Source organism: Aegilops tauschii, chromosome 5, assembly GCF_002575655.3.
Source record: "Aegilops tauschii subsp. strangulata cultivar AL8/78 chromosome 5, Aet v6.0, whole genome shotgun sequence".
NCBI classification, from domain to species: domain Eukaryota; kingdom Viridiplantae; phylum Streptophyta; class Magnoliopsida; order Poales; family Poaceae; genus Aegilops; species Aegilops tauschii.
In genome coordinates this window covers 222,857,940-222,929,320 of record NC_053039.3, presented here as the reverse complement: position 1 = coordinate 222,929,320, position 71,381 = coordinate 222,857,940, and the positions used below count along the sequence as shown (strand labels likewise).

Below are 71,381 nucleotides of genomic sequence, written 5' to 3'. Positions count from 1 at the left end.
TCTCCCATCATAGACATTTGATATTCTTCACTCATCATATAGGCAAATTCATCACTATAACGTTGGTCAGTACATCCAAAGATAATATCATCAACATATATCTGGCACACAAACAATTCACCATCATAAGATTTAGTGAAAAGAGTAGGGTCGAGTGAACCGAGTTTGAAGCCTTTCTTCATGAGGAATTCCTTCAAAGTATCATACCATGCCCGAGGGGCCTGCTTGAGGCCATAGAGGGCCTTATTGAGTCTGAAGACTTTGTCAGGATGCTTTGCATCTTCAAAACCTGGGGGTTGAGCAACATATACTTCTTCCTCAAGCTTACCATTGAGGAATGCACTTTTCACATCCATTTGATATAAAGTGATATCATGATGGTTAGCATAAGCAAGTAATATGCGAATAGCTTCAAGTCTAGCAACAGGTGCAGAAGTTTCATCGAAATCAATTCCTTCAACCTGTGTGTAGCCTTGAGCTACAAGCCGTGCCTTATTCCTCACCACGAGGCCATTTTCATCTTGCTTGTTGCGGTAGATCCACTTTGTGCCAATGATATTGTGCTTGCGAGGATCTGGACGTTTAACCAGTTCCCAGACGTTGTTGAGTTCGAATTGATGTAATTCTTCTTGCATGGCCTGAATCCACTCAGGCTCTAGAAATGCTTCATCTACCTTAGTGGGCTCTGTGATAGAGACAAAAGCATAGTGCCCACAAAAGTTAGATAAATGTGAGGCTTTTGAGCGTGTGAGAGGACCTGGTGCTTCAATGTCATCGATGATCTTTTCAACTTGCACTTCTTTTGCAACGCGAGGATGAGTTGGTTGTCGTCGAGGAATTTGATCAGCATTTTCTTCAGCACCATTTTCTTCAGCATTTTCTTCAGGTGCATTAGCTCGATGTTCTTCACGTTCTGGAATGAATTCTTCAGCAGATTCTTCGGTAGGAATGACATCCTCAGTAGCCTTGAACTTGATAGTTTCCTCAGGTGCTAGTTCATCTATCACAGAGGGTAGGTGCTCTCTTTGCGAGCCATTAGTTTCATCGAACCGCACATCTACAGTTTCAACAACCTTGTGAAGAACGTTGTTGAAGACTCTGTAGGTGTGCGAGTCCTTTCCGTAACCAAGCATAAAACCTTCATGTGCTTTCGGTGCAAATTTAGCATTGTGATGAGGATCTCTAATCCAACATTTAGCACCGAAGACTTTGAGATAACTCACATTGGGTTTCTTGTCAGTGAGGAGTTCATAGGCAGTCTTCTTGAAGAATTTGTGAAGATATACCCTATTGATGATGTGGCACGCAGTATAAATTGCCTCAATCCAGAAGTGTCGAGGCGTCTTGTACTTGCGCTCCACGACGCCATTCTACTGAGGAGTGTAAGGAGCAGATAACTCATGAGTAATACCAAGTTCATCAAGATAGTCATCAAGACCAGAATTCTTGAACTCAGTTCCATTGTCACTTCTGATGTGCTTGATCTTCACACCGAAGTTGGTTGAAGCCCTCGAGGAAAATCGTTTGAAGACTTTCTGCACTTCATGTTTGTAAGTGACAATATGTACCCATGTGTAACGAGAGTAATCATCAACAATAACAAAGCCATAGAGAGATGCATCATTTGTGACTGCTGAGTAATGGTTAGGACCGAAGAGATCCATATGAAGCAATTCAAATGGTCGAGTAGTGGTCATGATAGTCTTTGCTGGATGCTTAGCCTTGGTCATCTTTCCAACTTCACAGGCTCCGCATAAGTGATCCTTGAGGAATTTGACATTCTCGATGCCAATGACATGCTTCTTCTCCGCAAGCGTGTGCAAATTCCTCATGCCTGCATGACCAAGTCGTCGATGTCATAGCCAGCCTTCTGAAGCTTTTGCAAGTAGGCACACGGCTGGTTGCGGTCCTGTAGAAAAATCAACAATATACAAGTCTCCTCTCCTAAAGCCTTCGAAGACTTTAGAATTGTCAGCTTCCATAACCACAACACAACGATACTTGCCAAAGACAACAACCATATCAAGATCACAAAGCATTGAGACAGACATGAGGTTGTATCCTAAGGACTCGACAAGCATGACTTTGTCCATGTGTCGATCCTTTGTGATCGCAACCTTACCTAGACCCAATACCTGACTTTTGCCTTTGTCAGCGAAGATGATATGCTTCAGATGCGATGGTGATAAGGGAGCATCCATCAATAGATTCTTGTCACCAGTCATGTGATTTGTACATCCACTATCGAGGACCCACTCAGTGGCTTTGGGTTGATCATCCTGCAGATGAATTAGTGCAGCTTACGAACTTCATATACTTCATCAGTGAAGAATATGACATCACAATTCGTCAGACCAATTTCATCAAGCAATGCAACAGTTAAAAACAGTATGAGGACGTGAGAAATGAAAGTTCATTTCTTCATGATTAGCCTGCATCCTTTCAGGCACTTTCCAGGTCTCCGGCAAATTCTTCAGACGTTTGAGCACGTCTGGAGACCTGACCCCGCAGAAGATATTAGTTCTTTTTCTTCACCACCCACATCTGAAGGGGTGGCAAAGAGTTCATCACTCTGCGAGCTCCATACGAGAAAGGTGGCATAGAAGCCAATCCATTCCGTTTCACATAAGAGGAGTTAGGGTAAGCATATGAATAAGCAGAGAAATTCTTCGAGGACTTATGAACATAATGATTAGAAGAATAATGCTCATATTCATAGCCCTTGGCTCTTCCCTGCGAAACAGAGTTGTTAGCACGGTGATGTTCATATGAGGACTTCGATCCTTTTGAGGAATATGATCCATGTGAGGAATTCGATCCGTATGAGGACTTGGATCCATATGAAGAATTTGATCTGGGGTTCCTATTCTTCACAGGTGGTGTCATGAGGACATTCACCTGAAGACTTTCAAGGCACCTTTTGGGAACCCAGATTTTCTTCATAGGAGAACCGTTCCTGCAGTTAGTGCCAACATATCTAGCAAATACTTCACCATTCTGATTTTTAAACAGTTTATAGTTGGAGTCAAATGACTCATCAGAAGAATGAGAAGATTCACATGTAAAGCCAGATAAATTAGATGGATCAACTGGAGGTCCCTTTGCAGCAACCCATGAGGTTTTGGGGTACTGCTCAGGCTTCCAATATGTACCATCAGCATTGAGTTTCCTCTCAAAGGCAATACCCTCTTTCCTAGGGTTCCTGTTGAGGATCTGCTTTTTAAGCACATCACAAAGAGTCTGATGCCCTTTGAGGCTTTTGTACATGCCTGTCATGTACAATTCCTTCAGCCCTGCATCGTCAGTGATACTAGCAATGTCCTCAGATGAGGAATTAGTGATAGCAGAGATAGTTGAAGAATTTGTAGCATTAGAAGCATTTGAACATTCAGGTGAAGAACTAGCAGATTCACGTTCAATGCATTTCAAACATGGAGGAACAAATTCTTCCTGAGCAGCGCTGATTTGTTGAGCAAGTAATGAATCGCGCTCCTTTTGAAGATCTTCATAACTCACTCTTAGCTTCTCAAGATCTTGCTTTCTTTGAAGAAATTCATAAGAAAGCTTCTCATGGTCAGATAAGAGAGTGTTATGATGACCTTGAAGGTTGTCAAATCTAGTCTGAAGTCTCTGAAGACTTTCAGCCAAAGCTTTTGACTGATCCATTTCTTCACCCAACATATCATCGCTCTTATTTAGCATGTATTGAACTTTTTCCAAAGCTCTTTGTTGTTTAGTGGCAAGGGAAGCAAGTTTGACATAGCTGGGTCCAAATTCATCACCAGATTCATCATCACTTGACTCGGATAGGTAGCATTCAGTTACCTCAGCACTTTTTGCCATAAGGCATGATGAAGAGGATGATGATTCTGGTTTGAATGTCATCGCTTTGAGAGATTCCTTGAAGTCCCCAAACCAAGGATCATGACGAGTTCGATGACGAATGTCATCAGCTTCCGCCGTCTTGCACAGATCGGTAAGACCAATCTCAGTGACGGTCCACAGTTTGCTGTTCATCGCCATGAGGTGCTTCTTCATCATGGCCTTCCACTTGGGATACTCGTGACCGTCAAAGATGGGGCATGTCACTTTCTTCATACCTGCCGTCGACATAACTAAAACTCCAGGCGGTTAAAGCAAAATCACACAGAACAAGGGAGTACCTTGCTCTGATACCAATTGAAAGTGCGTTATATCAACTAGAGGGGAGGTGAATAGGCGATTTTTATGAATTCTTCACTGAGGAATTTGCGGGTGAGGAAATTCCTTAGCGAAGAACTACTTGCAGCGGAATAAGTACTCAAGAGTAAGCATAGCAGAACATAGGCATGGTCATCATGATGAAATAAAGACAAACACAGAGTACAGAAAGCGTAAACACAGGATAGCACAGGATGAAGACAAACAGACTAAAGAAATTGAACTGAGAAAATTGAGAAAGTCTTCAGTCAAAGTCTTCAAACATAGATATGACAAGCACACAACACAGTAATGAGAAAATGGAAGAGTTGAGGAAATAGAACCAGTAAGCTCGGTGAAGATAATGATTTGGTAGACCAGTTCCAACTGCTGTCTCAGTTGTACATCTGGTTGGAGCGGCTAGGTATTTAAACCTGAGGACACACAGTCCTGGACACCCAGTCCTGAACACACAGTCCAGGACACCTAGTCCTCACCATATTCTTCTTGAGCTAAGGTCACACAGACCTCGCCCAATCACTCGTGGTAAGTCTTCAGGTGACTTCCGAACCTTCACAAACTCGGTCACTCAGCGATCCACAATTTCCTCTTGGATGCTCTAGACCATGACGCCTAACCGTCTGGAAGAAGCATAGTCTTCAAAGGTAACAAGCGTCGGATCCACGCAGGATCAATCTCTTCAGTGATGCTCAATCACTTTGGGTTTGTAGGTGTTTGGGTTTGGGTTTTCCTCACTTGATGATTTTCGCTCAAAGTCCTCGGAGGATGGGATGCTCTCAAATGACAAGTGTCAGTTTCTCTCGGAGCAGCCAACCAGCTAGTGGTTGTAGTGGGCGGCTATTTATAGCCTACTGAGCAGCCCGGCATGATAAGACATAAATGCCCTTCAATGATATGACCGTTAGGCGGGTAGATATTTTGGGACAGCTGGCGCATAGCACAGCAACGGTCGGAAATTTGAGTATCAAATTCCTCAGGGCTATCATGTTCCTCACTGTGTAGGCAATCCGCACTGGCAAATTCCTAACTCCTCAGTCAGAACAAATTCCTCAGAGACCAAAAGAACTTCGTCTCTGTCACTGAAGAATATGACTGAACTGTATGAGATTTCCAATGGCTTCACTCGAAGGGATTGGTAGGTGTAGGATTTTGAGTTGAGCATCACATGGAAATTTTTCCTTAGTATTTCCTCGACCCCTTTAACAGTACGGTGTTTCCTATGACTCAAGAAAGAGAAAATGAAACTACGAAAACAAAAGTCTTCACGCTTCATGTTCCTCAAATGAATACCAAGTCTTCAAGGTCACACCAATTTCTTCACTTTCAAAGTCTTCAAAAAGTCTTCAGAAATCCAAAGTCTTTAGTCAAAGAACTTCATTTTTAGGGGCCGACTTTCTCTGTAAATATCAAACTCCTCATAGACTTATAGACCTGTGTACACTCATAAACACATTAGTCCCTTAACCTATAAGTCTTCAATACACCAAAATCACTAAGGGCACTAGATGCACTTACAGCTTATCATGATGTGTATTACTGAGAGTGCCCAGAGATACCTCTCCGATACTCGGAGTGACAAATCCTAATCTCGATCTATGCCAACGGAACAAACACCTTTGGAGATACCTGTAGAGCATCTTTATAATCACCCAGTTACGTTGTGACGTTTGATAGCACACAAGGTATTCCTCCGGTATCCGGGAGTTGCATAATCTCATAGTCGAAGGAATATGTATTTGACATGAAGAAAGCAATAGCAATAAAACTGAATGATCAGCATGCTAAGCTAACGGGTGGGTCTTGTCCATCACATCATTCTCCTAATGATGTGATCCCGTTTATCAAATGACAACACATGTCTATGGTTAGGAAACTTAACCATCTTTGATTAACGAGCTAGTCTAGTATATGCTTACTAGGGACACGGTGTTTTGTCTATGTATCCACACATGTATCAAGTTTTCAGTTAATACAATTCTAGCATGAATAATAAACATTTATCATGATATAAGGAAATATAAAATAACAACTTTATTATTGCCTCTAGGGCATATTTCCTTCAGGGCGAAACCACAGCAGCAGCAACAGTGGGCACGCCCGCAACAATCAGGGCGGCAACAACCAGTACTATGGCAACGGCAACAATCAGGGCGCGCAGACTGGTTGGGTTAGCTACACCAACACAAACGCCTCTGCTGGATACGCCAACAACAACTCTGCTGCTGGATCTTCTTCTTCCAGGCGGGTTTGGTGCCAACTTTGCAAAAAAACGGGCCATGAGGTCTTGGATTGTTGGCACCATTATGATGAGGATTATGTGCCTGATGCCCGCCATGTAGCAGCTGCAATCAGGGAGCAAGGTGGAGATGCAACCATCTGGTACGCTGACTCTGGAGCTATGGATCATGTCACCAATGAGCTTGAGAAACTAGCCATGAGAGAGAAGTACGTTGGCAACGATCAGATTCACACCGCTAGCGGTGGAGGTATGGACATTTGTCACATTGTTCAAGCATCTATTAGTTCCCCTACTTTTAAACGTGATCTAGCTTTAAAAGATGTCCTTCATGTTCCTCAAGCCGACAAGAATCTAGCATCTATGTCTCGTTTTACTGCCGATAATAAAGTCTTCTTTAAAACTCATCCCACGTATTTTTTATCAAGGATCGGGCAACGAGGGAGCTTATCCACCATGGTAGATGCATTGGAGACTTGTATCCCATAACATCTGGAGCACTTAGTCGAAAGCATCGTCATCAAGTTCACTCCGGTGTCAAGCCCTCCTTGGCGAGATGGCATCAAAGATGAGGAAATCCTTCTTCGATCATAGTTAAGCAAGTAGTGAATAAAGACAATCTTCCATTGTCATCTAGTCAACATATTGAGTCTGTTTGTGATGCTTGTCAATGTGCAAAAGTCACCAACTCCCTTATCCTAGGTCAAATAGTGTGTCTCATACTCCGTTGAACTTATTTTTAGTGATGTATGGGGTCATGCAAGAGATTCTTTTGGAAGAAAAAAAATATTATGTTAGTTTCATCGATGATTATAGAAAATTCACTTGGATATATTTGCTTAAGTTCAAATCTGAAGTTCTCTCTATTTTCCAAGAATTTCAGAAACTTGTTGAACGTCACTTTGACAGAAAAATTCTCTCAGTACAAAGTGACTAGGGTGGAGAGTATGAAAAACTCAACTCCTTCTTTCGCAATATTGGAATTGCTCATCATGTCTCTTGCCCTCATGCTCATCAACAAAATGGATCTGCCGAGCGTAAACATCGCCATATTGTTGAAGTAGGTCTATCACTCCTAGCTCATGCATCAATGCCATTAAAATATTGGGATGAAGCTTTCATTACTGCTACTTATCTTATCAATCGTCTCTCTAGCAAAGTCATTGGCAATACTACTTCTTTGGAAAGATTGTTTCATCAAAAGCCTGATTACAATTCTCTGAAAAAATTTGGGTGTGCTTGTTACCCCAATCTTTGTCCATATAATCGACACAAACTTGAGTTTCGTTCCACTTAGTGTGTTTTCCTTGGCTACAGTAATCTTCATAAAGGGTACAAGTGTCTTGAGATCGCCACTGGATGCATTTATATTTCTCGGGATGTTGTATTTGATGAAACAATATTTCCCTTTACAAAGCTTCATCCAAATGCCGGAGCCCTACTTCGTGCAGAAATTGCTCTCCTTCCAGAATATATGCCAAGTTCATATCACGGGGGTGAATTAAATAATGCTGATCATGTGACTAGTTCCAAAGAAAATTTTAATCTTGATGCTAAGTGTGCAGATTCAGGGTATGATTTTATGCAAGAGGGTAAAAACAAGACTGTCACGGGATCCCAGGTGGATACAGACGACAGCAGGGGCGCAGGATCCGAGGAAAATCCTCGCGTCAGTGCGGCAGGGCTTGCGAAAGCGCGATCCCAGGAGGATCACAACGTGCTGCATGTACCAATCCCACTGGTGGCCGACAGCCCCAGTAGTACGGGCCCCTCCAGCCCAGCTAGTGCGGGCTGGCGCGGCTCAGACTACCCACAATGGGAGTAACATAGGTAGTAACATCACACATATCTAGATAAAAAAGATGATGTGGCAAGCAATAAATGAAGAAAGAGAGGCATGTAGTAACATGGCTAGTTACTACTAGTATGAGTAACATCACACATATCAAGGCAAGATGAGTCTATAGCCTAATAAATGAAGTGTTGGATGTTACCACACATATGTTACTCCCCACTATAGAGGTAGTAACATAGAGTAGTAACATGGGCATGTTACTACCCATTGTGGCTAGTCTCACCGTGCGCCACACCCACGTGGGATGGGCCAGCGGGCGACCAACCAACAGGCGTGGGGCCCATCTCGACTGTCTCGGCTTGCCAGACTGAGCGGGAGGTCATCGAGGGCGCCACACGGCGTCTCCCTGCTGGCACGACGATCGCAAGGGGGATTTCTGACGTTCTAAATGCCTCGGATTGGGAACTGTCTGATGCAGCAGATCCGACGGGATTGTCTGTGAACGAGAATTCTGGTGCGGAATCAAAAACCACTCAAGCTCGTGCACCTAAAGCTCCACGTCGACATACTAGATCTCAATCTGGTGTTAGCAAGGAAAAGGTGTACAAAGATGGTACTATAAGGTATGATAAAATAAAATGTGCCTTTCTTACTAGTATGGGTGAACCAACTCATTTGCATGATGCACTTGCTGATAAAGATTGGAAGGGAGCCATGGATAATGAATATGAAGCACTCATGAGAAATAAAACATGGCAGTTAGTACCACCAGAAAAAGGCAAGAATATCATAGATTGTAAATGGGTGTACAAAATCAAGAGAAAATATGATGGAAGCATAGACAGATATAAGGCTAGATTAGTTGCAAAAGGTTTCAAGCAAAGGTTTGGTATTGATTATGAAGATACTTTTAGTCCTGTTGTTAAAGCAGCTACTATTCGACTTGTATTGTCCATTGCTGTTTCGAGAGGTTGGAGCCTAAGGCAGCTAGATGTTCAGAACGCGTTTCTTCATGGTGTTCTGGAAGAAGAGGTTTTTATGCGGCAGCCACCAGGTTATGAGAATATAAACACACCTCATCATGTTTGCAAGTTAGACAAAGCTTTATATGGTTTGAAACAGACCCCAAGAGCATGGTACTCAAGGTTGAGCACACAATTACAACAACTTGGGTTTACACCATCAAAAGCAGATACCTCATTATTCTTCTATAATAAAGGCAATGTCACTATATTTGTGTTGGTGTATGTTGATGATATTATTGTTGCTAGTTCAAGTCCAGATGCCACTGTTTGCTTGCTCAAGGATTTAAAGATGGAATTTGCTCTTAAGGATTTTGGAGATCTTCATTACTTCCTTGGCATAGAGGTTAAACATGTAAAAGATGGTATACTTCTCTCTCAGGAAAAAAATGCTAATGACATACTCAAGAGAGTATGATTGGAGAACCGCAAGCCTGTAAGTACACCGATCTCAACTTCAGAAAAACTAACAATTGAAAGTGGAGAAGCACTTGGACCAGAGGATGCAACAAACTATAGAAGTATTGTAGGTGCATTACAATATCTGACTCTTACACGTCCTGATATTTCTTATTCAGTGAATAAAGTATGTCAGTATTTACATGCACAACTACTACTCACTGGACTGCAATTAAAAGGATTGTGAGGTATCTCAAATTTTCAGAAGGACATGGACTCAGAATTGTCAAGTCTTCATCCATGCTTGTGACCGTCTATTCTGATGCAGACTGGGCTGGGTGTGCTGATGGTAGAAGATCCACAGGTGGGTTTGTTGTGTTCCCGGGGACAAATCTTATATCATGGAGTGCCAGAAAACAGGTTACAGTCTCACGGTCAAGCACTGAGGCTGAATATAAGGCTCTAGCAAATGCCATAGCTGAAGTCATGTGGATTCAAACTTTGCTTTATGAGCTTGGAGTAGAAACTCCAAAAGCTGCAAGGTTATGGTGTGATAATATTGGTGCAACCTATCTTTCAGCTAATCTTGTTTTTCATGCACGCACAAAACATATTGAGGTTGATTTCCACTTCGTCACAGAAAGGGTAGCTCGTAAACTACTTGGCATAAGGTTCATACCTATTGGTGATCAACTGGATGATGGCTTTACAAAACCTCTCACCATGAGATGGTTGGATGAGTTCAAGTACAATCTCAAACTTGGAAGTATCACTTAGGTTTAGATTGAGGGGGGATGTTAGAATAGTTGAATAGAGATAGAACTCTTGTTTAAGTCTTGTATCCTCTTGTATCTCTTCTTTCGTTTCCTCCTTCGACCGACCTTCTCTGTAAACGATCTGTTTGATCGAGCAACTTGTAAGCCACGGTTACCAATATAAATACAAGTGCGGCTCGAGCAAAGGGTTCTACGCTTCCCAATTATTCTTACAATGACCATTTTGATTGTGGTGGTAAGATTAACCCCCATAACTTGTATTTTTTTCAACATGAGGCAATCAAATATATCATGAACAGTATTAATTCATTTAGCAAACAAAGAGCCAATAAAGAGCATATATGCATAAAAATACCACACAAGGAGTCATCATGAGCACACAAGCATAAAAACTACCACTCTTTGTCACAAAGATTCAACAAGAGCATAAACACATTAGAACACATGTCGACCTCTCTCTCACACACAAACCGATGGCTTACCCGCTCCATCGATACTTTTTGCAGAGGATTTGTGAGTTTTATTCCTCATTTAATAGTGTTACAATCTACTAGTACATACTCTGAAACAAAATTTGAACACGCCACAACCAACAAACTGTGTTACCTCCAGAAACAACCCAAGTTAGCTTGACTATGAACAACCTTATTTTGATTTCACTTGATTTTCAAAGGGATAGACTCACACAATTTCATGAGTTGTTTTGTATGATTGTATCTCTAACATGAGGTGTCCATATTCAGGACCGGTCCAGCGAGTGGTCTGTCATTGCATCAATTTTAGTTGAGCTATCAGATTGGATCACGATTGAAAACGCTGACCGTTGCATGTTTAGACAACACTTTCAATATTAACTCTCCTTCCCCAATTACCGAAGATAGAAGGTATGACTGCTCTCCGAGACTCACATGAAGGTGGCGCAAACATTCCTAACACCAGCACTCCAGAGCTAAGCATCATGGAATAACACTCTTGATAAAAATATTCCATAGACTAAAACATTCGTAACGCCAATACTCCAACAGTAAGCAAATATTAAAATAGACGATTTTTTTACAAATATGTGAGTTATCGAACAAAATACATGAAATAACACTCTTAATTAAAAATATTTTTCATGCACGCACAAAACATATTGAGGTTGATTTCCACTTCGTCACAGAAAAGGGTAGCTCATAAACTACTTGACATAAGGTTCATACCTACTGGTGATCAACTGGATGATGGCTTTACAAAACCTCTCACCATGAGATGGTTGGATGAGTTCAAGTACAATCTCAAATTTGGAAGTATCACTTAGGTTTACATTGAGGGGGGGTGTTAGAATAGTTGAATAGAGATAGAACTCTTGTTTAAGTCTTGTATCCTCTTCTATCTCTTCTTTCGTTTCCTCCTTCGACCGACCTTGTCTGTAAACGATCTGTTTGATCGAGCAACTTGTAAGCCACGGTATTGCCAATATAAATACAAGTGCGGCTCGAGCAAAGGGTTCTACGCTTCCCAATTATTCTTACAATGACCATTTTGATTGAGGTGGTAAGATTAACCCCCATAACTTGTATTTTTTTCAACATGAGGGAATCAAATATATCATGAACAGTATTAATTCATTTAGCAAACAAAGAGTCAATAAAGAGCATATATGCATAAAAATACCACACAAGGAGTCATCATGAGCACACAAGCATAAAAACTACCACTCTTTGTCACAAAGATTCAACAAGAGCATAAACACATTAGAACACATGTCGACCTCTCTCTCACACACAAACCGATGGCTTACCCGCTCCATCGATATTTTTTGCAGAGGATTTGTGAGTTTTATTCCTCATTTAATAGTGTTACAATCTACTAGTACATACTCTGAAACAAAATTTGAACACGCCACAACCAACAAACTGTGTTACCTCCAGAAACAACCCAAGTTAGCTTAACTATGAACAACCTTATTTTGATTTCACTTGATTTTCAAAGGGATAGACTCACACATTTTCATGAGTTGTTTTGTATGATTGTATCTCTAACATGAGGTGTCCATATTCAGGACCGGTCCAGCGAGTGGTCTGTCATTGCATCAATTTAGTTGAGCTATCAGATTGGATCACGATTGAAAACGCTGACCGTTGCATGTTTAGACAACACTTTCAATATTAACTCTCCTTCCCCAATTACCGAAGATAGAAGGTACGGCTGCTCTCCGAGACTCACATGAAGGTGGCGCAAACATTCCTAACACCAACACTCCAGAGCTAAGCATCATGGAATAACACTCTTGATAAAAATATTCCATAGACTAAAACATTCGTAACGCCAATACTCCAACAGTAAGCAAATATTAAAATAGACGTTTTTTTAACAAAGATGTGAGTTATCGAACAAAATACATGAAATAACACTCTTAATTAAAAATATTTTTCATGCACGCACAAAACATATTGAGGTTGATTTCCACTTCGTCACAGAAAAGGGTAGCTCGTAAACTACTTGACATAAGGTTCATACCTACTGGTGATCAACTGGATGATGGCTTTACAAAACCTCTCACCATTAGATGGTTGGATGAGTTCAAGTACAATTTCAAACTTGGAAGTATCACTTAGGTTTAGATTGAGGGGGGGGGGGGGGTGTTAGAATAGTTGAATAGAGATAGAACTCTTGGTTAAGTCTTGTATCCTCTTTTATCTCTTCTTTCGTTTCCTCCTTCGACCGACCTTGTCTGTAAACGATCTGTTTGATCCAGCAACTTGTAAGCCACGGTATTACCAATATAAATACAAGTGCGGCTCGAGCAAAGGGTTCTACGCTTCCCAATTATTCTTACAATGACCATTTTGATTGAGGTGGTAAGATTAAACCCCATAACTTGTATTTTTTTCAACATGAGGGAATCAAATATATCATGAACAGTATTAATTCATTTAGCAAACAAAGAGTCAATAAAGAGCATATATGCATAAAAATACCACACAAGGAGTCATCATGAGCACACAAGCATAAAAACTACCACTCTTTGTCACAAAGATTCAACAAGAGCATAAACACATTAGAACACATGTCGACCTCTCTCTCACACACAAACCGATGGCTTACCCGCTCCATCGATATTTTTTGCAGAGGATTTGTGAGTTTTATTCCTCATTTAATAGTGTTAAAATCTACTAGCACATACTGTGAAACAAAATTTGAACACGCCACAACCAACAAACTGTGTTACCTCCAGAAACAACCCAAGTTAGCTTGACTATGAACAACCTTATTTTGATTTCACTTGATTTTCAAAGGGATAGACTCACACAATTTCATGAGTTGTTTTGTATGATTGTATCTCTAACATGAGGTGTCCATATTCAGGACCGGTCCAGCGAGTGGTCTGTCATTGCATCAATTTTAGTTGAGCTATCAGATTGGATCACGATTGAAAACGCTGACCGTTGCATGTTTAGACAACACTTTCAATATTAACTCTCCTTCCCCAATTACCGAAGATAGAAGGTACGACTGCTCTCCGAGACTCACATGAAGGTGGCGCAAACATTCCTAACACCAGCACTCCAGAGCTAAGCATCATGGAATAACACTCTTGATAAAAATATTCCATAGACTAAAACATTCGTAACGCCAATACTCCAACAGTAAGCAAATATTAAAATAGACGATTTTTTTAACAAAGATGTGAGTTATCGAACAAAATACATGAAATAACACTCTTAATTAAAAATATTTTTCATGCACGCACAAAACATATTGAGGTTGATTTCCACTTCGTCACAGAAAAGGGTATCTCGTAAACTACTTGACATAAGGTTCATACCTACTGGTGATCAACTGGATGATGGCTTTACAAAACCTCTCACCATTAGATGGTTGGATGAGTTCAAGTACAATCTCAAACTTGGAAGTATCACTTAGGTTTAGATTGAGGGGGGGGGGGTGTTAGAATAGTTGAATAGAGATAGAACTCTTGTTTAAGTCTTGTATCCTCTTTTATCTCTTCTTTCGTTTCCTCCTTCGACCGACCTTCTCTGTAAACGATCTGTTTGATCGAGCAACTTGTAAGCCACGGTATTACCAATATAAATACAAGTGCGGCTCGAGCAAAGGGTTCTACGCTTCCCAATTACTCTTACAATGACCATTTTGATTGAGGTGGTAAGATTAACCCCCATAACTTGTATTTTTTTCAACATGAGGGAATCAAATATATCATGAACAGTATTAATTCATTTAGCAAACAAAGAGTCAATAAAGAGCATATATGCATAAAAATACCACACAAGGAGTCATCATGAGCACACAAGCATAAAAACTACCACTCTTTGTCACAAAGATTCAACAAGAGCATAAACACATTATAACACATGTCGACCTCTCTCTCACACACAAACCGATGGCTAACCCGCTCCATCGATATTTTTTGCAGAGGATTTGTGAGTTTTATTCCTCATTTAATAGTGTTAAAATCTACTAGCACATACTGTGAAACAAAATTTGAACACGCCACAACCAACAAACTGTGTTACCTCCAGAAACAACCCAAGTTAGCTTGACTATGAACAACCTTATTTTGATTTCACTTGATTTTCAAAGGGATAGACTCACACATTTTCATGAGTTGTTCTGTATGATTGTATCTCTAACATGAGGTGTCCATATTCAGGACCGGTCCAGCGAGTGGTCTGTCATTGCATCAATTTTAGTTGAGCTATCATATTGGATCACGATTGAAAACGCTGACCGTTGCATGTTTAGACAACACTTTCAATATTAACTCTCCTTCCCCAATTACCGAAGATAGAAGGTACGACTGCTCTCCGGGACTCACATAAAGGTGGCGCAAACATTCCTAACACCAGCACTCCAGAGCTAAGCATCATGGAATAACACTCTTGATAAAAATATTTCATAGACTAAAACATTCGTAACGCCAATACTCCAACAGTAAGCAAATATTAAAATAGACGTTTTTTTTACAAAGATGTGAGTTATTGAACAAAATACATGAAATAATAAAAATATTTTATGAATTAAAACATAAACAACAAATTAAAAAGACAATTAAAATAATTTATGGACTAAAACATAAACAACAAATTAAAAAGAAAATGCATAGATAAAAAACAAAAGAAACGTGGTCGGCATTATTCGAACCTGCGCGGGCAAAAGCCCACATGATTTCTAGTCAAGCCCGATAACCACTCCGGCACGACCACTTATGTGTTTATCTAATATTTTTAGATAGTAATATCTATGACAGCGTGCCCATCATTAAGAGGACAAGGCCATCCTCTACCGCTGTAACTTATCATCGAAGAGTATGGCGGCAGCAGAAGCCTCCTCCTCCTCCCCCAATCCGCCGCGTCCTGACCTCCGCCGCCGCCAGCGCCGCCTCGTATTCGACCGGCGCTACGGATGGATGTACGAGTACACCGACCTCTAACCCTTTTACCATCTCCCTCTCTCCTGGTTCTGCTCCCGCGGCGCTTTGGCTCACCCTCTCGTTTGCTTTCTTCTCCCCCTCAGTTTCGACGAATGGACGGACCCGGCCGTCGCCGCCCTCTCCGGTGGCAGGGGAATGTTAGTATTCTCTCGCCGTCCGCCCGCACTCCAGCACACTACGGCGGCTTTCTTCCGAGTCCTTAAATTTTATCCCCAATGCCCACGTGTACTGATTCTTTGCCCACTCTTGTGTTCCAGGTTCTGCGTACTCCCGATGGCGCAGTCGCTGATGAGCGCGGCTGCATCTTCGGTAAACGACTTTGTACAGATTAGAAACACGAGCGAGCTGATTCTTTTTTTCTTTTCTTGCGAATAGCTTAGCCGAATTATAATTTTGTTTAGTTGCTTGCTCAATTCGGGCTTTGATGGGCTTTGAGCGAGCTGACTGTAAACGTAAGATTAGAAACCACCGGGTGACCTGATTGATTGATTCTTGAATGGTTTTGTTATTATTTACTTGGATTGATACTTGGTAGGATCAGATAAGCAGAGTTTTCCACTGTCATTACTACTGTAGTAGTTTCTTGTTTGGTGTTTACAGTCAACGTTTCACTTGGTTTCCAGATTTGTTAGGATTCTTAGGCTTACAGTCAGAGTATTTTGTGTGTCATTTGTAGCTCACAAGATTAGATTTATCATATACTATGTGCACAAGAGATGAACCTATGGTTGCTTTCAAAATTATGTTCTAGTAAGTTCACAAAAGTGAAGTACCCCATGAACATTTTAGCAATCCGTAGGCTGTCTTTCCTACAAAAGTAGGTTGCGTTGTGATATTGCACATATACGTTAAGTTAACCTAACTATATAAAGGGCATACCCAGTGCCGAAAGCTCCCACACAAGGTAATTCTACTTAAAATTAGAAATTAATCTTAGTCTTTTTTTCATAACCAGAACAACACACGACTCAACAATTTCCAATTGAATTTCTTCTGAGGTTAAAGATACTCATATTCTTGTTTCATTTGGTGAATGTTCACTAAAGATTAACTGATCTTTAACATCTTGGGAGACAGATTGAGAAAAGGGAGACAGATAGAGATATAGAGTGGAGAGGTTGATACTCATATTCATGTTTCATCTTGGGAAAGTCTAATCGTGAACTCTCAGCAATTGCCAGTGTTTAACTTTCCCCTTTTGTGAGAACATCATTTTATCTGCACCCTCATATATCAATACCATCCAATTAGATCCCACTGCCGGTTCATTTGTGGCTTTTATGATGTGGCATGCTATTGTGTGCTAGTAAGCATATAGGTGGTGAATCAGCAAACGAACATTATGTATTAAACAAATGGATCCATTTATCAGCCTCTCCACTCTATGGACACTATCTTTCTTTTCAGTCTTCACCCTGGACACTGCTGCCATTATCCATGGCAGCTGCCAACCAACTTTCAGAAGCTACTTACAGTGCCAGTGCACCTGAAGAAGTTTGCCATCACTAAGACCCAGCCTGCCACCGCAAATCCCATTGTCGCCAACGGTTCTATCCATGGTGGCAGATGGCAAGAAACCCTTGGTCCGCCAGTCCCACCACTGGCTTGGCCCTTGATCACACCTTGAAGTCACTGCACCGGTATTGAGAGTTGAGGGGGAAAATTAAATGTATTCAAACTTGGGTTGCAATAAGGCGTGTTAATGGCTGAGGGACAAAAATTAGACCTTTTTTCTGGATCAACTTGGTTGGATTACGTTTTTTCCTTCACTAGTCACTACGCTAGCTTAGATGCTGCAGTACTCCCTTTTCAGTTGCTCCTTGTTAGTCAGCACGTGCTTTTCAGGCCAGCTGTTTTAACTTTGACTCAATCTGTTGATGAAAGCAAATTGGGCTGTTAATTTCATTTATATGTCACCAGTTTACAAAATGTACGACTCCATGTTTTTGCCCAATATACAGTATCAACAGAACTTCTACCCATGTCTTTGACCAAGAATAACTGTATATGTTGTCCTGTTAATATCTGAAGGGCATTATTGTGGTCAGATTGTGGTAGATGTTACTCCCTCTATAAAGAAATATAAGAGTGTTTAGATCACTAAAGTAGGGATCTAAACGCTCTTATATTTCTTTACGGAGTAGTACTTTATATGTACCATACGCAAAGTTGTAAACATTATAAGACAATTATGATCCTTTTTCTCCATGAATATTGAATGTTGCTAGTTGACCATTCATGTCATCAACCATGCAGATCATTTGCGCATTTTAGTCATTGTTTCATAATAATACGCAATAATATTGTTGTCAATGTAGATGCTGAAGCACACAACTTTCACATGTGTGGCCATTAGTTAAATTAAATTTAACATGCCATTCGATTAGGTTCCAATGCAATGCATTCTTGTCATTTTTTCAGATACCCCTGTACAGAAGCTTAACCAACCAGTAGCTAATTACTGGACTTGTGTTCTTTTACAGGTTGACTATGCAGCCGATTCAGTTAGCACAGCTCTTAAACGCCCTGACATTTTCTCCCCACTGGCATATCTTCCTCACCTGCAATTGCATAGGAAGCAACAAACTTGGTTCCGCGGACTTGAGCGATCTGGAGTCGTAGCTGATACCAAGTTAATACCATGTAGTACTCTGTAAGCGGAATATGGAAAGAATGCACAAGTCAGTTCTGTCGGCGAAACACGCGTGGCTTCCTAACAATGTCTGAAAGATAGCTTGGTCAAAATCTTGAAATGCTAGCAACATTTCGCCCGGTTTTGTGCAATTGGTTTTTATTACTTCCGTGTATCTCCTCTGATATTATCCTTCTCAATACTTTTTGGATTAATTTCTCGTCCTGCTTGGATTGAGGGCATTTTTTTGTGTGCCCTAAAATACCGGGAACAAACAAAAACTACACTCACATGGATGGTATATTGTTTTATGTCTTCGGAATCTGTGCACAAGCACATTTGTTTGATGCGTTGATTCTGCATCCGTGCACAGATACATTTGTTTTTGCTGAGCTCCAAGGACACACATGATTTCATTCTAGATGTTAGACATATTCCTATCAACATACTAAAAACTATTGATACACCCACGAGCATTTTTTTGTTGTTGCCTCACATCTTTGGGCGACAAGGCAATTAGGTTTCCCTGTCTCCCTTGGCGCTGCCGCTGTTTGTCTTGTCTCTGGTGGCCTTAGGGCCATAGAGGCACGGTGGACCCGACTCTTGCCGGGAGGGCTTCAATTCCATTTTTAGTTACAAGTTTTCGCTTAGGGTTTGTTTCCCGCTTAGGGGGCAAGGCGGCAGCGGCTTCCTGATGATGGAATAAGTTTCGCCCGCCCAGCCTTGTCCTGGCGGTGCCTCTAGCGTTGTCATAAGGCAGTGTGGAGTTGTGTCTCCGACGGATCTTGCGAGATTTGATCGGTGCTGATCTTTGGTGGATTTGTTTGGATCTAGTCTATGTTCGTCTTCCTTCGGGTGGTGTCCTTCGAGATATTAGGACGGCGACTTCCCAATTGTCTACTACAAGGTTTTGTCCGATTAGTGAGGGACGATGATGTTGTCATGCATTTGGCTCGCTTCAATGCTTGTAATCGTTGCTAGATTTCGTTGTACTACCATGATTGAAAATGAATAGGTCGGAAGTTTCCAAAAAAAGTCACGCCTGGGGTCCATAACTTTGAATAGGGTTCAAGCGGATCTGCTCTCTTTGTCGGTCTTGACGCATGCTCTTGAGATCCTATTTTGGTATATGGCTTGGTATTTACTTGTTGTACACAGTGTAGTCTAGTTGATGACATGTGGATTGAGTATTGTTTGTTAGCGGTATCTTCCCCGTAAAGACCATTGTGAGTATTGTTAATTCTGCAAAAATGCTGAGCTAACAACTGACTTGTAAATGCTTGGAAGGGGGCCAATAATTTGTACTCTGTAATGAAATATAATACTGTATTTCTTTACAGAGGGAGTATCACTTTCTTTCTCAACTGCATCATTTCCTAGTTATGAAATTAGTAAATGTTCACTCCAGAGTCGCACCTTCTAAATTGTACTCCCTCCGTCCCATAATATAAGACGTTTTTTAACACTACACTAGAGTCAAAAAGCGTCTTACATTATGAAACGGAGAGAGTACTTTTCAATTATTTTTAACAGGTTCATAATGTATATCTTACATTTTTTGATACTCGAGAAGTAGTTTTGAAAATGAGATGTAACGACAACTAAAAGAAAACTAGACCAGTAGCGGGAGGAGCTCCTATGGCATTTTTAATTAAGAGAGACAGTGAGACACACGTCGGAACTGAGGTTCTGACCCGCGCCAGCTGAGAGGCGCCGCTGCGCTCTAGCCACTGGGCTATGAGCTCATCCACTTGTAGCGGCAGCTAGTTATATTGTGCAAAATCTACTTCGAAACCTAGAATGTTGGATTGACTTGGAAGAGTGATAAATAGTTATACCTTATAACTGCTTCAGATATCATTTCGAAGTTGTCTCTGAAAGCAACACGGTGTTTCTCCATGCGTTGTGCAGTTATACAAGAGACACGTTGAATTTCTGACTTCACATGTGACGTCACGTTCAATTCTGACTTCACAGATACGTCTAAGGTTTTTGAAAAGAGCGGGGGCTATCTCAAAACAGAAAAAAGAAGAAGAATCAATTGCTCAAATAAATACAAACTCCCCTTGTTCTCGTGCGAGCCAAATTCAGGACAAAACAAATTTCAAAATCTCTCAAGTTCTCCCCAGGAATGGAGCCAAGGAAGATTTTGCATTTGTTGCCCCACATGTTAAGGAGTGAATCAGTTGTGGGCTGCGGTTGTGCTTATTCACACTTGAACGTGATGCTCCTACGCTGATCGATAGACAAAATTTTAAATTTGTGAACATTTTTAAATATATTTTCCCTGTCAATGACTGAACAATAAGTATACAATCTGCAGATAAGAGCGTCTAGATCACTAAGTAGCACCAAGACCGTCATATCTCTAGTGGTAGAAACTAGCACCAAGAAGCAGCTGATGTCCAAGGATTGGAACAAGAGACACATCAGATGAAAAGTTGGCAATGGCATTAAGTACTCACACCACTAACTTTATGCAACACGACTGTAAATTCCAGTATTTGGTGTGACGAGATGATTTCATAGTTATCCCATTCGCCAAAGACTTGTTCTCAAAACAGTCAATGCAGAACCGGGAAACACTGAAAGAAATTCCAGAGTGAGAGCCAGCCTAAAATAGATATCGCGACCTCCAATACGATCCATGCCACAATGGTTGCAAAACAGTTCAATTTCGTTGCGCTTCGCACTGGTCATCTACTGAATCCGAATGAATGTGCAGTGGCCCTATATCTGGGACTTCTTCGATACCTTCAGCAGGCTGAGAGGGAGAGAAACCCCGTTATAATCTCATCAATCTCCATAAAATAAGAAATGCCTAGGTAAAAAAGAAATACCTGCAGGAATTCTAGAAGGCACCACACAAGGTAGTTTATGATCATAACGAGGCAAAACAGTTTGCCTGCCCAAGCTCCACATGTGAGGTATCTACAACATTACGGAAACACAACGTCAGTGACTTCCTTTTGCTTTTGCATGCAAAACTGTGGTGGTATTGCCCACACTTTGATCAGTAGAACTAATCATTATACTCCCATCCGTCCTAAAATAAGTGTCTCAACCTTAGTACAACTTTGTACTAAAGTTAGTACAAAGTTGAGACACTTATTTTGGGACGGAGTCCGTCCTAAAATAAGTGTCTCAACCGTAGTACAACTTGGTACTAAAGTTAGTACAAAGTTGAGACACTTATTTTGGGACAGAGGGAGTATGAAATATAGAAAATGGAGAGTTAGCACTTTGACATACAATATATGCAAGGACAGGTGGCGATCCAAAGGAAAAACCTATCTTCAGCTATAACTACTCTGAAATGAGTGACAGAAGATGAATTTACAGTCCATGTTCTGCCTTATACTCACCGGGGAAGACGATCTAGCAAATTAGTGTTTGATGACTGCATTGCACGATCGTAGACAATCTCTGTTCTTTTGGCCACATCATCCCAACTGTAGAGTTTTTTCATCTACAATGCACATTAGATTTGAATAAGCCCAAGAGAACTTGCATGTCAATTTTCTACTAAAAAAACCTAGAGCGGTAAGGTCAGCAAGGTGCATAGAATTGAAACTCACCCGGCGATGCATAATTTGGGGATCTATACCAGGAAGTATGTCGATAGCTTGCCTCACAGCCCGTACCATATCTTCTGGATCTGGTTCTGCTAGTACTATCATGTCATCTGGTAGAACCTGAAAAGGAGTAATTTATCTGCAAATTGTCCAAATAGCTGAAATTCATGGCTCTTTACAAAAGAAACTTTGAAATCATAAAAGGGCATACCTCTGGAACCCCTCCGACTCTAGTGCTTACTGTCAAAAGCCCACAGCTTGCTGCTTCCAGAATGGCTATGCAAAATGCTTCTGTAAGCGAACTACAACAGCAAAGGTCAAGTTTCATGTCTCAGTATTGCTATAGTTAATTGCACTCCGCACAACTGTCATAAACAAGGTTAACTTATCCACCTTCTAGTTTCCAAATAATATTAGGATTAGGTAAGTGAAAATAAAAACGAAACCAAAAGCTCTTTTCTTTCTGTTTGCATTAGATCCATGAAACATATAATTATAATTTCACAAGAAATACTCCCACAACATCAGTATGTTTTATCAAATGATATTCAACATGCATGTTGGAAGAACCAGAGGCACACAGGAACAATTCAATAATCTGGTACAAATGTGACCACAAAGATCCAAAGCGGCTCAAAGTATCTGTTCAAGGAGAGCGCTAATCATGTTCCAATATGACAATTTTAGCTACTCTGTTAATGGTAGTGATCATTGCCACAGACGCCTTCGATTTTTAGAATTCAATGGACAGTTTAGTAAAAGCAACTTCCTTTGTCGCAACAAAAAGCTTAAAGGAACCTGACAAGACTATTTCAACACACCAGAGTATACAATAATAGATGGTAAAGTAAAAATAGAGTAAGAACAGAAAAAGGCACATATATAACCAACAATCTAGATATTGAACACAAAAGAATGAAAACTCAGAAAGGTACCTGTTCAGAAATATATGACCAGATATCAGAACAGATCGTACTTGAGCATGAGGTACAGCCCCTAACATCTCAACTCTATCCTGAAGGGAGAACTTCTCCCTCATCTCTTCAAGTCGCACACGTTTTGGACCATCACCTCCAACAATAAAGCGAACCTGACAAGTCCATTGCTTTATTAACTGAGGGAACATAATCCACTATAAATCCAAAACAACATAGAGTAAGAAAGTAAAGATGCAAGATGATAACATATGAACCAAAACATTCTATCAAGCTGAACTGTCAGGCAATTTATTATATGTATCAGACCAGAAAGGATGACAGTGATGAAAACAGTATGTCTATATGCTGAATTACGAACTTGTTCCACCTTTAACACGCATGCAGTTAACCTTTTCCTATCTCATGCATGGCTCATGCAAAGAGTGCTGTAGTTACTAGCTATCACCCACCTTTGGAAATAGACGGCATACTTCTGGAATGACTTCAACAAGAAGGTCAGCACCTTTTCGATATACCAATCTACTTATCACAACAATAATGATTTCATCACAGCTTAAGCGGTTGGAGGAGGGAGTAAACATTGCGGTATCCACTGCATTAGGAACCATGAAAACTTTGTCCGGAGATATCCCTGACCTCAAGACAGTGTTCTCTTTGCTTGTGTGAGACACACATATGGCCTGATCAATATCTGCAAGAGTAAACTGCAGCACCTTATTCATGTGAATGCTTCCAACATCAGCAAAACCATAAAGCGAGTGATCTGTGAAGACAACTTTGTACCCCATCGTCCTAGCATGCATCAACGCTTCGTGGCACAGTGTTGAAAAGGCCTGATGTCCATGCACAACAGATATCCTCTCACGAATAAGAATTGTCCTTATGATTGGAAATGTCATGAATAATGTAGGTAGTGTATTCTGCATCAGGAATGGCCTCCACGGCACATAATAAACCTTCAAGCCACCAGTAACATATCGTACTCCAGAACGTTTTCCATATGCATGTGTCATGACAACAACCTATAGAATAACAAACTGAATTCGCTCAAAAAGTTTGTACAACCCAGAAATAGTAGCATAAAGTTATTTTGTACAAACTTATGCCCATTGTGTTCATTAGAAGGTAAGGTCTCCAAAGCATCACATCCTCAACAGAAAGTCCAAAAAATCCCGTAAAAATGATGCATACCCAGTAGCTTATCTTACATTCTCGAAACATAAATAATAAAAGCAGGATAATAAAGAGTAGTTTATTAGGGAAAGACCTTATGGCCAAGCTTAAGGAGGCACTGTGATAGATAATAGATGTGGCTTTCCACACCACCAAAGTTTGGGAAGAAGAAGTCGGACACCATCAAAATCCTGTGCTTTCTGCTTTGCCCATCCATTGCGTGTGAAATCTGAAATAGCATAAGCCATGTATCATATAACCGATTCATTAATGGAAAAAATAGTATACACAACGCAAACTAGTGAACCTTAAATCAAACTCATATTGTCCATATCGACACAGCATGTCCCTTTTTTCGTACAATATTGACACCATGCATAATCACTAGCGTAATTGGGGAAAATTGAACACGAAAATGTTTTAAATTATAATCATTTTGAACATGAAAAGGTGCCAAATATCTAATGTTTATTGCCAGCCAAATAAATTAGTAGAAGTTTGCTTGCGAGATCTGGGGGATAGGAGGAGGCTGTGCTCACCGGTGATGTGACGTAGCTGAAATAAGAGGAGCCGGTGCGCGCGTTGGTGGATCTGGAGCAACGAGCTCATCAGTGCGGGGCTCGATGATGGGATGAAGACGGATAAGCAAAAGGAGGTGGAAGAGGAGGAGAGGAGAGGGGGCTAACCTTGGTCGACGGAGGAGGAGGAAGGTAACCGCCGGCACGTCGCCGTCGCCGTCGCCGGAGCGGAGAGGAGCTTGGATGGGTTGTTCCGGCCGGGGAATAAGCGGGGATCTCGGGCTACCTGGGCTGGGAGAAATGCGTTCGGCACCGCACCGAGTGGTGTGACCATTCCGCCAGATCAGAGCCGTTGGGAGCGCATCGGACGGTGGCCGCTTTTCGACTGCTGTTAAAAAGGGGTTTAACAAAACCCTGGCACGAACCGCAATCCCACCCCGGCCCAGAGGGAGAGGCGGCGCCGATCCGAACCCCCAGCCATGTTGCCGCAGCTCCTCCTCCGCCGCTTCCCCTCCGCGGGCGCCCACCGCCGCCGCTACCAGGGACACGCCCACCGCCGCCGCCTCAGCTCGTCGTCGGAGGTGGCGGGAGGCCCCGGATGGCGGCGGCAGCACGAGGAGGAGAGCAAGGCGGTCAAGGTGTCGGTGTGGTGGGACTTCGAGAACTGCCACGTCCCCCAGAACGTCAACGTCTGCCGCGTCGCCCAGCGCGTCTCCGCCGCGCTCCGCGCCGCCGGCGTCCGCGGCCCGCTCTCCATCACCGCCTTCGGGGACGTCGTCCAGCTCTCCCGCGCCGCGCAGGAGGCGCTCGTTGCCACCGGCGTCGTCATCTCCCACGTCCCAAGCAGTTGCGTCCTCCCGTCCCATCTCCTTTTCCGTTACACTCCCTTCTCTCTATGCGATTCTCTATTATTTGGGGGAAAAAACGTGTGCATTTCGCTTGTTGTGCTGCACTGCTGCTGCTGGTTTGCGATGCATTGCCATGCTTTTTGCGTTGTTAGTAGGTATGCTTGAGTTGACGGTCATGAATTGCACGGTGTAGTTTTGTTTATTTGTACTATTTCATTCACATAATTGAATACCACGAATGAGTTACTTTGACAGGATGGAACACACTTGGGTTGCATAGAGTCGAATTGAACATTGGAAACCATGTGTGCGTGCGTGTGTGTGTGTGTGGTTTCTTTAGCACCAGAAAGGCTAGAATTTGCTTTGATATTGCTTCAGATTTGTGGGAAATGTGCTTCATTTTTATAGCGTAGCAACATTAGAGGTCTCTGAGAAATGATTATTTGATTTGCAATCACTCGATTTGGTAACATCTTCACTGCTTGATGATCTTATAGAAGCATAACCTGTATGGATTTTATCATTCGTTTCGTAGTAATCTGTAAGTCATTCCTTCAAATTTTTATGGGAAAAATTCATGATGTTTCTTATACATATTTTGGATCGATAAAATATTAGGCAGTGCTGTGGCCATGTTTCCCCAATTTTAGGCAACTCTGGTATCATGTGATTAGGTTGACGGTTCACTGCATGAATGGCGTTGTGGAATTGGTCTAGATATAGGATTTTGCAGCTATTGTAGTTTCGGACGATTTTTGCGGTCATATTCGCCGCAGTACCGGTCATGTCAGATGATATTGTTGTCGTATCAGTCTGTTATGACCAGACCGATATGATGAACTAGTATTTTGAAGCTTGGATTGGGGTGCTAGGAGTTTGTTTGCTAACAATTGTTAAGTAACAATATTAGCATCCTCATTGGTGCTCTCGAATTTCTTCAAATTTGGCGGTCTGTATTATCTTTTATTCCTTTTCAGATTCTTTGCTGATGTGCTATTGTGGTTTCTCTTGTAATACTAACAATGCTATTTCAATAATGTAGGTGGAAAGAACAGTTCTGACCGGTCATTTATGGCTGATCTTGTCTACTGGATTGCTCAGAACCCTCCACCAGCTCATTTTTTCCTCATATCTGGGGATAAAGATTTCGCCAACATTTTGCATCGGTTGCGAATGAGCAACTATAACATACTACTTGCTTGTCCTGGTAAAACTACCAGTGTACTGTGCAATGCAGCGACGATTATGTGGCCTTGGGAAGCTTTAGTGAAAGGGGAAAATTTCTCACCAAAGCGTTTTAACCACCCACCAGATGGTTTATCTGGATCTTGGTATGGTCACTACAAAGGAGCCCTTGACGACCCCTTCGTGGAAGCTGAATCAGAAGAAACCATTGCAACACCAGTACCATCTGATGAAAAATTATGCCATAATCCCAAAAATGCAGTTACTGCAGTCCCCAAAGATGTGGTTGATGGGATACGAGAGGCACTGAATTCGTATCCTAATGGGGTCAAGCTTTCAATTCTTCTTCAACAACTCAAGAAGAACAATGTGCCTCTTGGTAATGATTTCTTTGGCCACAAAAAGTTGTCTTGCCTTCTCCTATCAATGCCAGATATTGTGAAGTTTGTTGCTCGTTCATCTGCTTTAAGAGAGCCATGTGTAGTTGGGGTGAACAAAAAATTACTGGAACCTGCTGAACAATGTTTTGAGCCCCTGAGTTCTGTTGAAAGTGATGTCAACGACAATAACCGCGGTCGAGCAACACACAATGATAAGAAGCCTCCATCCTCCGTGTCCACTTCTTCTCCTGAACAAAACTGTAAAACCCTAGGTTCTCAAAGTATCACTAGGGACAGAAGCTTCAAGCAGACTGTCTATGAGAACCCAGCTGCATCTGCTGTATCATCTTCCCCACAAGATGTCTTACCTGAGGATCAAAAGGTGTGCTCAGCAGCTGATATGAATGCAAGGCCAGAATCACCTGCCAACCACAAGGAAGTTGATGCCCCTGGAACTCCCTCTTCCTTAGGGGTGGAAAATACTGTTAACAGTGATGGGCTATTAAAAAGGCCAACCACAAGGCCAAAATCATCTGCCAACCACAAGGAAGTTGATGCCCCTGGAACTCCCTCTTTCTTAGGGGTGGAAAATACTGTTGACAGTGACGGACTATTAAAAAGGATCTGGGTACTATGGAATGGTCCTGAGAGTGCTAATCGTGAGGTTTCTCCATGTCATGAAGGCACTTCTGCTGAAGTCGCTGATTTGGGAACTCCTCAGCAAGATTGCAATACTGATCAACGTAGCAGGCTTTTGAATAGGATCCATAAGACCTCTTCCCGGAACAGAAGGTCAGATGTAAGAGATGGCTCTGCAGCGATGACTGTTAACTCTTCAACTTTGTCTGACCATGACCATTCTGAAAAACATGCAGAAGAGACAGAAAAGTTAAAGAGGGATCTGCCTATTCTCCAGAACTCGAAACCATGCACTGGACCTGCATCTGTTCCATTGTGTAAAGATGGAGGTGATACCTCCAAGATGAGCAAGGGCTTTTTTAGTTGGGTAATGCGGTGGTGGAAATTTGGAAAATTGGATGGAGATAACAGTATAGCCATGAAAAATGGCATTGATGAAGCAAAGACAGACATAATTGAGGAATCTCAATCTTTGAAGGCTTCAACTTGTGAAAATGAGCAGCAAGTAGTTAATAAAATATTCACAAGATTTTACTTTTGGGATGTGCTAGGGAAACAGCTATCGAAGCCCATTGGGTCTGAGCTTGTTTCGAAAGCAAAGACAAGGTAAAGCTTTTAACACTGATAATTTTATTTCATGCCTTGTAGTCATCTCAGTTCTTACTTATTATAAACAGAAAGTGTTGAAGATTTTACCAGTGAAGTCTTTCATGTAATATGTTTTTTAGATTTATAGTATTTCTGTTTGTGTGTCTGAAGCAATATACAGTATGTAGATTGTCCAGTTCAACTAAGGAGAAGGAAATAGCATTCATTGCCAACATATTTATATCTTGTGCTGCCAACAAATATGCCCATCTATAGATAGGTTTGCTTGCATGAGATCTTGTAGCCTGATAACATAGTTCTGCAATTTTGCCTTGCTGCTTTAAAACTTCGCATTAATTTGTTTGGATGTGTTATGATCATGTTGTAGTAAATATTGTTGCTCAAATAGTTAGTTTAGTAGTCGGAGCACCTATGTCTTTCATGAGCATGTGTTGTCTACTCCAGAACTAATTACAGGCAAACAAATGGATCCAACCCAGATTCACATAAGCTAATACTACAAATCATGTTTGGCTCGATCACTTTAAGATAGATTATTCTTACATGATTCTTTTATTGGCAGGGAGGAGTTGGTACATGGATTGCAGAATTTAGATTGTTGGCCTCTCAAAGGCCTTGTCGAGAAAGATGTCAATCATCTGATTCATTTGTTACTTTCAGAAAAGAAATGGATCGAGGAAACTCCTTCTAGCGATTTTCCTTTCCGTCTTACACTCCCTCAAAAGAGAACGCGCACTCCACCAAATTCTAGCACAACAAGCACTCCACCAAATTCTAGCACAACATGCACTCCACCAAATTCTAGCACAACATCCACTCCACCAAATTCTAGCAAGTTTGATCTGAGTTCTCTCTTTAATGTCAAGCCATTGGAGCAGGGTAAATATGGTGGTGACAAAGGTAGGACAAATAGGACTCCGAACAGGGAGGAAACATTGTCTGATTGCCACAAGCTATTGAAGGACCTTCTCCTGCAATACAAATATGGATTTAACATCAGCATTTTCAAGCGTCAGTTTGCTCAGAAGCACGGATATGAGCTTGACCACCAGAAGCTTGGATATGCAGACATTGAGTCACTGTTGCAGATTATGCCTGGTATAAGGGTAGAATTTCCCAGGGTTCTGCCTGCAGAAAATGGGAATGATCAGGGTGGCAGTAAGGGTGATGGAAATCAAAGTAATGGCGATGATTCCATCTGGGGGGAACTTGGCCCTGTATCTGCCACTGCCAAAACTGCTGAAGGAGTTGATAAAGAAACTTGCTACCGGCCTCCCACCTGCTCAGAAGACAATTTCTCTGACGATGAGAATCAAGCAGAGCAAGAGCCCAGAAGGGGCGCTGAGCAGAGCTCGCTCCTGAAAATCATTGATTCCTGGAACGGCAGCAAGGATGGCTCTGGCAAGAAACCTCAAGAGATTGACGGGGTCATGGATTGTTCCAGGAGCAGTCCAGGTTACCTTGACACTCTGAGGGCCACAAGGCAGCAGCAGCAGACACAGAAGCAGTATTCGTTTGTTTCATCAGACTCGGAAGAGGATGAAAGCAAGGATAAGCTTGTGGACAGCGTGTTGGGCAGTCTGCAGAAAGCGCGAGGCGCAAAGGCGTCTAATTGATGAACTGGTAATCGCAGCAACGCCTGTTTTCCTTTTCTCTTTGAGCGGCAGAATTGCAGCAGCCACCCCGTTGCCATACTGAAAGCTGGCATGCTCCTCGTTCGGATTATGTTCTTCGTCAGCTCATCAAATCAGCGCGACATGTTGGGCGGCGCAGCGGCCATATACATCTCATCTCCTTAGTTTAGAGGGTATTTATATTATTCTTGTATAAGGCTAACCGACAAGCTTCATTTAGCATGGCCTTTTTAGTTTGCTGAGGGTTCACTGGTATCGAATAAACTGGACCACTGCGATTCGTTGGCAAGGCCTCGCTGGGCCTACCAAAACGTCTATGGAGGGAGTACCATATGATATGGTTGAGTTTCTACGTCGGGGCAGAGAAAAATAGTTGTTTCCAGTTGCCTTGTTGCAACTGCAATATTTTGTTGCTGATTCTTATATTTTCGCTATGTCGGTTGGCTGCATTTGATTTGGCAAACATACGCAGTTGATTGGTCTTGACTTACCAGTGCTGCCTTTGTTTTTTATTTTTCTAGGGTACCAGTGTTGCCTTTGGTAATCAAGTTTGGTTTGGTGCGCACCTGATATTGCCCATGTTACTGTCGAGAACTAGTCAAATTTTAGAGCATCTCCAACAGCTTTCCAAAAGACCTTCCCCTATAAATGCTTATTGGGGCTCTCCTAATAAATTTATTGGGTTTGAAAGGTGTGTAGCCGTAGGCCGTAGCAGATCCCCAATGCAACTTCTCCAATGGCCGGCGGTGAGGCGGGCATCAGGCTGCGGGCGTGCCGTGGCATGAAGTCTCGGGTGGTTGGCTCCCGCGAATGTCAATTTGGTTATAGGGGAAGATGAGAAGTTTAGGTGATCACCAAAAAACATTTGGGTAGATGGGAGCTGCTGGAGATGCCCTTAGATGGTTATACAAGTCCAAATCCAATATTCAAAATGGACAACTGAAACAAACAAACAAAAAGTCTGGATGTGTTCATGATATAATTATGTTATTTTAGGCTTCTTTGGCACATGCAGAGTAGATATGTTTATAGTAGTACAAGTCAACAGTTGCTTCATATTTTGAAAATAAGAAGAACAATTCGTCTTATAATTGTTTTGCAATGTCACTCAAAGTTGCACTTGCCGACCATGGATCCAGCTGAAAGGAACAACCGGTAACTGCTTTGCCCTGCCCTGAGCTCGCTCCTCCAGCTTCCTGAACCTTGGTCCCAGTGAGCAGAGGAAATCCTGAGCCCGCCTCCCTTCCCCAGACAGCCCAGTGAGGTTGGCGACGTTCCACCTCTGCACCAGAAAGTCGAGGATGTCGGCGTAGTCCATGGCGGTGTAGATGCCCAGCCGTTGAGCCACCGCGCTGAAGTGCTCAAACAGGTTGTCATCCTGCCCGTCGTACATCAAGTGGGCGGGCATCGTGACCTTCTTCCTCATCATGGCGGCGAATGCCAGCACGGTGTAGTCGGGGTCGACCTCGAAGAGCTTCTCCACAATCTTGGTGTAGGCCGTCTCATGGCGCTTCTCGTCGGCCGCGATGGTGCCACATATCTGAGCCAGCTTCAGGTCCCCGTACTTCCTGGCGTGCCTCGCAGTGTTGCCGTGGGATATGAAGGTTGCCCTCTCTTGGAAAGATGTGTAGATGTAACCCTGATATGGGTTACCCTCGGTTTTTGGATCCTATAAGTAAGAAGAGCACACCATTCAACTAGCAAGTGTATGTATATGTTGCCAAATTGTGGGTCTTTCCCTATTCGGGACATAATTGTAGTCCTTGTAATTAATATTGTCAGCAAAAAGGAAGCAAGAAAAATGCAAGTTGAGATAAAAAAAAGAAATTCAGGAATCAGACACCAAGTGCTTGCCTACCATTCCAGCACCAAGGAGATACTGTATGGTCTTCTCAATCTGCCTCATATCAACCCTCCCAGCGAGGTACATGTACTTGTTCATGAGATCACCATGCCTGTTCTCCTCGGCCGTCCATGCCCTCGTCCAGACAGCCCAGCTTGCTGGACTGGTGCCGGTATCATCGCCGACACTGCCATCGAGGATATTGAGCATTGTCTGGTAAGTAGGGAGTGCTTCCTCAGTGACCATGTCTCCAACCAGACAGACCAAGTAGTCATCCGGGATCTCCTTGGCCCGTTCCCTCAACTCCTTGACTTCATCATAGAATCCATCCGAGGAAGGGTCTGGCAGGTAGTCCTGCGGCTGCCAGGATTTCTCTACTGGCTTCAACAGGACCAGGATGTTGTCCTCTGCCCAGCGCTCCAGTGAATCGAAAACTTCCTTCTTCTGAGGTGGGAATGGTTGTGCGAATCGGACTCGAGTGGGGGCCTTTTCGGGAGTTCCAACCCTTCGTAAGCAGACAAAGTAACATAATGATAGGCACAAGAGTAATGGGAAAAATGGGTAATATAAGGCTGGTCATAGTGGGGAGTAACTTATACTACTGTCATGCATATGACACTAGTCTAAGTTACCATCTCCATAGTGCAAAGTAACATAGTAGTAGTGTCATAGATGGTTTCATTTATTAGCTTGTAGACTCATCTTCTCTTGAGAAGCGCTATGTTACAGTAACATATATGTTACTCTAAACACATCTCTCTTTATTAAATACATGCCACATAAGCAAATTTGTATTGGACTGCGCTATGTTACTTGCTAAGTTACTCCCACTATGACTAGCCTAACAGAACTAAATAATCAAATTAAAGCTCAAAAAAGAAAGACTATCCAGATTGGTGAAACACCTAGTATGTTTTTACTTCCAGCAAATTAACACTAGATCATGCAAATTCAAGAAACATTCAGAGCTTGTGAGCTGTGGCAATGAGTCCAAAACTAAGTGCTAATTTCCATGAGATAAATCATCGATGCTACTCAGATACTCTTTTTGAGCAGCATGGCATGCTATTTGCAACTACATGCAAGAGGAAAACGTAATGAACTCAAGCACGTAACTTCACTACACTAGTACTTCACGCTTTTTGAATGCCATGGCCTGCAGGTGAGTGATCTGGGCTCCACGACTACAGAACCGAGCAGGGGACCAGCAAAAAAATGCAAATAACACCCAATCTGCTTCTCACAATCATTCAACTAAAAAAAAAGAGGCATACACAAAAGTTGCATGCCATGCAACTGAACTGTAGGATTTAAACATGCATCTGTCCAAAGACAACAAAGCGAAAAAACACTGTATGCAAGAAATAATAGCTCGCTCCGTAAACAAAAAATAACAAAAATAGAAGAGAAAACTACTTGTCAATAACCAAATCATCTTGAAATAAGGCGTAGAGTGAAAATTTCTCAAAACTCGACTCTCCAATATCCACAAGAACATTAAAGCAAGATTACGATGATAAAAGCATCAGCAAACACATAAATGACCGAAAACAAATGAACACATTCTTTTATGACCAAATTCAGTTCAATCTAGGGAACCTACAGGAAACCCTTTGGAAAAACCAAAGATTCATTCATTCCCAAGACAGAATAACCGCTCGCCATCTCTCGTGTCCAAGTAGCAAAATACCAGCTCAACCAAGATCATGGAGCCGACACAAGCACTCCGAGCAAGATTCAAGAACAGAAGAGGAATATATAACCAACCACAATGATTTTTGCATGATGAAGAGGAAGAACAGAACTCACTTGGCCTTGGAAGCCGTGGCCACCACTGTGAATTTCCTCCTCAGGCAAGAAGACACTAAAGGTGCATGGAAGGTGCCGCAGGAAGGCATGTATGCCATTAGATACAACAACTTATCAATCCACCAACACCACTTTCAACGCTGAGTTTAGAGTTTGGCAATACTTTGATTCTGCCCACACTTACGTACAAGCTGAGGTGGGAGGTAGAGTGAGCAGTTGGGAGTGGAGTACTAGTAGTCGGACTAGTACTAGTACTAAATGGAGGAGAGGAAACTGGTTTCATTTTGTTTTTCTTGTTACTTCTGACCTGACGGCTTATGCAAGGTTTCCAACCTCTTTTTGTTGCATTGAAAAAGAATCAGTTCCTACGGGATTAAAGTTAGTTGAGTCCCAAATACGCCAATATATACTCCTCTAGCGTGGGGGAAAAACAAGCCCTTCAGAAATTCAAATACAAGCTCTTGAAACACAAAGATATCTAGTATGATAGAGTAACCAATAGGTAGGTGCAGGAATAAATAGTAAGAAGTGTCCAAATCCTGCAGACTGCAAATAAAATTTTCACAAACATGAACAGAGAATAATAATTTGTGCTAAAATCCGACAATAGAACATAAATTTGAATATTTTCTAAATTTTCTTGTTTGGAGCATCTCTCTATGCTTTTCCGAATTCAAATTGAACATTGAGTTATTTTTTGTAGGATATCTAACCAGCCATAAGTCATTGTAATTTAGAATCTACATGTTTTATGAGCATAATACATCGTATTATAATGCTGAATTGTGTTTAATGTGAAAATAAATTAGGCAGATGTTGCAGTTCGACCAGACCCAGCATACATTCGTTTGGAGTACGAGTTCAATCTCTATCCAAGAATCGCATTCGAAACAAAACAACTGCAGGAATCATTTGCTAATCATCATAATTAAAATATGCCTGCAAACACATGAAGATCAATATTTGATTTGTATTCAATATATTGCCGACCCAGCCTAGATAAGAGTAGAGTGACCAATGTTCACACAACAACCTTTGCACAGTTGGACGTATTCTTAGGATGCTTGCACATACATTCACTGAAATAGTGTGATGCGTGCTTGCAGGTTGCTTGAGAAGCCAAAAATGATCACCTCTACACACCAACATACGCTTACGTTCGCCTCCTGCTTGCACCTGCATCAAGATGCATGATCAGAAACCACTTGGTCCAACCAGGCATAAACTCTTTCTGTGATTTTTCTTTTAGTACTACTGTTTCCTTTTCTACCAATTTGGCAATAATTCGCTTACGATGGTTTTAGCTCGCCACCATAACGCGTGAAAATTTGGGGACCAAATACTTAACCCGGCAAATACCTAAATATGGAATTGGTTGGCCTAGGTGAATTTCACTTGTTCTTGAGCTGCTGTGAGCATCGTTTGCAACAGTTTTATAACTACACTTGGGCATTCTGTGCAACAATTTTCTTTCTTCCTAGGATCCACTAGTAGCTAATTCATTAGCAGAGCTTCATGGATCGTACATCAACAGCCATTGGGGATATATGCAGGGGAGAAATCAACACGCACACACAGGTACATGTTTATTTCATCAACAGCATACCGGATTACTTGCTAACTACTACTGGATCGAATCATACATCAACAGCAAACAGACAACAGCACAGCACTCAGCAACACACAGCGGCTGCCCGAGGCGAGCACATGACATCAACAACATCGACAGCCGCTGTGTGTTGTTGAGGAGGAGGAGGAATTCACCACCGCTGGACCGCAGCGCGAGCTGGAGGAGAGAGTCGTGGCCGCGGGGGTGGCCGAGCAGCGAGCGCCCGACCGATCCTAAGCCGGAGATGCGAGGGAATGAGTCCACGGGGAGAGTGGTGGGGCAGAGGAAGGCGGGCGAGCGGTGGTGGCGGCGCCTCGCGAGGGCCGCGCGAGCACCCATTTGCCCGCCGCCGCCAAACGGGGCAAAGAGTTGCGCAATTTGTTTCCAGAGTATGTACCAAATTAACAACCCATAATAATCGGGGTTGTTAAATCTCAGTTGAATGAGACTGCTATATCTGCGCAAAATTTTCTTTTTAGTTTTTTTTTTCTTTCTTACATGTTATGCCATATGATTTAGACTTGGTTAAGTCTCGGTTGACCGAGACCTAGCCACACCCTACTGTTTCATCAAAAGAAAACTTTGTTGTTCCGCGTCTTGGATGAACCATCCTTAGAGGGTATCATTAAAAAAATCCTCGATCCCTAACGAAATCGATGTAGTATTGCAACTGATTCAGTAAGCTGTGTGTCCAGTGCACGGAAAACTACCTTTGGTCGTACATGGATCTGTCACGGCGGCGACTCAGAGTCCAGCTCAAGCACGGCATAGCTTTCCATGTTTAGGTGTGTATACTTGGTAATATTCGGCTTTGTACTCTGATACAGTTCATACAACCGACTAAATCATATACTATATAATATAGCATTGGCTATTAATGAAATATTCAAGCGAGGCAATCTATTCTCCTTCATGGTATCGGATTTTTGTTCGATCCTCTAAACCTAAATCTCTAGCTTGCCTGTTCGTTCTGCAATGAAGCAACCCACGGACGCTGCTGCAGCAGCAGCGAAGGCTGAAGCCAAAGCCAAGGCTGCTCTCTGGGCGCAGGCCGTCGCTGTCCCGAGCGTCAAGACCCTCGTTCCTATCACGCTTGATCTCAACGCCGGAAATTACATGCACTGGCGTGGGCTCTTATGCAAGTATGCTCTCGAAGATCACATCGCGGAAGCAACGACGTTCGGCCCCGACAACCAGTGGAAGCGCCTCGATGCTCTCGTCCGCTCCTGGCTCTACGGCGCCATCTCCGTCGACATCGCCGGCATGGTCATGGACACTAGCGCCGCTGCTACAGCCCACGTCGTCTGGACGGCCATCGAGGGTCTCTACTGCGACAACGCCGATACTCGCGCCATCTACCTCGAGCAGGAGTTCTACAGTCTCCAGCAGGGCGTACTGTCCATGACCGACTATTGCAAAAAGCAGAAAGCCCTCGCCGCTGAGTTGTCCGCCCCCGACAAGGGCCTCGTCTTCAACACCCTTCGTGGATTAAACAAGAGGTTCCAGCATATGCGGACCCTCATCTCCATCCAGAAGCCGCTCCCTTCGTCCAATGAGATGCGCTCCGCTCTCATCCTTGAGGAACTCAGCTCCGGTACTGACTCCGACCCGCCACACATGGCCTTCGTCACTGCTAACCCCTCGAGCACCAAGGGCTTCTCGACATCCATGGAGCGGTCTGGCGGCAAACCCCATGTGCCCCCCTCAAACCGGCGCCTGGAGGCCTGCCGGAACTTTGCACGCGGCAACTGCCAATTCGGTGACAAGTGCAGGTTTCTGCACACCTCTTCTCAGCAGCAGTGTACCGGCCACAACTCCAGCAGCGGCAAGCAGGTGACCTCCTGGCCCTCCATCCAAAACCCTTGGGTTGGCTCTATCCAGATGTGGCCCGGCCAAGGGCGTCCGGCTGGTCACAGCATCCTTGGTCCTCCACCCACTGCCGCTCCACACGCCTTCCATGCTGCCACCCCGACAACAACACCTCCACAGTACATGCCGCCTTGGTATGGCGCTCAATGGTCAGGCGCGGCATGGCAACCGACCACGTATGGTGGTGCTTCATCGACACACCCGTACTCCTTCGACCAGAACCAACTCATGGGAGCTTTCAACACAACGATGCTCTCACCTCCATCGCCATCTCAGTGGTACACGGACTCCAGGGCCTCTGCACATATGACCTCGGATCAGGGTAATCTATCTCGTTCTTTTGTTTCTTCCACTGCACCTAGTCATGTCATTGTTGGTAATGGTTCTCCTCTTCCCATTACTTACACTGGTTCCACCACATTATCTACACCATCTCATTCTTTTAACCTTAACAATGTTCTTGTCACTCCTCATTATTATAAAAAAATCTTATTTCTGTTCGTCACTTCACCATTGATAATCAATGTTCTATTGAGTTTGACCCGTTTGGTCTCTCTGTGAAGGATCTTCGCACCAGGAACGTGATTCTCAGATACAATAGTGATGGTGACCTCTACCCCTTCCCGTCGACATCCACCGCCGCCCATGCACTCTCCGCTACGACATCACCATCGACTTTGTGGCATCGACGCTTAGGACATCTTAGCAAGCAAGCTTTGTCACACTTAGCACGTGCTTTTTCTATTGCATGTAATCAACATTCCTCTAGTGAGTCTATATGTCATGCTTTTCAACTAGGTAAACATATACGCTTGCCTTTTGATATTTCTACTTCCCGAGCTACTACACCTTTTGAGCTTTTACATTGTGATATTTGGACATCTCCTCTCCCTAGTTTCTCTGGTTATAAATATTACCTAGTTGTACTTGATCACTTCACCCACTACTTGTGGACCTTTCCACTTCGCCACAAGTCTGACACCTACTCCACGCTCACTAATTTCTTTGTGTATGCTTCCACTCAGTTTGGTGCCATTGTTAAATCTCTCCAATGTGACAATGGTGGTGAGTTTGATAATAATGCTTCTCGCCTTTACTTCCTTAGCAAGGGTATGCACCTTCGTATGTCTTATCCACACACATCACAGCAAAACGGCAAGGCTGAACATGCCATTCGTACCATCAACAACATGGTGCGCTCCCTTCTCTTTCAGGCTAGTATGCCTCCTATCTATTGGGTGGAAGCTCTCCATACATCTACCCATCTGCTCAATCTTCATCCGACCAAAACCCTCCAGAACCAAACACCACATGAATATCTTCACAAGACACCTCTGCAATTTGCAGATCTTCGAATCTTTGGCTGCCTTTGCTATCCCAATCTTTCTGCTACCGCTGCCAACAAACTTGCTCCACGCTCTATAGCTTGTGTCTTTCTCGGCTATCCTTCTAACCATAAAGGCTACCGCTGTCTTGACCTCACCACAAATCATATAATCATCTCTCGACATGTCGTGTTTGACGAGTCCTCTTTTCCTTTTACCACACTCACTCACGTCTCTGCTGATGATCTTTCCTTTCTTGACGACATTCTTTTTCACACCCCGCCGGCGATCATCCAAGCCACTCCAACCTCCAATGCTCCCGTGGTGCCAGTCAAGAATGAACCTACTCAGCCTCCCGCGCCCCCTCTAGTACTACTACCTACAGCAGTCCCTATTCCTCCAGTGGTAAATGACCATTCCATGTCCACCCACGGCAAACAAGGATATCGCCAACCCCAGAAGCGCATGAACCTTCATGTGTCTACTCTTTCTCCCATCCTGCGGACATATCGAGCAGCCCTTAATGACGAGCACTGGAGGCTTTCCATGCAACAAAAATTTGATGCTCTCCATGCTAATAACACATGGGACCTTGTTCCCCGACCACCGGGCAGTAACATTGTTGCATGTAAGTGGCAATTCCGTCACAAATTCAAGCTCGATGGCTCACTAGATCGCTACAAGGCTCGGTGGGTGCTCCGTGGTTTTTCTCAGCGCCCTGGTGTCGACTTTGGGGAGACTTTCAGCCCAGTTGTTAAACCGGCCACCGTGCACGTCGTCCTGACCCTCGCGCTCGCCAATGGCTGGCCAGTTAACCAACTCGACATCAACAATGCATTCCTAAATGATACATTATCCGAGATCGTTTACTGTCAACAACCACCGGGATTCGTCGATACTACTCGCCCCGAGCATGTCTGTCGTCTCAACCGGTCACTCTATGGTCTCAAACAGGCGCCTCGTGCTTGGTTCAACCGCATCGCCACCTTCCTTGTGTCCATGGGATTCAATATTTCTAAGGTGGATCCCTCATTGTTCATCTACTGCCACATCACAGATGACATGGCATGCCTCCTTTTGTATGTCGATGACATTGTGCTCACAGCTTCGTCCACAACATTGCTTCGCCGCCTCATCGACTCACTCCATCGCGAGTTCTCTCTCAAGGACCTCGGAGAGCTCCACCATTTCCTTGGTGTCTCAGTTCTTCGCACTAATGATGGTTTCCTTCTCTCCCAACGGCAGTACACCGAGGACATCCTCACGCGTGCCGACATGATAAATTGCAAGTCATGCACCACACCGGTCGACACTAGCTCTAAGCTCGTCTCCACCGGCCCTCCGGTTGACAACGCAACCGACTATCGCAGTATCGCCAGTGCTCTTCAGTACCTGACGTTCACTCGTCCGGACATCACATATGCAGTTCAACAGGCACGTCTACACATGCATGATCCACGTGAGCCACATGGTAATCTCCTAAAGCGCATTCTCTGGTACCTCAAGGGCACTCTCGACCATGGATTACAACTTCATCGCACCAGCGTTGTTTCGCTCACAGCGTACACAGATGCTGACTGGGCAGGTTGTCCGGATATTAGGAAGCCTACATCAGGCTATGGTGTTTTCCTTGGCGATAATCTTGTTTCATGGTCATCCAAGCGGCAGCAGACGGTGTCTCGTTCCAGTGCCGAAGCAGAATACCATGCTGTCGCTAATGCTGTAGCTGAGTCATGTTGGCTTCGTCAGCTTCTTGCAGAGCTTCATCGCCCCCTTCGGCAAGCAACAGTTGTCTTCTGTGACAATATTAGTGTAGTGTATCTCTTAACCAATCCCGTTCAGCACCAACGAACGAAGCACGTCGAGATCGACCTTCATTTTGTAAGGGGACGAGTTGCTCTTAGAGATGTTTGTGTCCTTCACGTTCCGACGACATCGCAGTATGCAGACATTTTCACCAAAGGTTTGCCGACCACTGTCTTTCATGAGTTTTGCTCCAGTTTAAACATCTGCCCTGCTCCTATTCCAACCGCCTAGGGGGGGGGGGTGTTATCAGAATACAACCATGTACGTGTCGTACATGGATCTGTCTCGGCGGCGACTTGGAGTCCAGCTCAAGCACGGCATAGCTTTCCATGTTTAGGTGTGTATACTTGGTAATATTCTGTTTTGTACTCTGATACGGTTAATACAACCAACTAAATCATGTACTATATAATATAGCGTTGGCTATCAATGAAATATTCAAGCGAGACAATCTATTCTCCTTCACTTACTCATGGCAAACTTCCGGCCGCCCGACGACCTATAACGCTAGTCACTACTCCCACTGGGGCTGGTATAATTACAAAAGGCCAAACAAAGATGCGGACATCTCATTTGGGGAACTCCATGCGTACACCACCAATAATAAAAAGGCTACCCTCTCACAAATGGATCTAAACCTCTAGCACCCAGTCGAGCAAGCCTTCAATCTTTTATCTCGGCTGGCACCTACAAGGTAAGTTGAGATGTAGATCTCTGCTCTTGCATTTGATTGAACACTCTCGCATTCCTTTGCTTTCAAAGCGTCCAGGCCATTCCGATCATGAAGGATTCAAAGCCTCTTAAAGCACAAGTGCTCCCTGGGTGATTTTGGTAATTAATGTCAACATATCTCTTGTTGGACTAATATTTTTATCTAGTATATTTCCGATAAGTTCAACAGTGGAGTGGCATGGACAAGAGGATGTGGAACCCCTTCAAGATGCTAAGGACACATATTGGCAAAAGCTCAAGACTCTACATTTTCATTTTAGTGATCCAAGATCACATTGAGTCCATAGAAAAAGCCAATACTATTAAAAGTGGATGAGGTGTTGCTTAATGGCTTACACTACTGCAGGATGCTGCTAACAAGACACTACGATCAGAGACCCTTCGACGAAACTGTGTGCGATGCAATAATCGCAAACGGTGGTGTAAAAGAACCATCAACAAGGGTGCAAAACGTTTGCAATGGCGGAGCCATCAAACACGGTTCAGATTTTAGTTGTGTGTGCGATTCAGGGCATACAGTTCAGTCCAATGAACTATTTGCGATGAGGCGGAACAAAAGAAACGGGTAGCCTGATGAAGGCGTGTGCGATATAGAGCATACGGTTCACTCGGATGAACTTTTTGTGATTAGGCAACACAGAAGAAACGGTCAGCCAGATCAAGGTGTGTGTGATTAAGGGCATACGCTTCAGAAGGATTAACTGTTTGTGATTAGGCAACAGAACAGAAATGGGTCAGCCAGATCAAAGTGTTTGCGATTGATGGCATACACTGCACATGAATTTGCGATTAGCCACAACAAACTGAAACAATTAGATAGATCAACGTGTGTGTGCTAGACGGGCACACACATTCTAATTAAAAAAGCGTGCGCGATGGTAATAACGAGCGCGCACGGTTGTTGGAACAAGACGTGTGCTGACTTGCCTATTGCGGTGCACCCTATGGTGAAAACGCCACGTACGCGACCGAGAAGGCGTACGTGCCCACGTTACGCCTTCCGGGAATAGTGCCACACTTATAACCATCAGTAAATTTTGAGCATGCGTCCCGTCACAATTTTTTTAGAAGAACAGGGAGGCCGCATCCCGTCACATTCCAAATTTCAAACCTGTTCACACCGATCAAAACCTAAACGGTTTCCCACTTAGGAGCGTATTACTACTCGGTTATAAATACTTCTACTCCAAGATGACTGCACATTCCTCCTCAACTCCTCATCCACGAAACACAAACAAGTCATTCATCATCGTTTCCTTGCGTCTTCCATGGACAGCGTGAGTTCTGGGTCGAGAGATTGCCACCAGGGAGAGGCGAGCCTGGAAGCAGAAGAACGAGAGATGTCCCTCCTCGCCGCGAAAGCAGCCAACATGTCCCACCACGCGGCCGTAGCAGCAGAGAGGTCCCGCCGCACCGCCGAAGCATCACGGAGGTTCAACCGCGCCGTCGATGCAGCAAACTGGTCCGGCCACGCCGCGGAAGCAGAAGAGATGTCCCGCCGTGCCGCGAATGCAGCAGAGATGTCCTCCCGCGCCGCGGCGGCCTGGGAAAATGTCTCGCGGGCAGGCGAGGACTCTTACAGGCGCATGCGTGCCCTCGTCCTTAGGCAGATGGATCAGATCTCCAGGTGGGCGAGGTTGCAGGATGACCTGAAAGCCTCGTTTGAACAGTCTACCGGCGTCATCCAACAACTAAATGAGAGCAATGCGAAGCTCCAGGCTGAGCGCAACCTGCTGAGGGCGAAGATCGTCGGAAATGCGGAGCAGCAGGAGCAGACCACTGCCTTGTTGAAGAGGACCGGTGTCATCGTCGAGAAACTTATGGACGAGAATGCCATGCTGTGCATCGAGCGCAGAAAGCTGGTGGAGGAATCCGTGGATGCTCTCAAGCAACATCTTGAGGACAAGAAAGAGCTCATCGTCCCTCGCCACGGAGACTAGTTCCCGCGGCCTGCAGCAACGCATCAACAAAGTAGAGATCAGCGAGCCAGATCATTGTCTTCCTTCTTCTTTTGCCCTTGTGTATTTCGGGCGTTGCCGCATGTGGCTTTTTTTAATTATGTTCCTAAATATGTAAGACAATTATTATCCATTGTCATCGTCCTTATATTCATCATGCTTGCTATAAGTCCCAGTCGATGCTATATAGGTCTGTCGGATCTTACATCAAGATCCGTGCAAAACTTTATTTTCAGATTTTTATTTTCTCTCTTGAATCTCAGTCCAGTGAGACATATAGCCACGCCGTAGAACAGGTGCTTGGGCGCCATTAATGGGGACATTGGGAGGGAGGTGCGCGGCGGGTAGCGGTCAAAGGGTTCTCCTGCCGATGAGCACGCGCAGGGGTCTGATCGCACGCCTCCCGTACTCAAATAGCTACCCCGCACGGCACCTCCTAGCCAATAAAAAAAGGGGATGCGTGGCGGCACGTAATTGGTAAGTAGAACGCCCACGGTTTCAATAATACTTGTGTTTCCGATTTGTAACGTGACCGCACTTGTTCCAAAATGACTTTGTTGATTGTTAAAGTGTGCGCCTTGGCAAATCGGACAGAAAAAATACCACAACATGTTGGTGCCATGTCATGACACCATGCCAAGTTTCATGATTTTCAGGCGTGTTTTGGATTTACAGGAATTAAAAAAAACCAAGTTTCTTAATCTTTTCGGCCGAGCCACGACGCCCAGATGTTTGAATTTCATTCCCATCTCTTGCATAGGACCTAGAAATTCACCCAAGGACACACATGTGGTTTTTCAAACAACTTTGGTGCACTGGAGCCTGTGCTTGTAGTTCAAATTTGAATTATGCACATTAAATGCACAGAAACTCAATTAATGTATAAAAAAAGGCCAAACGAACCCGGAATAATTCCAAAATTTAGCACGATACTTCTATTTGGTCTAATCTGCCTGTGTAAAAAAATTAAGGCGGGAGAAGGCAGTGTACGTATGTCGTTTCACACACTGAGGTGGCACGTTCCCTCTCGGAACCACGAGCCTTCTTGACGGAATCTCCGGTTTGCAAAAGCTTACACCAAAGCTTGTCCCAATTCGGCCAAACAAATTACCGCAACATGTTGGTGCCATGTCATGACACCATGCCAAGTTTCATGATTTTCAGACGTGTTTTGGATTTATAGGAATTAAAAACCAAGTTTCTCAATCTTTCCGGCCGAGCCACGACGCCCAGATGTTTGAATTTCATTCCCATCTCTTCCATAGGACCTAGAAATTCACCCAAGGACACACATGCAGTTTTTTAAACAACTTTGGTGCATTGGAGCCTATGCTTGTAGTTAAAATTCGAATTATGCACATTAAATGCGCAGAAACTCAATTAATGTATAAAAAGGCCAAACGAACCCGGAATAATTTCAAAATTTAGCACGATACTTCTATTTGGTCTAATCTACCAGTGTAAAAAAATTAAGGCGGGAGAAGGCAGTGTACGTATGTCGTTTCGCACACGAAGGTGGCACGTTCCCTCTCGGATCCACGAGCCTTCTTGAGGGAAGCTCCGGTTTGCAAGAAGCTTACACCAAAGCTTGTCCCAATTCGGCCAAAAAATTTACCGCTGCATGTTGGTGCCATGTCATGACACCATGCCAAGTTTCATGATTTTCAGGCGTGTTTTGGATTTACAGGAATTAAAAAACCAAGTTTCTCAATCTTTTCGGGCGAGCCAAGACGCCCAGATGTTTGAATTTTCATTCCCATCTCTTGCATGGGACCTATAAATTCACCCAAGGACACACATGTGATTTTTCAAACAACTTTGGTGCACTGGAGCCTGTGCTTGTAGTTCAAATTTGAATTATGCACATTAAATGCGTAGAAAATCAATTAATGTATAAAAAAGGCCAAACGAACCCGGAATAATTCCAAAATTTAGCACGATACTTCTATTTTGTCTAATCTGCCTGTGTAAAAAAATTAAGGCGGGAGAAGGCAGTATACGTATGTCGTTTCGCACACGGAGGTAACACGTTCCCTTTCGGAACCACGAGCCTTCTTGAGGGAAGCTCCGGTTTGCAACAAGCTTACACCAAAGCTTGTCCCAATTCGGCCAAAAAAATTACCGGAGCATGTTGGTGCCATGTCATGACACCATGCCAAGTTTCATGATTTTCAGGCGTGTTTTGGATTTACAAGAATTAAAAAACCAAGTTTCTCAATCTTTCCGGGCGAGCCACGACACACAGATGTTTGAATTTCATTCCCATCTCTTGCATGGGACCTATAAATTCACCCAAGGACACATATGTGATTTTTCAAACAACTTTAGTGCACTGGAGCATGTGCTTGTAGTTCAAATTTGAATTATGCACATTAAATGCCCAGAAACTCAATTAATGCATAAAAATGCCAACCGAACCCGGAATAATTCCAAAATTTAGCACGATACTTCTATTTGGTCTAATCTGCCTGTGTAAAAATATTAAGGCGGGAGAAGGCAGTATACGTATCTTGTTTCCCACACGAAGGTGACACGTTCCCTCTCGGAACCACGAGCCTTCTTGAGGGAAGCTCCGGTTTGCAAGAAGCTTACACCAAAGCTTGTCCCAATTCGGCCAAAAAAATTACCGCAGCATGTTGGTGCCATGTCATGACACCATGCCAAGTTTCATGATTTTCAGGCGTGTTTTGGGTTTATAGGAATTAAAAAACCAAGTTTCTCAATCTTTCCGGCCGAGCCACGACGCCCAGATGTTTGAATTTCATTCCCATTTCTTGCATGGGACCTATAAATTCACCCAAAGACACACATGTGATTTTTCAACCAACTTTGGTGCAATGGAGCATGTGCTTGTAGTTCAAATTTGAATTATGCACATTAAATGCCCAGAAACTCAAATAATGTATAAAAAAGGGCAAACGAAGCCGCAATAATTCCAAAATTTAGCACGATATTTCTATTTGGTCTAATCAGCCAGTGTAAAAAAATTAAGGCGGGAGAAAGGCAGTGTACGTATGTCGTTTCGCACACGGAGGTGACACGTTCCCTCTCAGAACCAAGAGCCTTCTTGAGGGAAGCTCCGGTTTGCAAGAAGCTTACACCAAAGCTTGTCCCAATTCGGCCAAAAAATTTACTCAAACATGTTGGTGCCATGTCATGACACCATGCCAAGTTTCATGATTTTTAGCCGTGTTTTGGATTTACAGGAATTAAAAACCAAGTTTCTCAATCATTCCGGCCGAGCCACGACGCCCAGATGTTTGAATTTCATTCCCATTTCTTGCATGGGACCTATAAATTCTCCCAATGACACACATGTGATTTTTCAACAAACTTTGGTGCATTGGAGCATGTGCTTGTAGTCCAAATTTGAATTATGCACATTAAATGCCCAGAAACTCAATTAATGCATAAAAATGCCAAATGAACCCAGAATAATTCCAAATTTAAACACGACACTCATGTACTAGTTGCATGTTTACTGCACGTAAATGTTCTAGCAATTCAAACACCATCATTTCCCTTCGTAACACCATTTTCTCTTTCAAAACATAATGAAAAAATCAGGTATACCACAAGAAGTTTACTAGAAAGAATCGTGTGGGATGCGATATAAAATATTTTGGCTCACCGTCTTGTCTGGCTTACGCAGGAAGCTTCGTCGTCTACAGTCCACCGCCCCCGCTTGAACCACACTTGCGCGCCAGTTTCTCGCGGCACCGAGCGAAAAAAATTCCACCGCGGAAATATCCATCTCCCCGCCCCCTCCCTCCTACCAAAAGCCACATTTCCACTGTTCCTCCTTGCTTTCCAAGGTCAAACCTTCACTGCTGCTTACTGGCAGCTCAGCCTCCTCGCCGGCGACCCTTCTTCTTGCAGCGCCGCCTCCTCGTCGGCTACCCTTTAGCACTGCGTCCTCGCCGGCGACCCTTCTTCTTGCAGTGCTGCCTCCTCGCCGGTGACCCTTCTTCTTGCTGCGCGGCCTCCTCGCCGCCGACCCTTCTTCTTGCTGCGCGGTCTCATCAATATGGTCAGGTAATCCACACCCCACCCACACCATCCTCCTCCTTTCCTGTCCCACATGCCCCGACCGACGGAGCGACACCTTCCACCGAAATCACTGCCCCCTCCTCCAATTAAGTGCCGCCCACAACCATTTTGCACGCAGTATAACGTGGAGCTCAGTAGCATGCGGCCGCATGCGCGAACGAGGGTGCTATGTCTGCCATGCGTGTCGACCGCTAGATCTTGGAGGAGCACCTCGTCTTCGAGGCCACCGTCGACACCGCCACGCGGTTGTCTACTTTAAAATACAGTTCGTGATGTTTTCTCGAGGTCACCGCCAGTGCCTTCTAGTGATTTGTCCTCTGTAATGTTAATATGCAATCTGATGTTCAGTTAACAGTTTGGTTCTCTGAAATGTAATGTTCAGTTAACACTTTGGTCCAACAATTGCTACATTTCGTAGTACTGTTCTCAAGCATTCTTTGTTTTGTTAACTGTCTTATCTTCTAGTACATGTTTCTATTCTGCAATGTCGTGCTCAGTTAACTATTTGGTTTCATTTGGTCTGCTGTCCATTTAACTGTTTGGTTCAGTTCTGCAATTTGATTTTCATTTGTTGTGGGTAAAATTTTGTATTGATATGCATGTGACAGCAATCGAATTTGGCTGTACTCAATACATATTCTACTGATAGTATGGCAACTCTCAGTTAACCTGATCAAGATCTTCCTTATGTGTGTTGCAGGGAAACAATGGGAGACACTGCGGTTTACCATCGAGGTTTGTTCAAGCAGGGTCCTTTGGCTAATAGCACATTATTGTGCAGTTGTAGGAATCATTCTAATATTTAGGTTTCTTACAATGGTCTTGCACATGTAGGTCCTGCTGTCAGAGGCTTAGACCCACTGTTCGACCCATTTTGCATATGGGGAAATGAGATGTCCATGAATATCAGTCAAGTCAAGAAACTCAGAAAGATTGTTAGGATGAAGAAACTTACGACGAATAACAGCAAGATCTTTGTTTGCACAATGAAGAAGACATCAGTCAACTATAGGATGGTACCAATTCTTTTACCTTGTTTTTACCCCTTGCGCCATTTCAAAATTTACAACAACGATTTATGCATAGCTTTGTTTTCAGTACTTTTCAAAGCAGTTCACTGATGATTACCTCTCAAACCACATGCATGGTCAAGAGGCGAGGAAGGTATTCATTCAACACCCACGGTACAATATTGAAGTCTTGCTGAAGAGGACGAAGGTTGGGCGGGCAATTATCCATAGCCACTGGCCTAAAGTTGCAAGGACATTCAACATCACTGAAGGCTCAATATTTGCCTTCCGCTTCTGCAGTTTCCCAGATGAGATTCATCTGTCTATTTACCGTGTATGATGCTACTTTCCAAAGGTTTTTGATGCTACATGTGAAACTTGGTGCTGTTGTGTAATGGCGTAACTGAGTGCCGAAGCTATCTGATGTAATTCGATTATGAAATCCTGGTTGCTTTTATACAGATACGAAATATCTGGCGTGTTTTATAAGAAATATCAGTTTGATTAGTACATGGATTATCAATAATAGGCTAATTACCCTGCTTATTGGGGTTTTCTATTGCAAACGGTTACTCAGACAACACCGTGGGCGATGAAATCAAACAACCCACATGGTTTCTAGAAAGTAGGCATGTTCGATCAAATAACAATCACACACGGCTTCCGGCAGCGAACTGTTTGCGTTAGGCCACCTTGCACAAACGTTTCCACACAAAGAACTGTGTGTGATATACATACCTACGGAAATGTTTTTCTAGGATTCACCTTGTGGGATGTACATACCTACGGAAATGATTTTCTGGGATTCACCGTGTGGGATGTACATACCTACGGAAATGATTTTCTGGGATTCACCGTGTGGGATGTACATACCTACGGAAATGATTTTCTAGGATTCACCGTGTGGGATGTACATACCTACGGAAATGATTGGGTTTCGATGCCTCGCCCGATCGCACATGGCCCCAGCCTGGGTCCCAGGAGGGCCTATCCCCGATGATTTCTGGGTCATGTGGGAAGGACCCCCCTATCGCCCACACTCACTTGGCGACGGTTCCAAATGCCGTTGCGGAAAGGGGTTAAAAACCGTTTGTTTAGCATGTCACTGTACCAGTGCTAGTTGCTCAAAGTGCTTAGTGATATGCTCCAAAGCCCTCAACCACTTTCTCATTTCCACATATGTCCTAAACCTAAAGTCAAACTCGGCCCCACCGATTTGATCTATCTGGCGCCACCGAGTTCACTTGACATAGCCACTGCCAGAAACCCTAATCAGTTCGGTCTCCCAATGGGATCTCGGTCTCACCGAGATGGGCTTGCAAACTCTCTGATTGCCTGTTGCAATTATTTCGGTCCCACCGAGATATGCAATCGGTCCCACCGAGTTTGCTTGACCAACTCTCTGTTTGCTCATTACCAAAATCGGTCTCACCGAGTTTGTGTAATCGGTCAAACCGAGTTGAGGTTTTACCCTAACCCTAGCACATCGGTCCCACCGAGTTGATCATGTCGGTCCCATCGAAAACTCTAACGTTCACATTTTGAACCATATCGGTCTGACCGAGTTTCACGATTCGGTCCCACTGAGTTTGGTAAATTGTGTGTAATGGATAGATTTTGTGTGGAGGCTATATATACCCCTCCACCCATCCTCCATTTGTGGAGAGAGCCATCAGAACATGCCTACACTTCCAGCATTCATTTCTGAGAGAGAACCACCTACTCATGTGTTGAGACCAAGATATTCCAATCCAACCACAAGAATCTTGATCTCTAGCCTTCCCCAAGTTGCTTTCCACTCAAATCATCTTTTCACCATATCCGAATCTGTGAGAGAGAGTTGAGTGTTGGGGAGACTATCACTTGAAGCACAAGAGAAAGGAGTTCATCATCAACACACCATCTATTACCTTTTGGAGAGTGGTGTCTCCTAGATTGGTTAGGTGTCACTTGGGAGCCTTCGTCAAGATTGTGGAGTTGAACCAAGGAGTTTGTAAGGGCAAGGAGATCGCCTACTTCGTGAAGATCTACCCAAGTGAGGAAAGTCCTTCGTGGGCGATGGCCATGGTGGGATAGACAAGGTTGCTTCTTCATCGACCCTTTGTGGGTGGAGCCCTTCGTGGACTCGCGCAACTGTTACCCTTCATGGGTTGAAATCTCCACCAACGTGGATGTACGATAGCACCACCTATCGGAACCACACCAAAAGTCTCCGTGTCTCCAATTGCGTTTGCACACTCCAATCCCGTCCCTTTACTTTCTTGCAACTTGCATGCTTTACTTTCCGCTGCTCATATACTCTTGCCATGCTTGCTTGAAATGTATTGTGAATGTTTAAACTTGTGCTAAAAGTCCACCTTAATTTAAAGAACTTAAAAACTGCTACTTTTCTTTGTTGAGGGTCTAATCACCCTCCCTCTAGACACCTCTTCTCGATCCTTTCAATTGGTATCGGAGCATTGGTCTCCATTGCTTTGGTTTAATCACCATTGGATGAAGATGAATGAGTCTACTATGGGGAGTTTTAGACATAGAGTGCTTATACTTGATCGAGAGTTCTTTCATGCTTGGAAAAATGAGATGCTTGAGATTTCCAATGAATATCACTTGAACAAGTACATTACTAGCCCTTGTGCGCCCCTTGTTGATCCTTTGCATCCTACCCCTGATGAGTCTTACTAGAGGTTTGCCTAGAAATTTGATTGTTTGCTTGCCTACTCTTGATTGTGCCTACACCATATGGATATTTCTTGAGGAACGATTTCCAAACTACTCCTTGCAAAATCTAGATGTGATTCTTCATAAGTCAATTGCCTTAAGTAAGATGAATTCCAATGATCCTAAGTTTGGTGATTGTCTATTTGAGCTTCGAGACCTTATGCGTGCGAACGGAGATGTTGGAATCATTAGCAACATCATTTCCGAAGTCATTAGAATTCATAAAGATGAACATTGTCATGACCATATATATAATGAATCACTCTCTCTAGGAAATGGTCAATCACAAGACGATGTTGAACATAGATACTATGATGAGGATGATGATAGTGACTTTGATCTTGATGAGTCTATGAGACACTTTGGTCTTATGGCTAATCTTCGCGGCTACATGGCTGGAGGAAAGGAATGGGTTCTTGATAGTGGATGTACTGATCACATGACCGGAGACAAGGATATGTTCCATGAGCTTGCTGAAAATGACGGCCCTCGAAAGTATGTCACTTTTGGTGATAACTCAAAGGGTAAGGTGGTTGGCCTTGGTAAGGTGGCCATCTCACATGATAGCTCCATATAAAATGTTATGCTCGTTGAATCTCTTGGCTACATTTTACTTTCCGTATCTAGACTAGCTGACTTCGGCTTCAATGTTCTACTTACTAAAGTAGATTGCCAAGTGTTTCAAAGAGATAATAATAATATGGTCTTTACCGGTATACGTAGAGGTGATCTATACATTGTTAATTTCACTAAAAAGGCTCAACCTAGAACTTGGTTAATTGCTAAATCTTCTAAAGGTTGGTTGTGGCTAGAAGGTTAGGTCATGTGGGCATGCGAAATCTTGATAAGCTTATTAAAGGTGATCATATCCTTGGAGTGAAAGATTTTATATTTGACAAGGATAGATTGTCCAGTGCTTGTCAAGCAGGAAAATAGGTTGGAGGAAGCCACCCCGTGAAGAACATCATGACCACGAGAAGACCGCTCAAGCTACTTCATATGGATCTCTTCGGTCCAAACACCTATAAAAGTCTCGGTGGAAACTCATTTGGTTTAGTCATAGTCGATGATTTTTCAACATTTACGTGGGTGTTCTTTCTTGATGATAAATCGCAGGTCCAAAAGATCTTCAAGAACCCAAAATCAATTTGAAGTGAAGATCAAGAAGGTTCGAGCGACAACGGAATGGAGTTCAAGAACGCAAATGTGGACACCTTTCTTGATGAAGAAGGGATTTCACATGAGTTCTCGGCTACGTACACGCCTCAACAAAATGGAGTTGTTGAGATGAAGAACCGGACTCTTATTGAGATGGCGAGAACGATGCTTGATGAGTACAAGACACCAAAACACTTTTGGGTGGAAACGGTTGAGACAGCTTGTCATGCAACAAATCGTCCATATCTTCACAAGCTACTCGGCAAGACGACATACGAGCTTCTCACTGGTAACAAACCCCAAGTTGGATACTTTTGAGTATTCGACTCAAAGTGCTATATTATTGATAAGCATCATCATTCTAAATTTGCTCGTAAATCTCATGAGGGTTTCCTACTCGGTTATGGCTCAAACTCTCACACTTACCGTGTCTACAACAATTTCACCTGAAAGGTTGAAGAGACGGTAGATGTGAAGTTTGATGAATCTAACGGCTCGCAAGTAGAGCAATTGCCAATTGATGTAGGAGACAGAGGCCCTTCGAAAGCAATCCAAGACTTGTCTATTGGCAAGATTCTCCCAACGGAGGTGAAGGAGAGTACCTCGTCCGTCCAAGTGGAATCTTCTACCTCACGACAAGGTGAACCAAGAGTTGACTCGGAGGCATCCACAAGTGGGACACGCCAAGATGAAGAAAACGAGGATGTACACCAAGCTGAACCTCATCAACCTCCTTCTCCACGTCCACAAGAGAACAACAACACTAACAACGAAGAAGGCCAAGAGGAAGAACAAGATGATGAAGAAGATGTTCCACCCCGACCCAAACAAAAGCTCTCACGAGTTAGAGCAAGAGTCTCAAGAGACCATCCCGTGGAACAAATCTTTGACAATATCCAAACCGGGAGAATTACTCGCTCTAAAACTCGTTTGGCCAATTTTTGTGAACATTATTCATTGATATCTAGCATTGAACTTATGAAGGTTGAAGAAGCATTAGAAGATCCAGATTGGATAAATGCCTTGCACGAAGAGCTAAACAAATTTTAAAGGAACCAAGTGTGGACATTAGTTGAGAAGCCCAACAACAACCACAACATCATTGGTACCAAATGGGTGTTTCGGAATAAGCAAGATGAAGATGGACAAGTTGTACGCAACAAGGCCCGTCTCATCGCTCAAGGCTACACTCAATTCGAAGGTATGGACTATGGTGAGACATATGCCCCCGTTGCTAGACTTGAGTCCATACGCATCTTACTTTCTTATGCCAATCATCATGATATCACATTATATCAAATGGACATTAAAAGTGCTTTTCTTACTGGTGAAATTGAGGAGGAAGTTTATGTTAAACAACCTCCCGACTTTGTTAATCCTAAGAAACCCGACCATGTTTACAAACTTCACAAAGCTCTTTATGGTCTTAAACAAGCTCCTAAAGCGTGGTATAAATGCTTGACCAAGTTCCTTATTGAAAAAGGCTTTGAGATTGGAAAAATTGATTCTACTCTTTTTACTAAAAGGGTTAATGGATAATTATTTGTGCGCCAAATTTATGTGGATGATATCATATTTGGTTCGACTAACCCTCATTTTAGTGAAAAGTTTGGAAGGCTAATGTCGAAGAAGTTTGAGATGTCTATGATGTGTGAACTCAAGTTCTTTCTTAGTCTGCAAATCAAGCAAACTGAGGGTACCTTTGTTTCCGAAACGAAGTATACCAAGGATTTATTCAAGAAGTTCAACATGCAAGAAAGCAAAGGTATGAAAACACCCATGCCTACTAGTGGACATCTTGACTTGACTAAGGATGGCAAATCGGTTGACCAAAAGGTTTACCGCTCTATGATTGGTTCATTGTTATATCTATGTGCCTCCCGTCCCGATATTATGCTAAGTGTGTGCAAGTGTGCACGATATCAAGCGGCCCCAAAAGAATGTCATCTTAAGGCTATGAAAAGGATAGTGAGATACTTAATTCATACACCAAATTTTGGCATTTGGTATCCTAAGAGGTCCTCTTTTGATCTTGTTGGCTACTCTGATTCGGACTATGCGGGTGACAAGGTTGATAGAAAGTCCACTTCGGGTACTTGTCAATTTCTTGGTAGATCTCTTGTGTCTTGGTCCTCCAAGAAACAAAACTCGGTATCCTTATCCACCGCCGAAGCGGAATACATTGCCGCCGGTTCATGTTGTGCTCAATTACTTTGGATGACCCAAACTCTTAAAGATTATGGCATTTATGTGAAACATGTTCCATTGCTTTGTGATAATGAAAGTGCTATTAAGATTGCTCATAATCCCGTGCAACATTCTCGAACTAAGCATATTGAAGTTCGTCATCATTTCATTCAAGATCATGTTGCTAAAGGAGACATTGATCTTAAGCATGTTCATACTGATAAGCAATTGGCGGATATATTCACCAAACCGCTTGATGAGAAAGTATTTTGCCGTTTGAGAGGTGAATTGAACATCATTGATGCTTCAAAGTTGGAGTAGAAACTCCATTTGGATACATGCAAGGCATGAGCCTATGACTAATTCTTGATATCTCTCTTATGGTGATGATCATATGTCTTGGATCTATACTTGTACCCTTGCATGCTATCTAACCCTTGTAGGTACTTGGATGATTCTAAATCTATAATATTGGAACTCACTCACACCTTGAGCAATCTCTACATCACCAAGTCTCTACAATATGGTGGTTGAAGACAAGGAAGCATGTATCCTTTCAAACATATCCTTTGACAATCTCTATATATCAAATTTCATTTGGTATCAAACTTCATGCTTGTCATTTTGGATACACAAGTGCTCTTCCTTGCAAGACTAACCCATGTAGGTAGATGAACTCAAACTACAAGTGGTGCTTCCAACTCATTGATGAGCTACATCAACCTTGAGCATCCTACACAAGTTTAACTACATGATCAAGACCAACACCACCACTCAAGGTATGTCATTCCATCTTAGAGAAGCTTGACTCCTCAGTCAATATACTCTAACATAGGTGACTTTGCCGCCGACCAATTCTACATGAAGTTCTCTAGAGTTATTCTGGGTTCTTGCATTTGTCACTTGCATGTGTGTTTTCCCTTTAATAAAAAAACTTCATCTAGATTTCTTTTCTTTGTCTGTTATGTTCTGTATTCCTGATACATCTCCATTGTATCTACTTTTCCAAACACTTTTGCCCTTGTTTTGGACTCTAACATGGATGATTTGAATGGAACTAACCCGGATTGACGTTGTTTTCAGCAGAATTGCCATGGTGTTATTTTTGTGCAGAAATAAAAGTTCTCGGAATGACCTGAAACTTCACAGAGAATACTTTTGGAATTAATAAAAAATACTGGCAAAAGAATCAAGGCCAGGGGCCCACCCTGTCCACGAGGGTGGGGGCGCGCCTACCCCCCTGGGCGCGCCCCCGGCCTCATGGGCCCCCAGGAGCTCCACCGGCCTCAACTCCAACTCTATATATTCACATTCGGGGAGAAAAAAATCAGAGAGAAGGATTCATCGCGTTTTACGATACGGAGCCGCCGCAAAGCCCTAATCTCTCTCGGGAGGGCTGATCTGGAGTCCGTTCGGGGCTCCGAAGAGGGGAATCCGTCGCCGTCGTCATCATCAACCTTCCTCCATCACCAATTTCATGATGCTCACCACCGTGCGTGAGTAATTCCATCGTAGGCTTGCTGGACGGTGATGGGTTGGATGAGATTTACCATATAATCGAGTTAGTTTTGTTAGGGTTTGATCCCTAGTATCCACTATGTTCTGAGATTGATGTTGCTATGACTTTACTATGCTTAATGCTTGTCACTAGGGCCCGAGTGCCATGATTTCAGGTCTGAACCTATTATGTTTTCATGAATATATGTGAGTTCTTGATCCTATCTTGCAAGTCTATAGTCACCTATTATGTGTTATGATCCGTTAACCCCGAAGTGACAATAATCAGGATACTTACCGGTGATGAACGTAGTTTGAGGAGTTCATGTATTCACTAAGTGTTAATGCTTTGGTCTGGTACTCTATTAAAAGGAGGCCTTAATATCCCTTAGTTTCCCATAGGACCCCGCTGCCACGGGAGGGTAGGACAAAAGATGTCATGCAAGTTCTTTCCATAAGCACGTATGCCTATATTCGGAATACATCACTACAAATAAAGACACATCCGTGACATTTTGGGCCGAACGATTTTTTTCTGTCATACATATGACACTTCTATGACGATAATTGTGACAAAACCCGGTATCATCATAGATGTGGTGGGCTCCTACTTCTATGACAAAAAATCATGACAGAAAATGGGCTTTTCGTCCTGGGCGGGCCGGAGACGCAGCTGCATGACATTCTTTGGGCCGCCCATGACGGAAAAAACCGTGGTAGAAGTGAGGGGGAGGAAAATTTCGGGGAGTTCCCGGTTACGGTGGGAGGTCGGGGGCCGAGCGATGCGCGTTTCTGTCGTACACGTACGTGCGTGTGTGCGAGGCGTTGGCTCTAACTGAACCCGAGCGAGGCGTTGGGCTCTAACTGAACCCGAGCGATTGCACTGCAGGCTACGCATTACTGAACCCGAGCGATCGATCGATGGCTGTTAACTGAACCCGATCGAGCGATTCCTTCGCTACTGCTGCTAATTGAAGCCGATCGATTGGATGAACAGTGAGCGTTGCGGCGGGGGGGGGGGGGGTGGATGAACAGTGAGCGCTGGCGTTGCCTCTGGATGAACAGGACCCCGTGGTGTGGAGGGCTGGATGAACAGTAGACGGTGGAGGGGTGCCCGTGGAGGGGTGGTTGAACAGGACCCCGTGGTGTGGAGGGCTGGATGAACAGTAGACGGTGGAGGGGTGCTCGTGGAGGGGTGGTTGAACAGGACCCCGTGGTGTGGAGGGCTGGATGAACAGTAGACGGTGGAGGGGTGCCCGTGGAGGGGTGGTTGAACAGTAGCCGGTGGAGTAGCGCGCGGTGGAGGCTGGATGAACAGGAGCCCGTGGAGGCTGGAGGAGGTCAACGGTAGCCCGTGGAGGCTGGAGGAGGTCGACGGTGGAGATGAACAGTATCCCGTGGAGTCCCGTTTTGCGGTACGCCACACCCCTCCCGATGAACAGGACCCCCATTTCGATCGTAGGAGGTCCGTTTCGTCCGTTTTGCGGTACGCCACACCCCTCCCGATCAACAGGACCCCCGTTTCGACCGTAGGAGGTACGTTTCGTCCGTTTTGCGGTACGCCAGACCCCTCCCGATGAATAGGATCCCGTTTCAAACATGGCCGGTCGAACACAAGGCCGTTTCCTCCGTTCTACGGTACGCCAGGCCTCGTTTCCATCGCCTGTTCTGTCCAAGCCCTCCCGATGAACACGACCACACATTCCGTTATGACCCAGCCGGTTGGCTCCCACGCATTCCGTTGCCTCCCGATGAACACGACACATTCCGTTGTCTCCCCATGAACACGACGCATTCTGTTGCCTCCCCATGAACACGACGACGATGCTGTTTCTCCGTTCCGACCCAGCCATGTCAACGAGCCCTCGCCGTACGTATGCGCGAGTAGGCGTTCGAGACCCCGCCCGTATGTACACATACGTGGCCGTATTTTCTTTCTTGCACCCTGGCCGCTGTACGTACGTGTACATGCTACGTGCGTGCCTCTACTACGACACGTGCGCGCCTCTACATCCACCAGTATATATGTACGTACACGTTCGCGACCAGAATGACAACGCTACGTATGCTTCGACCAGGTGGGTCCCAACTGTCAGGCACTTCCTTGCGTGCGAAGATGTAGCTGGTGGGTCCCAGCAGTCAGGGGGGCGAATCGTTTTGTTTTTTTGCCCGGACGCACTTCCTTGCGTGCGAAGGTGTAGCTGGTGGGTCCCAGCAGTCAGGGGGGAAACGTTTTTTTCGCGAAATACGGTGGCCCATCCGGGGGTCCCCGCTGTCAGGTGGAGGAATAATTATTTTGCGCGTAATAAGGAGGCACTTCCTTGCTGCGGCCGTGGACCCAGCTGTCAGCGTCTCCATGCACAGTACTCTTCCGATGGAAGTCGGTCGTTGACCACATTGACCACGCCGCGCCGAGAGCACCACGGCGGTGGACGACGGCGAGGCCTAGGCAGGGGACGACATGGAGGCAGGGAAGACTCGGCAGTTGTTTCCCACGTGGAGGGGAGTACGACTGCACGAGGGTTTACTGGTTCGTTTGCCGTCGCCGGAGAATAACAGCAGGTGTGGGTGAGTAGAGGGATGGCTAGGCCAACGATGGGAGTACGGTGGGGCGGTGAGGCCTGCGCGGCAGCACAACCGGCCGCGGGGAGGAGGGAGCAGGCAGCCCCGCCGGCGCTTGTTTGAGCGGCTGGAGCAGGAAGAGCAGAGATTGAAGAAGCACGACGGCCGTTGGATGGACATCCAACAGTCAGTGCTTGTGCGTCAACCTTTTTTTAGGAAAGCCTCAAATCTGTGGAAAACAGCATACAACCCATCTGCCATTATTTCTAATAATTTACAGCCCATTTGCTAATTCTTAAGTTTTTTTGGAGCCCATATTATTTTTGTTAGCATTACAGCCCATATTGTGGCCACGGTTAAAAAATTATACGAAATTTTGCATATTTCGGTGCGGTCCGAACTGTTTTTAATCCCGAAATTTCGACTCACATTCAAACTGATTTTAAAAATAAATGTATATCAATATAAAATCCAACAAATTCTCCATGCATAAAAATTAATGTAATTTAAAATCTTGAAATGAAAAAAAGATATTTGAAACTAATTGCTGGTTTGATGTGTTTTAAAAATGTACAACCCATTTCTCATTACTGATGGGCCATTTTCTCGGCCAGCCGAATGAAAGCTCTCCTCGTCTTGAAAGATTTACAGCCCAACAGGCCTGACAAAGCGACTTACTTGGCAAATCACAAAAAAACTAGGTTGTGGCCGTGGACCCAGCTGTCAGCCTCTCCACGTACAGTACTCTTCCGATGGAAGTCGTTCCTTGACCACGTTGACCACGCCGTGCGGAGAGCACCACGGCGGTGGACGACGGCGAGGCCTAGGAAGGGGACTACGCGGAGCCGGGGAAGACGTGGCAGTGGAAGCCCGCGCGGAGAGGAGTACGAGGGTTCACTGGTTCGGTTGCGGTGTGAGGCTGCCGTCGCCGCAGGGCCTGGCCAGCGGTGGGAATAGTAGGGGGTGGTGAGGCCTCTGCCGCAGCACAGCCGGCCACGGGAGGCAGGAGCATGTGGCACGACCGGCGCTGCTTTGGGCGGCTGGAGCAAGAAGACCAGAGGTTGAAGAAGCACTACGGCCGTTGGATGGACATCGTACGGTCACTGGAGCTAGAATCGTTCATATTGACTAAGTTGACAAAGACCTTCGTCCCCCTCAACTTAGTAGGCCCACAAGTCAGCCTCCCACCAAGGTGGGTCCCAGCTAGCCGGGGGAGTATTCATTTTTTTCTGCGTAATAAGGAGGCACTTCCGGTGGGTCCGAGCTGACAGCGGGGGGAACCTTTTTTTTGCAAAATACGGTGGCCCGTCCGGTGGGTCCCAGCAGTCAGGGGGAAACGATCTTTTTCGCAAAATACTGGTGGCCCGTCCGGTGGGTCCCCGCTGTCAGGTGGAGGAATAATTATTTTCCACGTAATAAGGAGGCACTTCCTTGCGGCTGCTGTGGACCCAGTTGTCAGCCTCTCCACGTACAGTACTCTTCCGATGGAAGTCGGTCGTTGACCACATTGACCACGCCGCGCCGAGAGCACCACGGCGGTGGACGATGGCGAGGCCTAGGAAGGGGACGACGCGGAGCCGAGCAAGACGCGGCAGTGGATGCCCACGCGGAGAGGAGTACGAGCGTTCGCTGGTTCGGCTGCGGTGTGAGGCTGCCGTCGTCGCAGAATAACAGGGGGTGTGGGTGAGTGGAGGGATGGCCTGGCCAGTGGTGGGAGTAGTATGGGGGCGGTGAGGCCTCCGCGGTAGCACAGCCGGCCACGGGAGGCAGGAGCAGGCGGCACGACCGGCGCTGCTTTTGGCGGCTGGAGCAAGAAGACCAGAGGTTGAAGAAGCACTATGGCCGTTGGATGGACATCATACGGTCACTGGAGTATTGACTAAGTTGACAAAGCCCTCCGTCCCTGTCAACTTAGTAGGCCCACAAGTCAGCCCAACAATATGGTAGGTCCCAGCTAGCAGGGGGGTATTTATTTTTTTGGGCGTAATAAGGAGGCACTTCCTTGCGTGCGAAGATATAGCTGGTGGGTCCGACCTGTCAGCGGGGGAACGTTTTTTTCGTGAAATACAGAGGCCCTTCCTGTGGGTCCTAGCTGTCAGGTGGAGGAATCATTATTTTGCGCGTAATAAGGAGGCATTTCCTTGCGTGTGGCAGTGGACCCAGCTGTCAGCCTCTCCACGTACAGTCCACTTCCGATGGATGTCGTTCATTGACCACGTTGACCAGGCCGCGCCGAGAGCACCAGGGCGGTGGACGACGGCGAGGCCTAGGAAGGGAACGACACGGAGCCAGGGAATACTCGGCAGTTGTTTCCCACACAGAGGAGTACGAGGGTTTACTGGTTCGTCTGCCGTCGCCGAAGAATAACAACATGTGTGGGTGAGTAGAGGGATGGCTAGGCCAGCGATGGGAGTACGGTGGGGCCGTGAGGCCTGCGCGGCAGCATAGCCGACCGTGGGAGGAGGGAGCAGGCAGTCCCGCCGGCGCTTGTTTGAGCGGCTGGAGCATGAAGAGCAGAGATTGAAGAAGCACGACAGCCGTTCGATGGACATCCAACAGTCACTGCTCTCGTGTGTTGACTAAGTTGACAGGGCGTTGCGTGTGCGTCAACCTTTTTTTATGAAAGCATACGTGTCAACCTGTAGTAGGCGCACAAGTCAGCCTCAAATCTGTGGAAAACAGCATACAACCCATCTGCCATTATTTTTAATAATGTACAGCCCATTTGCTAATTCTTAAGAATTTTTTTGGAGCCCATCTTCTTTTTGTTAGCATTACACCCCATATTGTGGCCACGGTTAAAAATTATACGAAATTTTGCATATTTCGGTGCGGTCAACTATTTTTAATCCAGAAATATCGATTCACATTCAAACTATTTTGAAAAATAATTTATATAAATATAAAATCCAAATAATTGTCCACGCATAAAAATCAATGGAATTTAAGATCTTGTAATGACAAAAAATTGAAACTAATTCCCGGTTTGATGTGTTTTAAAAATGTACAGCCCATTTCTGGGCAAACCGACTGAAACTCTCCTCGTCTTGAAAGATTTGCAGCCCAGCAGGGCCGATAAAGCAAGTAGGCCTTGTTTGGGTATTTCTTTAAAAAATAGAAATGGGCTAGCCATTTTCAGCAAGAAAAAAAACACAACTGGGCTCATGATATGGTAAACATAAATAAAACCCTGGCTAGACGGGCCACAGCCCTCGCACAGCCTCGTTGTTACCCTGATCCGTCGCTAAAACTAGTATAAATAACAACTGCTTGTTCCTCAAAAAAAAACTGCGCGACTTGCTAGGTCCCTGGTGTCAGCCGCTCGTAGTGTAATTCTCTCGTTTACTGACTACGTTGACAATGGCGTGAGCCCCAGATGTCCAACCATTAGAAGGAACCATATTTTTGGGCTTGTACTATAGAGGCACTTGCTTGCGTACTGCCATGACGCTGGTGGGTCCCTACTGTCATCCTCTCCATGTACAGTCATCTCCTTGTTCCTCTCGGTTGTTGACAACGTTGACAATGCAAGAGGGCGGCGCACCGCTCACGGTGAGCGAACCAAGGCCGCAAGGCGGAGGACGACGGCAAGGCCTCGGACGGAACGAACAGGAGCCATTGAAGATGCGCCGGTCCAGTCGCAGGTGGAGGGGAGTACGAGGGTTGACTGGTTCGTGTGCGGGTGCGTGTTGGGGCTGACGTCACCGGAGAATAACATGACGTGTGGGGGAATAGAGGGAGGGACTGGCCAACGTTGGAGGGTACGTACGGTAGGGCGGCGGAGGCGCAGCCAGCCATGGGAGGCGGGAGCAGGCGGAGCCGACGGGGTGGTTTGGTTTGGGCGGCTGGAGGAAGAAGAAGACAAGAGATAGAAGATACACGACAAATGTTGGATGTCAATCCAACGGCTGGTAGGCAGAATCGTTTGTTGACTGGCTAGTAAGTCGACACCACCTTGGATAGGCTATTTCCTCGCGGGTCCCAAATGTCAGAATCCAAATCTGTCACGGTCATGCAGCCTTTCCTATGAAAATTTACATCCCATTTGATATGCTAGTTCGAAATAAGTTTGTGGGTGCTGGTGGGGGCTAATCACTTGGCTTCTGTAATGCACAGTGAGCTCAAGCAGCCGGCGAGAGTGATGTTATTTCCCTTGGTTGGGATTTGTTACAATATTTCACTCTAAATTAAACGAATGGCAAGCCATTTGCCTTGTTTCAAAGAAAATATGACAGTCACAGCCGAGTTGAAAAGGGCAGGAACATCTAACTCCAGCTTACAAACTGTACAAAAGCACGAGGGTCAATTGTTCATCAGGTTTACAAAAAAAACCAGATTGAAAAGGGCAACAACATCTAACTCCAGCACTGTTTTCGGCAGTCACAGTCAAATGGATCGGTCAGGTCCATAGAATGAACATCCTGGGTCGTAAAATTTACTGGATTATGACCACAATATGTTGTAAATAGAAGCCCGGTACGTTCAGAAGCTCTTTTTCCCACCTGAAACTCCTTTTTTTGCTCTTCGACATACCCATCTGTCAAAACCATGCTGCTGATAAACTTAAGCTTGATGGACAATAGTAACCTCGCATTCAGCAGGAAGAATGTGACAAATCTTGTGTTTGCACGGTTGGCTACATATCGTTCTAGCGTTATTGTCTTCAATCGAATCTCATGAGAAGTGAGAAAATCCCGATGCTTACGAATCCACCGATTGGTTATAACTTTCTTACCCCGTCCTGTTGCCTAAATAGACATGAAGATTGAAAACAGTTAAGGTCTAAAAGAAGAGTGTCGAAAGAGCAACAGCTGAACGGTTAATTCTAGTACACTATATGCGGGCTTCCAATGTGCGTGAAATTATCACCTTTATATACAACTTCTCCAGACATGGAAAGCATTGCAGCAAGCCAATAATCTTGTTCAGATCAAAACTATTCATTTGGATATATAAGATCTTGACAGAATCCAGCACCATTGATAGGACATCCATGGAGAAACTCTTCATTGAGCATAGAACATAATATTAGTACAAAATGTGTACTCCAAGATGATATATAAATTATGCGTAGAAATTTAAAATGCAGCTTATGGTTACAAGTGTAGATGATAATATAAAGTACCTGAAGAACTGTGGAGCCAAACACCATATTGAAATGAGCACAGAGATCATGTATTACACCCAAGGTCTCCAATTTAGGCGCAGAGAGGACGGTTATTTGCAACGGTGAATAACTAGAATCGAGGATCAACCTTTGAAGTGAAGGGGCATCTTGGATGATGAGCTGCCTTCCGTCAAAAGAAATTCCAATTCTTACAAGGTTAGGCGACTTTATTTGGAGACAACCGATTCTAACTGTGAAAACAAGCACCAAGCACTCCAGCGCAGGGCAACTGGAGTGGATGATGCTGTGCAATGAGGCCTCCGATATACGAACCCGCACAAGTGAAAGTTTCAGAAATGGGAGTCAAAGGTTTAGTACCAGATTGTCTAGTAGGTAGCACAGCGCAAAGGTGGCGGTGTGGAGAGAGGACGAAACCGCGAGATGGACATCGGTGCTGAGGGCACAAGTTCATGGCGTTCGGTATGTGGTATGTGATTTCTAGGGGAATAGTAGAACTCAAGCAGCTGTAGTTCTGTGAATTCAGGGGATTTCAGCCAGGCGTCCACCGTGCAGGGCATGGTATGCTTGCTCAGGTAGCATGACAGGATGCAGAGGCTTTGAACGGAGCCCTGGTGGGAGGAGATGATGGCTATGGGGATTTCAAAATCATTGAAGAGAGATAGCTGACGATAGTCGAGATTAAGGGGCATGGCGTGCCATGGAGGGCGCCACCGAATTGAGAGGACTTGGGTGCGGCAGCAATCCTTGGTGGGGAGAAGCGAGATGATCTCCCCAAGGATGGCGTCCGGGAGATCGCTGATGCGGTCCAGCCGAGATTCTACGGGTTCCTGGGATCCGGTGGGGGCGGGGTCGCCGCTTCTCCCCGCGCTGCCGGGTGCGGGATCTACAACAGGCGTCGCCGCTGGCGGGAGCCTCATCTTCTTGGCGCCGGGGTCAGCCGACTCCATTTTCCTCGAGGGCGTCGCGTCGCGCTCACAGATTTGAGCAGAGTAACGAATGACGAGCCTAGTTTTAGTGCGAGCGAAGAAGAAGGGGAGCTGGGGGGTTTTCTGTAGGAGTGAGGAAGAAGGGGAGCTGGGGTTTTCTGTAGGAGTGAGGTGAGGAATTTGGGGGTACGAGTGGAGCGAGCTGACATGAGGTGGGTGGGAGCGAGGAGGAAGAAGAGCACCCAGTGTGGATGGGCTTTTGAATTGATTTTACTATTTACTAGTGTGGATGGGCTGTTTTGTCTTGGGCCTAGAGAAACAATTACTACTAGTACAGTGGAGACACTCTACAGCTACCCAGAAAAACAATTACTACTAGTACAGTGGAGACACTCTACCGCTTCTGGCTCCTCCTAGGTCATGGAAACGTCGCCCTCTACTGAATGCCGTTATACTTTTGTTCACCGACATGCGGGCCATGCAGCGCGTGGGCCCAAATGCCATCCACCAAATTAGAAGGCAGTATGCAGGCGGAGAGTCACCCCGGTCGTAGCGCGGCAGTAATGAGCCATCATATCACAAAACCCCACCTCCCCGCAGTCTAAGTTTGACGGATGAAGCAACCATCATTTCACTCTTTGTTGAATCCCCTTCTCCCTCGGACTATCCTTCTCCCTCACCGTCTTCAAGAAAGGCAACACTCGCATCTGCCACTGTTCTTCTCTCCGAACGAAGGGAAGGTAAGCGGATCCGTGATGTTGGTATATTTTCATTCAGAGGAAAAAAAGAACTTTTGCAAAGCAGTAACCGATCCTCACTCTCTTTTTTGTTTCATTGTCATTGCGATTGTGTTTTCCTTTCAGTGGTCTCCTAGTATTGTCAGTTTCATGATGGACCAAGGAGAACCAGGCAAAGATCTGCCGATATTGGAGCAGACGCGGGAGGCTGATCCCCACGAGACAGAGAGCTCCAAGAAGATGAAGGCAACCACCGAGCTGACCCCAGATACGCTCACGGCCACTACTGAGATGGTCAACGCCTCGTTTGAGGTTACAGCCCCCGTGGCACTGCAAGAGCAGTTTTCCCCCTTCGAGGATGTGTCCCCCCCCCCGCTGAGCTGCCCAAGGTGATTTCCTTCTTTGCCGATCTCGATTGTGGTTTTTCATCTAAGTATGTGGTGATTTTTTTAGAAAAGGAAGTATGTGGTGATTAATAATGCAAAATTTTATTAGCTTCGATGCCATGCTATACATAGTGGTTTAAATAACTTGTGTTTCTTATACTGAAAAGTAATTCAGAATTTGTTTCTGTTTCAATTAGAGCCCTGATGCAGACAAGGATTGTGTGGTTGTACATGTCACTCGCTATGAGGCGGACGACCTAAATATACGCACTGGGAAAACAGAGTTCTTAGGCTGTTGGATCCTGGAAGCCATTTGCGGTTATACCAATGAAGAGTTGTATTCCAGCCTCACTGTTGTCAGGCGTGTTGTCCAGGGTGTACTGAAGCACAAGAAGTTCAAAGCTACTCCTTCCTTTGTGAGGCATACTGTTCTTGTCAAGCTTACGCAAGAAGATGGCGTGGCATGCCTCCACAAACAAGTTTATCAGTGGCAAGGCCACAAGGTTGTCTTCATGAAGGTTCACAGGATTGAGCTGCTGCGGGACGTCCTCGATGATGTTCATGGCAAGGTCCGTCTTGTGTCCAGCCCAAATTAGATCGAGGCATGAAATAGTTGCCCCAGCTAGTGTTTAATAGTAGTTTGGATTGTGTCTAATTATCCGAACCTTGCCTGTTATCGACCCCACTGGGGCTAGTACTCTGTTTGAATCCATCTATGGGAACTACTGCTACTTTTGTGTGCCCGTGAATCATGTGAGAACCATCATAATTGTTGCCGAAATAGATGCGTCCTCACTAGTTTTTTCATGAATATGGCATGGTAAGACATAAGTTGTCACGGTTTATCATACGAGCAGTGTGTGTTTTGATGAAATAGAGCACTCGTTCGAGAACCGTGCGCCGACGTATACATAAGTACTTGTAAACACTGTTGGTGCTACCCCACTTGTAAGCAGTTGTGCAAAACATGGCACATTGGCTCAGCTCGCTTCAACACTAGGCTATCGACCAGCTAACAATCAACAATCTGTTGTCTGACATATAATCAACTATGTATCTTGTTACAGTGGTTCATGCAGTTAATTGAGGCCACAATGTAATAAATTCCAAACGTTCACACGCTAGTCCAGCGCTCATGTGGAACACTCACATTAAACTCATCTTCAAAAAAAACTTGAAAAGCATAAGTTAAGCAATTTTATACATCTCAATGATTCATAGAACATAACAAACATATACTAGTTCACAGCAAAAGACAAAGTTGTGAGAAGGTTTACAAATGAGGAAAAAACAAGCAAGGCTTCTCTGAGCAAAGGGCCTCCCGGCAGGCTTAAATTTCATGGAGGTCACTCTGGTTTTTTCTTGTTGCCACCATTCAGGGTTAGGTTCTCTCATTCCAGATTAGCCAATTATAATTGTGGTCTCAGCTGGAATGCTGAACTGAACCATGCAGTGTACTGACCAGCTGAAATGCTTGTGCATTCCACTAAATTTAAGCACCGCTATTTGCAGAAATAAGCAGACCACAATGCCTCTTGTCCGCGCACCTGTCCAAAAAACCGTCGTGCAGCCGTGCTAGCTAGTCCTCGGTCCATGGATGAACTGGTAGAAAGTGCATTCCGGACTAGGATGCAGTTGTTTTCGCTCGTCCCTGCACTGCAATCAGGAAGTAAAACGTACGAATCAGCTTCTTTTAGATTGCGTTGGTCATTCTACCTTAGTTACTAGTACCAATGTAGGGATACCTTGAAGACGGGAGGTTAGACGACGGCAACGAGGGATAGCCATCTCATTTTGCGCAGTTGTACTAAAACTGGGGTGTGTGCTTTTGATTGCGCGGATAGAAACGATACGGAGACAAACATCCCTGTTTGCGCAAATACGAAATACGGTTATTTAAACAGTGACAGATATTACTACTTTCCCCCGTTTCCTCTTAGAACCAAGTCCTAGATTCATGCTATAGCTTTCCCACTTTCTTCCCTGTTTGAACCAACGCTTTGAGTCGACTGTATGAACTAGCTTTACTTCTAATAATAGTAGAAGTCTAGGTGGCTTTGGAACAGCGGACGGAAGTAGAAAAGGATCCACACGAAGGGAGCTGGGGCAGTAGAGCAAGGCAGGTTTCGAAGGAATATATACCTGAGGGTCGTCGGCATGTGGCAAAGACGGCGTCGGGAGGCCGCATCTTGGCCACAATACCGCAGGGAGGAAGAAGGGGTCGGAGGCCCTCCCGAGCCGGCGCTCTCTCGGAGAGAACGGCACGGCCGCCGATCGGGACGCGCGGGCAGCCGTTGGTCTCCTCCCTCGCCGCCGACGACAGCGTGAACGATGCACCTACACCCCTGCCCCGGTTGAGGCTGTCCGGCCGGATTTGTGACCAACCGTGAGCTGAGAGAGAGTGTGGCCGCCTATGTGTTGCTTAGATCTGGAGAGCATGAGAGAGTGAACGAGAGGAACCCTAGTAAAGCAAGCGCTAAGGCTCCTACTTTTATATATAGTGGAGTGATTTTGTTGTACCAGCTTCAAAAAAATGCGCTCCTACGTGTACCCGCGAGTGGGTGTGAGAGAACTAGTGCGTGCGTGCACCGCTTCTCTTCGTGAGAGTACGATATACTATGCCCAAAGAACGTTCGCCGCAAGAGTAATAGTATAAGTGTGTGACGTGTGAGCTAAAATAAAATGTGCGCGCCATCTTTTGTTTTTTAGAAGTTCTGAGGGTAGGGTGTGAAGAGCACATATGTGCGTGACGTCTACCTGCAGATAGACAGTGGGTGCGACGTGCGAGTCTGCGAGAGGACTCGGGAGAGTCGTGACTCGTGAGGGTGCATGCGCGTGAGAGAGAGGGGGGCACGTATCAATGCAATGCATGTGTCCGTAAATCATTATCCGACAAACGTTCGCCACAAGCCTTTTCCTGACGAACGCCGTAAGAACCGTTAGATCGGCATCCCACAGTGTCAGTTTTGCCATGTCATTTGACAGAATAGCCACTCCTCTTACACACAAATCTTCCACGTGAGTGTTAGCAACTGTCGTATGCTCCCTCCGTTCCGAAATGCAGTGCATATAGCTTTATTGAAAATTCGAACCTCGCAAACTTTTACCGAGTTTTCGTGTACCAAATTGCACATGTAGAATACCATGTATATATCATTGCATTCATCTTCGAGAGGTAACTATAAAGATGGGTGAGGAGTCTACAAAGAAAGACCATCGTATCACCCGCAGCAATTTCAAGCATCCTTTAGTGTCGAGGAATATCATAGGAACTCTATATGATATGATTTTTATAGGATTTTTTCCTTTAGAGGCAATTGGTTCATAGGAATAGATTCATATACTCCACATTTCAAAGGAAATAAACATGATATCATTTCTATAGCTTTAGAGCCACTTGGTTCATATGAATGGATTCCTATACTCCCTTAATTTCAAAGGAAAATAAACATTAGCGTATATTCAATAGAAAAGTTCCTATGATATGAACCAAATTACATCTCTTTTCTAATCCCTCCTCATAGGAATTGAGATACATGTCATCTCTAGATTCAATAGAAAAGTTCCTATGATGTGAACCAAATGACATCTCTTTTCCAATCCCTACTCATAGGAATTGAGATGCTCCATGTCATCTCTTTCCCTACAACTTCCATGTATACATCTTCTATTCCTAAATAGATAGTACAACCCACTAGTAGCTTTTTTCCAAAACATGCAACTATGGCACAAGAACTATATAGTGTGCCAATAACGTTGAAAGATGGTCGCTGGATGAAGCTAACCCGACAGTGCAGAGATAGGCAAATCTGAGCACTACTAGCCGTTGGATATCATCAACATTCCACCAGATCTGCCACATGTACAATTTAGAAGACTCCATGGTTGAACTTAAGCATAATGCACAAACCTCTAAACACAAGCACTTCTCCTTTGTTCTAGAATCTTCTGTATCATAATTGATTATTTTTTTCTAAATGAATTGCCATTATTTGTTTTTTACTTTATGATTTACAATGCACAACCCCATGAATCTTAACATTTTTATAAAACTAATTCATTTTGAATGAGATGAACTATAAGAACTAAACGAACATCTACATCATGCATATATGACTCAAAGCTTTACATGCTATAGTGTGTATTTATTCGTAATTTGGTTTCGAAATCTCATGCGTTCAATACATGTGTACCTTACTAGTTTTGAGTAGAGTAGCAAATTTCACGCGGCCCTGGGTATATCAAAATGTAGGGCCCATGCATCATTGCCTTTCGGTCGAACCTACGTCCACAATTTTTGTACGTACTATATTTCCACTGGTCCCCGAACCCAAAATGTTGCCTCGTTCCCGTAAAACCAAGCGGCCCACACATATTTATGGCGTCGACTCGAACCCGTTTACTACGACGTGGCCCCGCACGCCCTAGTACTCCTACAAACCCTACCGCCGCACTCATCATCGGTTTTCTTCAAGAGGACGAGGGAGAAGCCGATTTGTAGTGGAGGCACTTTCAAAAAAAGGATCTGTAGTGGAGACACCTACCCTAGGGTGCCCTAGGACCCTAGGGTGCCCTAGGTAGCTGCCGCACACATCATTGTTTTCTCTTTTCTTTATGCTCTTGCGCCCTACAGTGAAATGATGGCTGCTTCGTCTGTCCAGCTTAATGCGGGAAAAGTGGGGCTTTGTGATTTGACCCCTCATCGCTCATTTTCTAGTACTGCGGCGCTACGACCGGGGTGCCTCCAATTCCAACCGCTGCTCCGAACTGTAATTTGGTGCATCGCACGTGGAACAAGATGGTGGATGAGCCACATGTCGGCCAAAGGGGTCATGTTAAGTGTGTCGCCATTTCGTGTGCGGACTGACCCTGCTTGAGTTGCTATGCCAACACGACAGGAGCAACCTACCACTTGGTTTTGCTCCTTGGTGAATCCCGACTATATTGATCTAAAAAGATACGTGCTGCACTACCCTCTCCGTCTCGGTTTTTTTATTTTTAGGTGTCTCGGTTTATAGGGCCTGCACGTAGTTCTAGGTCATCCATTTGACTAACTAAATATGAGTTACTATGTCACAAAAAGTATATCATTGGATTCTTAAGCGGATGTAGTTGTATTTAAAAGTCGAGGGCGGGGCTTTTCCTGCGCGGTAGGCTGGGCAGTTCCGCCTAGTCGGTTCGACAGAGACGCGAGAAGACGAGGGAGTAGGCTGCTGCAAACATAGGGTTGTGTGATTTGACAGCGAGTTACTGCTGGACAGGTGGGGCCCCGTGATTTGACTTGCCATTATCATTTTAACTGCGGCGCTACGACCGGCGTGAGTCTCCCGATTCCTGACCACCTCCATACAGGTGCCTCTCCCAATGCTCCACCATGTAGTAGAGGCTGGCTCTTGCATGAGAGCCCACTTCTCCACTTTTTCCTTGCCTCTCTTTCCTCCACATATGCAAAAATGCCATGTAAAGCGCAGTATTGTACTTACTTTTACTTGCTCCTACAGGTGCTTAAGCTTGCCACATAGGCATAAAGTCTGATGTGGCAAGTTAATCAAGAAGAGAGAGACTAGTTTGGTGACCCAAGGAAGAAACGGTGCTAAGCGCGTGTACCTAGGTGAAAAGACAATTTTGAGTCTATAGATAATTAAATGAAGCAAACTTAGCAACACCATTTCATTGGAAGAGGTCACTCCTTGGCAAATGCAATAAATACTAGTACTCCCTGTGTCCCATAATATAAGAACGTTTTTGGCACTACACTAGTGTCAAAAACGTTCTTATATTATGGGACGGAGGGAGTACGAAGAAAGAGATAGAGAGGAGTAAAAAAAATTACACTTATAGCCAACCTTATAGCCAACCTTGTTGTAGTATGAGTGACTAAATGATGACTATGTATGACATGCCAACATCAGATAGCCTAATGCACCATGTTAAATCTCCAAGGGCGCGACCGCGCGAGCGATGCGATGGTCGTGGTAGGCGCGACCATGATACGGGCTGCTGGCAGCCCTTGGATCTGAGATCAAACGGTCGCATGCTAAGTTGCTAAAAATTTGCAGAATAACCCTCCAGGAT

At 44.5% G+C, this 71,381-nt stretch overlaps 4 protein-coding genes and 1 non-coding gene across 7 annotated transcripts; 2 read left to right on the top strand and 3 right to left on the bottom strand.

Annotated features, from left to right (window-relative positions):
* Positions 1-15,555: 15,555 nt before the first annotated feature.
* On the bottom strand, positions 15,556-15,638 carry TRNAS-AGA (transfer RNA serine (anticodon AGA)). Its single transcript has one exon. It is a non-coding gene; the product is annotated as a tRNA-Ser (tRNA).
* A 47-nt stretch (positions 15,639-15,685) lies between these two features.
* Positions 15,686-18,712, top strand: LOC109748643 (uncharacterized). The gene is made up of 4 exons (XM_020307673.4): positions 15,686-15,843; positions 15,949-16,002; positions 16,123-16,174; positions 18,349-18,712. Exons 1-4 carry the CDS (start codon positions 15,743-15,745, stop codon positions 18,520-18,522), a joined length of 381 nt encoding a protein of 126 aa, XP_020163262.1. The 5' UTR covers positions 15,686-15,742; the 3' UTR covers positions 18,523-18,712.
* Positions 18,713-20,926: 2,214 nt separating this feature from the next.
* Positions 20,927-25,145, bottom strand: LOC109748641 (phosphatidylinositol N-acetylglucosaminyltransferase subunit A). 3 transcript variants are annotated; one of them, XM_020307669.3, is made up of 11 exons: positions 24,870-25,145; positions 24,723-24,774; positions 24,278-24,412; positions 23,787-24,032; positions 23,460-23,714; positions 23,008-23,162; positions 22,284-22,374; positions 22,076-22,192; positions 21,863-21,966; positions 21,338-21,428; positions 20,927-21,261 (listed from the first exon to the last, which is right to left on the bottom strand). In XM_020307669.3, exons 3-11 carry the CDS (start codon positions 24,398-24,400, stop codon positions 21,169-21,171), a joined length of 1,275 nt encoding a protein of 424 aa, XP_020163258.1. In that variant the 5' UTR covers positions 24,401-24,412; positions 24,723-24,774; positions 24,870-25,145; the 3' UTR covers positions 20,927-21,168. The 3 variants fall into 3 exon arrangements, with proteins under 3 accessions (XP_020163258.1, XP_020163257.1, XP_020163259.1); XM_020307668.3 differs by having other exon boundaries at positions 23,460-24,032; XM_020307670.4 differs by lacking the exon at positions 24,723-24,774 and having other exon boundaries at positions 23,460-24,032; positions 24,870-25,004.
* A 35-nt stretch (positions 25,146-25,180) lies between these two features.
* Positions 25,181-30,419, top strand: LOC109748640 (uncharacterized). The gene is made up of 3 exons (XM_020307667.4): positions 25,181-25,547; positions 26,592-28,359; positions 28,925-30,419. Exons 1-3 carry the CDS (start codon positions 25,181-25,183, stop codon positions 29,976-29,978), a joined length of 3,189 nt encoding a protein of 1,062 aa, XP_020163256.1. The 3' UTR covers positions 29,979-30,419.
* Positions 30,420-30,964: 545 nt separating this feature from the next.
* Positions 30,965-35,618, bottom strand: LOC109748642 (stearoyl-[acyl-carrier-protein] 9-desaturase 5, chloroplastic). The gene is made up of 4 exons (XM_020307671.4): positions 35,413-35,618; positions 33,649-34,824; positions 31,855-32,344; positions 30,965-31,665 (listed from the first exon to the last, which is right to left on the bottom strand). Exons 2-4 carry the CDS (start codon positions 33,744-33,746, stop codon positions 31,105-31,107), a joined length of 1,149 nt encoding a protein of 382 aa, XP_020163260.1. The 5' UTR covers positions 33,747-34,824; positions 35,413-35,618; the 3' UTR covers positions 30,965-31,104.
* Positions 35,619-71,381: the final 35,763 nt, after the last annotated feature.

Bases quoted from the DNA above. Each gene is read 5' to 3' on its own strand.
- LOC109748643 (XM_020307673.4), top strand. From the start codon at position 15,743: ATGGCGGCAGCAGAAGCCTCCTCCTCCTCCCCCAATCCGCCGCGTCCT. The intron at 15,844-15,948 runs GTACGAGTACAC...TCTCCCCCTCAG, and splicing joins GACCGGCGCTACGGATGGAT to TTTCGACGAATGGACGGACC. The intron at 16,003-16,122 runs GTTAGTATTCTC...CTTGTGTTCCAG, and splicing joins CTCTCCGGTGGCAGGGGAAT to GTTCTGCGTACTCCCGATGG.
- LOC109748641 (XM_020307668.3), bottom strand. From the start codon at position 24,400: ATGGATGGGCAAAGCAGAAAGCACAGGATTTTGATGGTGTCCGACTTC. The intron at 23,163-23,459 runs GTGGGTGATAGC...TGGACTTGTCAG, and splicing joins TATGCCGTCTATTTCCAAAG to GTTCGCTTTATTGTTGGAGG. The intron at 22,193-22,283 runs GTATGCCCTTTT...ACTCCTTTTCAG, and splicing joins GAGTCGGAGGGGTTCCAGAG to GTTCTACCAGATGACATGAT.
- LOC109748640 (XM_020307667.4), top strand. From the start codon at position 25,181: ATGTTGCCGCAGCTCCTCCTCCGCCGCTTCCCCTCCGCGGGCGCCCAC. The intron at 25,548-26,591 runs GTTGCGTCCTCC...TCAATAATGTAG, and splicing joins CATCTCCCACGTCCCAAGCA to GTGGAAAGAACAGTTCTGAC. The intron at 28,360-28,924 runs GTAAAGCTTTTA...TTTTATTGGCAG, and splicing joins GTTTCGAAAGCAAAGACAAG to GGAGGAGTTGGTACATGGAT.
- LOC109748642 (XM_020307671.4), bottom strand. From the start codon at position 33,746: ATGGCATACATGCCTTCCTGCGGCACCTTCCATGCACCTTTAGTGTCT. The intron at 32,345-33,648 runs GTGAGTTCTGTT...CTGCTTACGAAG, and splicing joins GCCACGGCTTCCAAGGCCAA to GGTTGGAACTCCCGAAAAGG. The intron at 31,666-31,854 runs GTAGGCAAGCAC...TCTTACTTATAG, and splicing joins ATCTCCTTGGTGCTGGAATG to GATCCAAAAACCGAGGGTAA.